Source organism: Cornus florida, unplaced genomic scaffold (assembly GCF_030987335.1).
Source record: "Cornus florida cultivar Cherokee Brave unplaced genomic scaffold, ASM3098733v1 CherokeeBrave_3.0.0_Hap2_Chr09, whole genome shotgun sequence".
Taxonomy (NCBI): domain Eukaryota; kingdom Viridiplantae; phylum Streptophyta; class Magnoliopsida; order Cornales; family Cornaceae; genus Cornus; species Cornus florida.
In genome coordinates, this window is record NW_026775579.1 from 74468345 (window position 1) to 74540433 (window position 72089).

General features: G+C 35.8%; 3 protein-coding genes across 6 annotated transcripts; all 3 read right to left on the bottom strand.

Moving 5' to 3' along the window:
- Positions 1-12862: 12862 nt before the first annotated feature.
- On the bottom strand, positions 12863-15430 carry LOC132274433 (wall-associated receptor kinase 3-like). The gene is made up of 3 exons (XM_059775710.1): positions 14908-15430; positions 14620-14781; positions 12863-14388 (listed from the first exon to the last, which is right to left on the bottom strand). The coding sequence occupies exons 1-3, from the start codon at positions 15401-15403 to the stop codon at positions 13082-13084; spliced, it is 1965 nt and encodes a 654-aa protein (XP_059631693.1). The 5' UTR covers positions 15404-15430; the 3' UTR covers positions 12863-13081.
- A 988-nt stretch (positions 15431-16418) lies between these two features.
- LOC132272877 (uncharacterized) lies at positions 16419-17207 on the bottom strand. Its single transcript, XM_059773956.1, has 2 exons — positions 16908-17207; positions 16419-16724 (listed from the first exon to the last, which is right to left on the bottom strand). The coding sequence occupies exons 1-2, from the start codon at positions 17205-17207 to the stop codon at positions 16419-16421; spliced, it is 606 nt and encodes a 201-aa protein (XP_059629939.1).
- Positions 17208-41322: 24115 nt separating this feature from the next.
- Positions 41323-48421, bottom strand: LOC132274434 (probable galacturonosyltransferase 7). Of its 4 annotated transcripts, XR_009470420.1 has the most exons (5): positions 47989-48416; positions 47087-47267; positions 44011-44172; positions 43566-43680; positions 41323-41592 (listed from the first exon to the last, which is right to left on the bottom strand). XR_009470420.1 is itself a non-coding variant. In XM_059775712.1 (4 exons), the coding sequence occupies exons 2-4, from the start codon at positions 47236-47238 to the stop codon at positions 41563-41565; spliced, it is 297 nt and encodes a 98-aa protein (XP_059631695.1). In that variant the 5' UTR covers positions 47239-47308; positions 47989-48421; the 3' UTR covers positions 41323-41562. The 4 variants fall into 4 exon arrangements, 2 of the variants coding, with proteins under 2 accessions (XP_059631695.1, XP_059631694.1); XR_009470421.1 differs by lacking the exons at positions 47087-47267; positions 47989-48416 and adding an exon at positions 45593-47051; XM_059775712.1 differs by lacking the exon at positions 44011-44172 and having other exon boundaries at positions 47087-47308; positions 47989-48421.
- Positions 48422-72089: the final 23668 nt, after the last annotated feature.

The window sequence follows — 72089 nt, forward strand, 5'->3', positions numbered from 1 at the left end:
AGACATATATGCATTCATTGGGATAGAATGGGAAAAATTGATTTGAAAGAAAGGAAATGAATTTTGGGAAAGAATTTTAAAAAGGGTTTTTTGTGAAAAATCCGACCGCCTAGGAGTTGCCTAGGGACCGCGGCGTTAGTGAGGCCTAGAGGGGACTAGGGAAACTGCCCTAGTGTGGTTGAGTTACCTAGGCCCCAAATGACGCCATGGAGTTGCCATAGGTCAGGGACAGTGGCCAATCTTCCTCTCATGCTGCCATGGAGTTGCCATGGGACGGGTTCACTAATGATTTGGAAATGATAATGGAAATGGTTTTGGGAAAATGGGGAGTGACATTGCATGGCATGACATTTCAGTGCATGGCATATTTATTTATGGTGTTGAATTAATGATGTGGTATCATAGTTATACTTTTACTTTCGGCATGGTATGATTCCAATTTCCTTATTCCTATTCATTGTATGGATTCACGAGGTCTCAAGAGGTATGCCTTAGGCACTACCTACTGAGCAATTTTGCTCACCCTTATTATTTAACATTTTTCAGGGCTCGGAAAAGAAGTGGTGGATGACAATCCCCTGCAAGCTTAAAGAAGATTAGGAGTTGTATTTTGTTATCTTTTGTATCTTAGCTCATTTTTTTTTGTATTGTCTTAAATTATGGAAAAGAGTATTTATTTTAGCAAATCATGGCCATGTAACATAACTAAGAAACTTGATTATTTTTGTTATAAACTGAGACCATGTAAATGCTTAAGTTGAAGGGAATAACGATGATGGGCTAATTTGGGAAGGTTGTTGATGTTGTGGTATTGGGGAATGCATTATATTTCTTTCGTATTGTGTGTTGAGGCAAGTTGGTGGATAGGTCTTGAAAGGCCGTTGTTTTTTTTCATTTGAACAGGTTGTTTTAGGACCATTTTTAGCGGCGGTCATGCCAAATTTTTTTTTAAAATTTTTATTATTTTCAGTATTCAGTTTAGGGTCATTACACCCGCGCCCATACAAAACCATTTTGCTCCATTTCATCTCAATTCGCAAGCCCACCTTTCCTCCACCATCAGATTGCATTGCATACATATGCATATATATATATATGCAATATAAAACCAAAATAATAAATATCTTTCAAGTGGGACCCGCCTACTATACCAATCTTTCTCCTCCATTTCGTCCACCAAACAGCCACCTACTCCTTCATCAACAGACAACAAAATATATCATGTACATACAAATGCAAAATGACCTCCACCACTTGTCATCAAATCAAGACCCACTTTCTTTCTTTCTCAAATCCCAGTTGCTGGCAACATCTCTAATGCACAATATATACATAAAAATCATATATATATACAACAAAAACTACTTCCAACTTATTAAACATATCAACATGATAAATCTCTAAATTAAAAATTAAATAATTAATTATGTCAACCAAAAATTATGGGATAAATGTAATTTAAAATCTTAAAAATTCAGGTCATCACAATCTCCACCACTTAAAAAGAATTTCGTCTTCGAAATTCAAATCCAACAGTCTTTGTATAACCGAAAATACCAATAACCACAAAACCAAATCCACAAATCCTTACCCCAGGCGATGTGAGATACAGTGATATGTAGGACATTGTGGTAGCTAACAGTGCTAGTCACCTGCCCACATACTCCGTAACTGTTGTGGTAGCTAGTCAATGCGTCACCCGCCCACTAAAAAAACAAACAATAACAAATCTAGGCTACCTGCCCAACCACACTAACCAACCATCACTGTAGTTGTCGGTGAACGCCATCTACCCATACACACCCGGCTACGAGTGGTACCTTACTAGTACTACACACTCGCCCACTCACACCCTTCTACATCATCACTACACTCACACTTCCGGATGGGTACAAGCTCTGATACCATTTTGTCACGACCCGAAAATTCCAATAAAATCCACTATTTATTCAAGTCCAACCACATCAAAATACACCCAGGATCACAAAAAAAAACTCTTTTTTATACAAAGTCAATTTCCTCAAAAATACAGAAAAAATTCTCCAAATAAATAAATAAAATCTTGCAACGCCAACTTTTCAGCCTAAGTCTAAATCTAGCAATCCCCGTTCATCTTCGGTACCTAAAACTGGAGGGTGGTGAGACAAAAGTCCCAGTAGAAAAAATAATAATAAGAATTTTATGGAGGTTTAACAAAACAGCTTCACAACACAAACATATACATGTGAGTATAAACAAAATAAATATGCATTTAATCAAAACATTTAATAAAACATTTAATCAAAACCTCCCCATGCCATTCAAGGTATAGAAAACCCTATACTGAAAAAGAATTATTTCCTCGTTGGATCATCAACTCCTCAAGCTCCAAGACTTACCCTACAACTCTCGACTCTCAACTTACTTTGTCTTTCTTTAAAACTCTCTGTATCACTTTAATTTTTCTTCTGTTTTTGCATAACACCAAGTCACCAATTTAAAGGCAACTGCACTGACACAAACCCACGTTTAGCTCAAAACCCACGTGCATAAAGTAGCCTAAGTTAAAAAAAAAATGGTCTACCAAAACTTATCATTTCAATACCAACTATCAACCACCTAAAAGGCAAAGCCACATGAAGAAATCAGAACAAAAGAAATTTTACAAGACAAAAATCTTTGTGAGCCCCACCAAAAATCATTACTTTATCCCTTTCTCACACTCAAATCGGCTGGCAGCCCCTTCTTGCTTCAATAGACAATATATATATTTATAAGGTAACAAAACGAAACAAAACCTTTCAAAGTTTGTGGGACCCGCGCCCATACAAAACCATTTTACTCCATTTTATCTCAATTAGCAAGCCCACCTTTCCTCCACCATCAGATTGCATTGCATACATACACACACACACACACACACACACACACATATATATATATATATGCAATATAAAACCAAAATAATAAATATCTTTCAAGTGGGACCCGCCCATTATACCAATCTTTCTCCTCCATTTCGTCCACCAAACAGCCACCTACTTCTTTATCAACAGACAACAAAATATATCATGTACATACAAATGCAAAATGACCTCCACCACTTGTCATCAAATCAAGACCCACTTTCTTTCTTTCGCAAATCTCAGTTACTGGCAGCATTTCCAATGCACAATATATACATAAAAATCATATATATATACAACAAAAACTACTTCCAACTTATTAAACATATCAGTAGGATAAATCTCTAAATTAAAAATTAAATAATCAATTATGTCAACCAAAAATTATGGGATAAATATAATTTAAAATCTTAAAAATTCGGGTTATCACAATCATGGTAATAAACTATTAATAATGACCATCTTTTAAAGATGTAATGGTATTTTTTTCAAGATCTTTTATATTTATATATGTGACAAATTTAGGAGAAAATATTAAAATTGTATATCAATTGAGAAAGCCAATACACAACTTATATACACAAATTACAGCCTGTACAGAGCTAATCACAGGAAGGTAAAATAGGAAACTAACCTTCCTAACTTTCCTAAAAAATGAATTAGAATGAATTTCTATATTAGTGGGATTCTCTAACTTATTATCCCATGATTCTAGGAAAGTCAATGATACACATAAAATACATTCCTAACGAATCCACCTATGGAGGGAATAAATGTTCTACTTTTCAACACTCCCCCTCAAGCTGGGGAATATGCATATTTCATTCCCAGCTTGGAAGTAGATTCTTGAAACACTGCACTTCCTAGTCCTTTTGTAAGCACATCAGCAAGTTGACCATTGGTTAAGACGTACGGAGTACAAATTAAACCACTTTCCAACTTCTCCTTTATGAAATGTCTATCTACTTTTACGTGCTTTGTTCTTTCACGTTGAACAGGATTGTGAGCAATGCTAATGGAAGACTTGTTGTCGCAAAATAACCTCATTGGTCTTTCCCATTTGATTTTTAAATCTTTCAGAATTATCTTGAGCCATAGTAACTCACATACTCCTTGAGCCATTGCTCTAAATTCTGCCTCCACACTCGATCTAGCTACCACATTATGTTTCTTACTTCTCCATGTTACAAGGTTGCCTCCAAGGAAAGTATAATAAACCGTGGTGGAACGTCTATCAATGAGTGAGCCTGCATAATCTGCATCAGTGTATGCCTCTAAGACTAATCCAGTTTTCCTTTTAAATAAAATTCCCTTGTCAGGACTAGTTTTTAGATAATGTAGTACTTTGTAGACTGCCTGTAAGTGAACTTCTCTTGGGTCGTGCATAAATTGGCTAACCACGCTCACGGTTAATGCAATGTCTGGCCTTGTGTGAGCAAGGTATATAAGCTTCCCTACTAATCTCTGGTACCTTTCCTTGTCAACGGCTGGATCTTCACTTACTTCCCCGAGTTTGTGATTTGGATTGATCGGTGTGGAGCTTGGTTTACATGTTAGCTTCCCAGTCTCCCTTAGAAGATCAGTTACATATTTCTGTTGTGAAATGAAAAGGCCTTCTCTGGAATGGGCTACTTCAATTCCTAGGAAGTACTTCAATCTTCCTAGTTCTTTTATCTCGAATTCTCTAATTAAGCATTTTCTTAAGGCTTCCTTCTCCTTCTCATCATTTCCTGTCATAATTATGTCATCGACATATACCAAAAGGGCCGTGACTCCCCCTGCATCCGAGTGTTTAATAAAGAGAGTATGATCCCTTGACTTTGTTTATATCCGGTGGCAAGCATTACTTTGGCAAATCTTCCAAACCAGGCCCTTGGTGATTGCTTCAGGCCATACAACGCTTTTTTCAGTTTGTAAACCCTATTGTTGCTCAGATTTCCCTTGAAGCCTGATGGGATATCCATGTATATTTCCTCCTCCAAATTATCGTGAAGAAAAGCATTTTTTACATCAAATTGTTCCAAGTACCAATTGAAGTTGGCTGCTAGTGATAACAAGACTCTTACCGTCCTCATTTTAGCCACCGGAGCAAATGTCTCCTTATAGTCAACACCATAGGTTTGCATGTATCCCTTTGCCACGAGCCTGGCTTTGTATCTCTCCAAAGATCCATCTAACCTGTACTTCACTGTAAACACCCGCTTGCATCCTACAGTCTTCTTTCCTGGTGGTAGGTCGACAATTTTCCACCTTTGATTCTTCTCTAGTGCCTCCATCTCTTCTCTCATAGCATCTTTCCATTTCTCATCAGATAATGTATCAGGAATATGAATAGTGTTTAGGCTAACTAGGAAGCTCCTATGTGAGAATTTTTTAAATGACACAAACTTCGTTAAAGGGTACAATGGGTGTTTAGTGCATTCTCTTGTGCCTTTCCTAATGGCAATGAGAATATCATGATGATGTGGAGTTTCTAGAGCTATATTTATCTCATTCTCAGGATTAGGCGTTGAATCTTGGACTTGCACAGGATTAGGACCTCAGTCTCTTTGTCTTGAATACACCTGCAAAAACCTCATAGAGTCACGAAGTTCATTATTCCTTGTCATTGGACTTTGAATAGGAGTAGTATTTGACACAAAAATGGGCTGTGATGATGGTTCAGGAGGTAGCTGTGATGATGGTTCAGGAGGTATAGGTTGAATTGGCATAAAAATTGGGTTGGAGTCCAACGGAACAGGTGGAAAGTCTCTGTCCTTATTTTTAATGAATGCCAGAGACTCCCCCTAAAGATAAGGCTGAGTGAAATATTATATTTTTTCTTCAAAAGTGACATCAATAGAGACAAAGAACTTCCTGGTAGGTGGATGGTAACACTTGTAACCCTTTTGAGTAAACGAATAACCCAAAAAAATACATTTGGTGGCTCTTGGATCTAGCTTCCCTCTATTATGGCTATAGACATGAAAAAAAGTAGTGCATCTAAAGATTCTTGGAATGAGGTTGTTTGTTGTTCTTAGATCTAGATAAAAAGAGGCAAGTGTCTCCATTGGTGTTTGAAACCCCAGCACCCTCAAAGGTAATCTGTTGATTATGTATGCAGCTGTAAGCACAGCTTCCCCCCAGAAAGTTTTTGGGACATTTTGATGGAAGAGAAAGGCTCGGATTGTTGCTAATAAATGACCATTCTTCCTCTTTGCCACTCCGTTTTGTTGTGGAATGTTAACGCAAGAGGATATATTGAAAATTCCTTCTTTTTGAAAGTATGGAGATAAGGTTTGATTGAAATAATCCCTTACGTTATCCGATCTAAATCTCTTTATTTTAACCCCAAACTAGTATTGAATCATGTTATGGAAATTTAAAAGCACACTGCTTACATCCAATTTAGATTTAAGAAAAAAGATCCAGGAGACTCTAGTGCAATCATCGATAAAGGAAACAAACCATCATGAACCAGACACATTTTTAACTGTGGAAGGCCCCCATATATCATTGTGAATTAAATAAAATGGAATTGAACTTCTTTTATCACTAACCGGAAAGGGTACCCGCTTATGTTTTGGAAATTCGCACACATCACAATGAAAATCTTCAACTTTCAACCTCTTAAACAAGGAAGGAAACATAGTTTTCAAAATTCCAAAAGATGGATGCCCTAGTCTAAAATAATGAAGCCAAATAGTGTCTTTATTGGATGATGAAAGAAATGACAGAGATAATTTATTCCTGACAATATAACATTTTCCTGTTTCTTTAAGATAGTAGAGCCCGTTCTTCTCCTTAGCAAGTCCAATCTTCCTCCCTGAATCCTAGTCCTGAAATGTACAATAAGAAGGATAAAACAAAACATTACAGTTCATGTCATGAGTGAGTTTTTGTATGGATATCAGGTTGGTGGACAATTTAGTGACATGAAGGACATTTTTTAGTGTGAGAGATGGACTGATATGGATATCCCCTAGACCTGCTACGGTAGTGAGAGAACCATCTGCAACAGCTATTTTTTGATTGCTTGGACAGGGGTTATAAGTGCTAAAATTTAGTGAAAAGTGAGTTATGTGATCTGTAGCTCCTGACTCAATAACCCATAGATTCCTAATAGGTTCATCTGAGACATGTAATCTGTGAGAAATAGAAAACTTACCTGAGAGTGCGAAAAAACATGCACCACTTGGTTTCTCCAATGATCCCAGAAGCCCCCTTATCTTCTCGATCTCCTCATCATTGAACCCGTCCTGTTCTTGAGATTTTTCGTGGCTTGGCTGATTTGTGACGAAGTTGGCTTGGCTTCTCTGCTGTCCTCCTCAGTATTCCCACTCCCTGCTTGGTGGTTTACCATTCAACTTCCAACATATCTCTCTGCTGTGTCTTGGTTTCTTGCAATAGGTACACCAAAGAGTATCCTTGCTGCCCTTTCCCTGAAACCATGACAAATCTGCCTTACCACTTTCTTGAATTGATGGCCGTTCTGTCTTCGTCACCATAGCTGATCCTTCTAAGGCTTGGGGTTCAAGCATAACCCCCCTGCAACTTTCCTCCGCTAGGATTAGAGAGATGGTCTCATTTAAAGATGGGACCTCCTCCTTGGCAAGTATTTGAACCCTGACTTGATCAAACTTAGTATTGAGTCCTGCGAGAAAATCATAGACTCGATCTTTTTTTATAAAGACCTTCAAGATTGCAGCATCTTCTGGACATTTAGTCTTAATGCACCGGTAATGATCAAGTTCCTGCCATAGATTCTGCAGTGAATTTGAATACTCCGTGACTGACTTTCCACCTTGTTTCATCGCACCAGTCTTGACCTTAATCTCGTACACTTGCGCTGATCACAAGCCTTCAAATAAGTCTATCGAACAGCATCCCAAACCTCTTTGGCAGTGGACAAGAACATGCAGGTGTCGTTGATTTTTGGATTCATTGAATTCCACAACCATGACATGATCATGGAATCTGCTTCATCCCACGCATCGAACTTTGGATCTCCTTTCTTTGGACCCGTTCCTAGGAAATGGCTGAGCTTCCCTTTTCCCTTCAAATATGTTTAAACAAATCGGGACCACTTCAAAAAATTCTTCCCATTCAGTTTGTATGCCACCTGAATGTTCTGTAGATCACCAGATGCTTGATGCAAGATGACTTCCTCAGAAGATGATTTAGTCTCAGACATATTGGATTGGATTTAAGAAAAGAATAAACTCAAAGAAAAATGGCAATGAAGGCCAGGGTGTTTCCAGAAAAAAGATAAGAAGAAAAAGCAATATCTCTTTGGCAATTAAGGCTGAAGAGACTATGTGATTCCCAGAAAAGAGCCTAGTGCTCTGATACCATGACAAATTTAGGAGAAAAAAATTAAGATTGTATATCATTTAAGAAAGCCAATACAAGGCTTATATACACAAATTACAGTTTGTATAAAGCTAATCACAGGACGATAAAATAGGATACTAACCTTCATAACTTTCCTAAAAAATGAATTAGAATGAATTTCTATATTAGAGGGATTCTCTAACTTATTATCCCATGATTCTAGGAAAGTCAATGATAGACATAAAATACACTCCTAACGAATCCACCAATGGAGGCAATAAATCTTCTGCTTTCCAACAATATGTACTTTGGAAATATCGAGTCTTTGTACTTCAGGGGACTACATCAAGCCGATCTTACCAACTAAAATAATTAAACAATAAACAATACATACGACTATGAGACAGAAAAAAGAAAAAATAATGGAAATGAAATATGAGTTGTAACCGAGTTGTACGAACAAAGATGATAAGCGCTGAATACTGTATATTCAGGCGCCCTAAATTACATTAACAAAGTCCATTAATTGATTATTTTATGTAGATTAACTCCATTTGCATGTTTTTGTGCATTTTCAGCTTAAAGTGCAAAAAGGAAGCAAAAATGATGCCTTGTGGAATTATGAACAAAAAGGGTGCCAATTCTGAATTTCTGGCAGCGGTAGAACCTGACTTTTGTCGCCATTTTTGACCTAGAAAACTCAAGAACTGGACTTCCATCATAACATGAAAGATTTAGAGCTCTGAATCAGCTTTCCAAATCTTCAAGCGGTTCATCATTCGGAGTTCGGAACAGAGAGTTATGATCTTCTTAACAGAGGTGCGCAGAACTGCCTGGCAGCACTGAAGTACTGCCTTTCTCCCCATTTTCGACCAACCAGACTTGAGAATTGGGTCTTCATCAAAACATGAAGTTTTTGAAGCACTGAATCAGCTCTCCAAATCTTCAAACAGATCATCATTCGGAGTTCGGGGCACAAAGTTATAGCAGTTTTACGAAAGTAGGTCAGTGCTGAGCAAGAAGAGCATGTTGCACATTGCACTAATTTAGAGTGCTCGAAAATCAGCCAGATTGCAGCTCGGAAATGAACCCCTCTTCAGCCCACTTGTGCATTGGTTTCCACATTTCCACCCTCCTTCTTTATGGAGTGGTTGGGAATGTCTTTGGAGGAGAGAGAGAGCTTAGTTGATAGATATAAGGCAACTAAGGGCCACATGCATCCTATCCTGGAATTTTTGCAAGATAGAGGGAGAGAAGAGAGCAAGAAAAGAAGGGGTTCTTGAAGCTTAAAGGAGGGAGCTCGAAAATTGGAGATGGAGTTCAAGCTTCTTCTTCATTCTAAGGCTCCAATGGGTAACTAACTCTTCTTCTAGGGAGGTGATGAAGTCCCTCCCTTGTAAGCATGTCCTAGGGTAGTCTATTTTGGGGGATTGCAATGTATATTTCTATGGTCTTTTTCATAACTAAGAGCCTTTCATTTGTTGTAATGAATGTTTATATATGTATGGTTGATTTCTTCAAGTTCATTATCTTGATTGTTAGGTGATGTCTTGTATGAATCTTATTGCTTGACTTTTCATGGTGAGAATGGGAACAAGGTTATGAAATGGTTTCATGGCATGTTGATAGGTGACTTTGATAGACCATTGCTTAGGAAATCCTTTGATGGTGTATTCTTAATCTCTAGCTCCATGTGCTTCATCATTTTGTCAAGAACTTGATAGTCTTTCATTTAAGTAAATGTGTATAAGCTACACTTTAGTTAGGTAGTCTAAGCATGTTTACCCTTTTGATAGATTATACTTGTTTGAGACTTAATGTCCTTCTTGATCAATTACATGGCAACCATGTGTTGTTATGTAATTCTTGACCATTATATGTTATTTTTCCCCTTAATTAGTTCTAATCTAGCATGTGTATAGGGATGGAGACGGATTCATCTCCCTAGTCTTCTCTACTTGCATTTCACCTCTTTATATTCCTTGCAATCTACTATTTTATGCATCTTAATTTCATAGCTTTAGTGACAAACCAAGCAAAAACCCTATTCCCCCTTATCATTCTAAAACGATTCTAGACGCTTAGGTTGCCTTAAACTAGCGCAGTCCCAGTGGTTCGACTTACCCGACCAATAGCCCTATTTTACAATGATTGGTGCTATTGCGAAGGTTGATGTATAGTTGATCAACCGATCAAAAGATGGTTAATAAAACAGCCATTTGTGCTCATTTAACGACTTGAACGTTTTGAAAGACTAGGAAGTTATTTTTTTTCTGGACAGGGCAACTTGTAAAAGCAAAATAGAAGTGAAGTGTCCTAGACTTATTTTTGGAGTGACAATATCATTTCTTTATTATTTTCCAAATTTAAGCTTTAAATGAAGTAGTAAACACCCAAAAAAAAAAAAAAAAAAAAAAAAAATGAAAGCTTCTTTAAGGACTATCTAATAAATTACTGTAGTGACAGAAGCAAAGGAGCGAACAATTGGGGAACCTTTTTTTTCTTTTACCTTGGCAACAAATTCACAGACCAAAAATATTTTTGGAGTTTACATAGACTTGGACCATCACTCTTCCACTTTGGAGGACCGTTTTTCTGTCATTAGATATTAGATGGGCATTTACATTAATTTTAGTTTTTCAAGTTTAACTATTAGTGTCAAAAACATTCTTTGTGTTTCAATAGCTCCTATTTATCCCCAAGTTTCTTACCATGATATTTATTATCACAATAATAGGCATTAATTCAGATGGTATGATCTCTCTTCAGGTGAGATCTTCAGGTGAGATCGACTGTCAGAGCCCGGCTAACTAACAATTATTGTGAGCGTGTGCCTCTTTGCTTGAACTTAAAAAAAAAAAATTACATTCATGATCAGAATTATACTTACCGACAGTGATATTATTCCATACTGGATCAGAAATGCAACCCACTCCATCTTTCTACCATCGCCACTTTGGGCAAGAACATGTAAAATTCCCATCTCTGTTATGACAAATATTTGACCATATAAATTGAGCCCAGAAGTCAATAGCACTCATCTATATCTGCATACAATTTTAATAAATAAAAAAGTGACCAATAAACATATTCATGTGGGTTGAACTTGAACATCGTGTTCATCGTTATCTATTAGAGATTTTTACTGGTAATATGAACGTATTATGCACTACGTATATATCTACCTTGGTAACCATTTGGAAGATAGCCTTGACAATTGCTGCGATACCAAGGAGCTTTTACTGGCATTTCAATGATTTATGGGGCTGGGTTTTCGCGGAACAAAGAAGTAAGATGGTGTACATCTGGGTTTTGGATCCTTTCCATTTCATCGTAAGGTGATGGCTGTTATTTTTATGTGTTTTTTTCTAGATTCCAGTCCACACGATGACATAAGCTTGCGCATTGAATTTCCCCTTTTCATTTCATCCTAAACTTATATGGTGGTGTTGTTATTTTTATTTTTTATTTTTTAAAAAGTGAGCTTCAATAAATAAATTGGATGAAGCTGATAGAAATATTTTAATATAAATAAATTTAATTATATATTAAAAAGTATTAAGTTATATTTAAAGGAAAATTACATATAAATGGAGTCAAAATTCCATATTTACTTAGAGGCTGAGTCAAAGTTCCATATTTCTTTAAAATGGATTACTGAGGTGGCACATGGTTTTTTACTGTTTAGAAATTGTGGTGTCTAAAATACCCTTCCGCGAAGGTACTACTTTTTCTTCGAAGGTACTACTTTTTTGAACTGAAGGTACTACTTTTTGGCGTCCAGGTACCATGTTTTTTAAACACCCGCGAAGGTACTACTTTTTCTCCGAAAGTACTATTTTTTTGAACTGAAGGTACTACTTTTTTGAACTGAAGGTACTACTTTTTTTGTTAAGGAAGGGCATTTTAGGCACCACAATTTTTTAAACAGTAAAAAACCATGTGCCACCTCAGCAATCCATTTTAGAGAAATATGGAACTTTGACTCATTCTCTAAGTAAATATGGAACTTTGACTCCATTTATATGTAATTTTCCCTATATTTAATAGAATCATTTTAATTTACTTAATTTGCTTTTTCTTTCTTTTTTCTCAATCAATCTCAAAACCTTGTCCTAGAAGTTTGGGAGGTCTCACAATTAGTATGCAAATATCAATAGTTATCATACTCTAAAAATAACGTTTTCTTATATTATACTCCCTTTGTCCCAATAAAGATATCCTGTTTAGGGAACCCTGACTCATAATGAATCAAGGTTCCCCAAACAGGACATGTAATTTGGGATTGAGGTAGTATTTATTTATATTTTTTTCTAAATTTTATATTTATTTATTTATTTTTCTAAAATTTAAACAATTGTATAAATAGAAGTATGTGTATGAAGCTAAGGGACCAGACTTGACAAAAATTATTGGTCAACCATAAGCCAAAGTTCAAAACCCCAAAAGTAGATCTACAAGAGCCAGGAACTAACCATTATAGAGCAGGCCCAACACAAAAACATACCAAGATCAGCATTGGAAATTAACCCATTACAATGAAAGCCCAAGTCCACCAAACAGAGGCTATTATAAGAAAACCACTCTTTGCCAACCAGTACCCAATACTATTTGGATCATAGGTGAATGAGGAGGAGGTTTAAGAACAAAAAGAGAGGGCCCAATAAAAACCAAATCTTCTGGCAGCAGCAGCAGTCTTTCAGATTTAATATGATAACATTCTTGCTACATTAAGAAAGTATGTAAAAGTTAAATCACACACTAATTAAAAATACCTCAAATAAAAAATGATTGTTTCAAACAATCATCAACTAAAACAGGACTATCTCTAAGGTCATCCAAGCAACACTAAGTGGGAAACACATCTTCTGCGCTTAAGTGCATCAAATTGTGTCCCACTTAAGTGCATCAGATGATCGTAGATATACTTGGCTTGCATTTTCAGTTGATTGTATCGACACCCTTATCATTGCTCTATTCGAATTGGTGCATGACACTAGAGAGCCATCATCATCGACCTTTGAAGGTATTCTGTCTTGGTTCTTCACACCATCGGATCTAGCTGTGATGCTATGAAATCTCAAGGAGTCACGTAGTGAGAATTCGGTCACGTCATAATTCATTTCGATGGTAGTCCAAAGGTGTTTCTCCACTCTTGCGACTCCCTCGAGCTCCATTGCCACTTCTCTCATTGTAGGTCGTTTGTCTCCTTTCAACCGGAGGCAATTTTGTGCAATGTTTGCAACTTGACGCATCTCATCTGCATTTCCTTCATTCACGATTCGGTCGTCTAGGATTAAGGACAAGCGATTCTCTCTTATTGAAGAAAGGAAATACGTGGCCAAGTGTCTCTCTTTCTCTGGCCTGTCAAAACAAAGTGCCTTTCTACCGGTAAGTAACTCCACAAGGAGCACTCCAAAGCTATATGCATCACTTTTCTCGGATAACTGGCTTGTGTGAAAATATTCAGGGTCTAAGTAACCAAACGTTCCTTGAACCATTGTAGTCAACTGTGTTTTATCCAATGGAACTAATCTTGCAGCTCCAAAATCAGAGACTTTTGCAGTGAAATTATCGTCTAAAAGTATGTTAGTAGATTTGATGTCTCTGTGAATGATTGGAATAGAAGTTGCAGAGTGCAAATAGGCAAGCGCTCCTGCAGCTTCTTTGGCTATCCTTAGACGAATTTCCCATGTTATTAATGAGGCATGTCTTACCTGATGTAGATGGTGGTATAGTGTTCCATTGGTAATGAATTCATAAATTAGCAAGGGAATTTCAGTCTCTAAACAACAACCCAATAATTTTACCACATTTCTATGGTTGATTTGGGAAAGTACAACTACCTCGTTAACAAATTGTTCAATTTGGCTTTCATCAACTATTGTGGACTTTTTGATGGCAACTACCTTATTTTGGGGTAGAACTCCTTTGTAAACGGTACCAAACCCTCCTCGACCAATGATTTCACTTTCGTCAAAGTAATTAGTTGCCTTTTGGAGCTCTTCTATGCTAAAAATTTTGGCTTTCTCAACTAAACCATCTAACTTCGAGAGTTTTTCTTTTATCATCAAACCACCATTTTGCTGAAAAAGTTTCTCTCTCTGTTTCATGTTCTTTATTCTCCACTTGATTCCCCAATGTAACAAAGGACATGTCACATGTAATGCAAATGCTATAATGGCAGCACCTACGATCAAATTAAGGCACTTCAATTAATTGCAGAGCAATAAAGTAACTAATATTGGGATTGAAATGTAGTGACCGGTCAAGTATACTCTACTTGGCAAGCAATTCAACTGAGATTTTTTTTTTTTTTTTTGGTCAAAAAATAAATAAATAAATAAATAACAGTATTTCACAAACTTTCACCACAGTTTTTAGGGAAACTATATTCAAGTTTCAAAATATTTACTCTTACCAATTAGGAACTTTAACCACAATCTATTTGGAATGCAACCCTCGCCATGTTTTTCACCATCCCCGTGATGTCCTTTTGGGCAAGAACAAATATAACTCCCATCTATTTTGTGACAAACGTTTGTACAGGGATTGAGCTTTGGATTCAAGCACTCGTTAATATCTGTGAACAATTCAAACAAAATTAAACTATTTTTTGTTCCTTCTTTTTTCTTTTTCCGAAAAAGAAGAAGAAAGAATTAAAGAGAACAACAATATGAAGATGTATATGAAAGTGTTGCATATATACCTTGGCAACCATTTGGAAGGTAAGGATTCCCATCATAACCTTTAGAACAGTTGCAGCGATACCCTGAGCCATAAGTGGAATTATAGCATATGCTATTCTTCCCACATGCATAACTGCTCAAATTCTTTCTGGCTTCGTCACATGTCTCAGAGCCAACCGCCCAATCAAACACAATTGGTCGATTGACCCAATTTGAGACTCGCAACTCTCCATTAAGTGATATGTTAAGGACAGTTAAGCCATCCTTTAAACGATAAAAGGGGTTGTAAATACTATTTGTGAACAAAAATGGTTTTGAGTCATTTTTACATGTTATCTGGAACGACGCATTTAGGGAACAACTTTTAGTGGTGCCGAACGGGTATGGAATGGAAAGATGGCCACAGCTGTGTGAGCAACCGGGCTTGGCAAGAGTTGTTGAAGGAATTGTTGTATTTGCTGCTAACTCCGTCACCAACAGCATCAATAGCGGCAGCAATATTAGTAGAAATCTCATTGCTTCCGATCTATTAAGTGGAGGTTAATCTTCGTATTGTATATTTTATATGTAGTTATCAAACCTTCAAAACAGTGGGCATTTGGGTAATTTCAGTGAAGGCTGACATATACCGCGTAAGAGCATCCGCAGCCCACTAGCGGAAGCCTTATTCCGCGAGCCAAACCTGCTTTTGGTCCTCCAACGGCCTCTTCAAAATGGTAGGACCGCGAGCTAGCCCGCAATCGGGGCATTTTTATTTTTATTTTTTTATGGGTTCAAAACGGCGCCGTTTGGTTGCCTTTCTTTTGCCACTTTGTAACAGTGGTGTAACAGTGCACCAAAGGCAGATTTTTTAAAAAAAAAAAAACCTAAAAATAGGTTCAAATGAGCTCTTTTTTTTGGGAAAAAAATAAAATAAAATTCATTAAATAAAAAATATACTGTTTAGGCACTATTTATCGAAAAAAAAAAATTTATTTGGGCCAAAAAAAAATTCAAAAAGCTTTTGTTTTTTTGGTTTTTTTCCCTTAAAATTTGTTCTTTTTTTAATTTTTTTTGGCTTTAAATTATAATCCTTATTTTCTTATTCCAATTCATTATTTTTAATCCTTATTTTGTAATCCTTAAAGTTGAAATTTATTTGGGCCAAAAATAAATTCAAAAAGCTTTTGTTTTTTTTCCTTAAAATTTGTTTTGTTTTGTTTTGTTTTTTTTTTTTTTTTTTTTTTTTTTTTTTTTTTTTTGCTTTAAATTGTAATCCTTATTTTCTTATTCCAATTCATTATTTTTAATCCTTATTTTGTAATCCTTATTTATTTTGGCCAAAAATAAATAAAAAAACTTTTTTTTTAACACTTTTTGTAAAAAGAAAAAATTAAAATTACAAATTCATCTACTTATTCCCATAGAATTTTCTAATACTTATTTTCTTATTCCAATTCATTATTTTTAATCTTATAAAACCATTACATAATAAAAGTTCTGGTACACGAAATGTCATAACATCTTAAAAGGAAATAAAATGCAACATAAATTAAACATCTTCATCAGCATAGCGGTTCCACAAATTTTCCATCAAATCATTCCTCAACCGCGTATTTGTCTCTTTGTTGTGAATCTGAAGTTGGCGAGAGGATATGTGTGCCGCTAAAACTGATGGGCATCGACTTAAAGTGGGAATCGGGATTGCATCCTCCGGTGGCGGAGTCCATCTTCCAACATTTGCATGACGCTCATCTTCAATGATCATATTGTGAAGGATGATGCACGTTTTCATTATGAGGCGCAAGTCATCTTTCTCCCAGTAACGCACTGGCCCTTGCGTTATTGCCCACTTGATCTACAATACCCCAAAAGCCCGTTCCACATCTTTTCTTGCTGCCTCTTGTCGCTAAGCAAATAATTTTTCTTTTATAGTGGTTGGGTGCGGGATGGTTTGTATCAAAGTTTCCCACTTAGGGTATATATCATCAGATAGGTAATACCCCATTTTACCGTGATGTCCATTCACTACATAATTAACCGGAGGTAATTGGCCATTGATGATGCCGTTGAATACCGAGGAATGATCCAACACATTTATATCATTGTGTGAACCCGGCATTCCGAATAATGCATGCCAGATCCACAAATCTTGTGAGGCAACTGCTTCCAATACGAGAGTATTCTTACCAGATCGTCCCCTATGTGTGCCTTGCCACTCCACTGGGCAATTCTTCCACTCCCAGTGCATACAGTCGATAAAACCAAGCATACCCGGAAAACCTCTCTGCTCCCCTTTTTCAAGCAACCGTGCTATGTCGGCTTCGTTGGGTGGGCGCATATACTTGAGGATGCGGCAAGTGGCATGGGCCGGATATGAATCGCGGAAACGAGATCGGGTCGAATGATTGAAGAAGGATCCATGCCAAAGCACCCTGGAGTGGGCTGAACGTGGGGGGTCCACCGAGGAAGGTCAAGCCCATTACAAGACCCAGCCCAGAAGGAAGAGAACTTTGGGCTATAAGCCCAATGTAATTGGTTAACTGCAAAAGAGGGTCATGGCCTATAAATAGACTATGACGGGTGGAAGCTAGGGAGGGAGAGAGAAAGTAAGAGAGAGAGAGAAAGTAAGAGTGAGAGAGATGAAACAGAATCTTGTATCTTCAATTGGCGCCGTCTGTGGGAACTGAGGACGAAGATCAATTCAAGCCCGATCAGTACCATATTAGTTCAATCGAGTTTGTGAATATGCAGTGTGACTTCTGGAAGTTGAATCCAGATCAGTGAGATTGTAGTTTGCTCCGAGAGAATTCTTGATTATTGTGGATTCTGAGGCATTTGCTTTGGAAGGACGTAATTGCGATTTGCTCAGTTGCAGTCAGATCCGACAAGTTTGAAGCTAGAAAAGTTCAGATCTAGCAAACAGCGATCACGATTCGGTAAAATTAAGCCCAGATCTAGCGGAGTTTGCATCGGTAACGCTTAGATCTGTTTCGAAGTTCGTAATTCATGCCTTTGCTTCGATCCGGAATCATGATAGGGGGTGACAACTCTAATACGGTTGAGAACATCCAGCAAGTGAAACTCGATGAGTTAATGAACATGATCGAAGCTCTCCGGAGAGAAAATGCAGATCTAAGGAATGAAATACAGCGTCAAGAAGCTCCAATAATTCCACGACCACTTCCAGTAGGCGAAGAAGGTGCACGTACTGATGCAGCACATCACGGTGAAGAGGTTGAAAACAATCTAGTTAATCCTCACCGGGAGGAAATCCGGCGAGACGGTCTGCCGCCAAATCTTCGTCGTATGGATGATCGTGAAGGATCGATTCACATGGATCCACGGCGTGAGCAGATCAGGCGAAACGAAGCGATGACTTTTGATCCACATCAAGAAACGCTCAGCCGAGGTGAAGCAACAGAATTGATTCGTCAGAAAGCTATGCCTCCATGGCGCAAGGACTTTGTTGAGGATAGATCATTCGATCCGACCTACCGGCCTTTCATGACGACGTTCGACTATCACAGCTCAGAGAGGAGATCAGTAGACCAGAGAGCAGCCGCGGGATTCCAGAGGGAAAATGAAGCACTCTATTCAGCAGCTAGAACGGTGGATTCACCGTTCACCGATGAGATTCTGAATGCTCCGAGTCCGAGAAAATTTTCCATGCCCATTTTCATTCTATTCGACGGAACGACTGATCCGATTGATCATGTGTATCACATCCAGCTGAAAATGGCTTTAAACACTGAGAATGATTCTTTGATGTGCAAGTGCTTTCCTACGAGTCTAGCCGAACTAGCTCTGAATTGGTTCAAGAACCTGCCGAGGGGTTCGGTGGATAGTTTCCGAAGCCTGTGCGATCGGTTCATAAGCCAATACTATGGAAACAAGCGTCCAGCGAAAGATATTTCGAGCTTATTCATAATGAAGCAACACGCTGAAGATCGTCTCCAGGCTTTCCTAACCAGGTTAACCTTACCAAGAGCATGGTTATTGAATGCCACCCTTCAACGGCAGTTAAAGCATTCATTCTGGCTATGAATCGTGGCACCCCGTTCCACACGAGTTTGGTGGTCAACACGCCGAGGACTATGGATGAACTCAACGAAAGAGCCGATAGATTTGTGCGCTTGGAAGAAGAAGAGGCGGCAAACGCTCGGAAGACATCCGTTATATCCACGGAAGAAAAGACCAAAGCAAAGATTAGGCAAAAATAGGTCCAACTGCAACGTTCCTCGTGGAAATCTGAGAAGAGGCCCAGAGAGGAAGAGCTGATTACTCCATTAAAAGTTACCCTAGCAAGACTGTACCAAGAAAATAAAGATAAGTTCCGACCTCCTTTGCCAATCAGGCAACCTCTCGAACAGACGGCTAAATGTTTGATGCGCAGAGTTCTAATTGACCCTGGAAGTAGTGCGAACATCATGCCAAGAGATACATTCGATCGGCTCGAGATCAAACAAAATTAGCTGAAATCCACCGGGAATCCACTAGTAGGGTTTGATGGAAAGCGAGTGGAGCCCGTCGGCACGGTGGAGGTAGCGGTACATGCTGCCGAGAGGGTTTTGATGAAAACCTTTGTAGTTGTTGAAATTCATCCCTCTTACAATCTTCTGATGGGCAGAGGGTGGATCCACAGGGTTCGAGGTGTTCCTTCCACTCTGCATCAGGTAATGAGATGCCTGGCACCAGATGGAACCAAAGTGATTGACATTCATGGAGACCAAGTTGCAGCTAAAGAATGTTACTCTGTAACGCTGAAACATGCCGGAAAGGGGAAAGCTCCCATTCATTCAGTAAGTCCGAGATAGCAATTACAGGAGCCTCCCTCCAGGCAGAACGGAGAGGAGGAACCAGAGGGTTTGACCAAAGAACCCTTGCTTGATGTGCAGATCGATCAGTTCCGACCGGAACGGACAACCAGAGTAGGGGAACGACTCGTTGAGGAGGAAAAGCAGGAATTAGTTGATTTTTTGTCTTAAAACGTAGATGTGTTCGCATGGAGTCACCTGGACATGCCCGGGATCGATCCTTCGGTATCTTGTCATTCCTTGAACGTTAATCCCAATGCAAAACCTGTAAAATAGAAGCAGCGACGGTTTGCCCCTGAGCCCAACCGAATTATTGCCAAGGAAGTTGATAGGCTACTTGATGCGGGGTTCGTAAGAGAAGTGCACTACCCCGACTGGCTATCGAATGTGGTCGTTGTGCAAAAGAAAAATGGGAAATGGCGCATGTGCATTGATTTTACCAATTTAAACAAAGCTTGTCCGAAGGATAGCTTCCCGCTGCCAAAGATTGATCAGATGGTGGATGCAACAACTGGATATGAACGCCTGACCTTTTTAGATGCTTATTCGGGTTATAATCAGATCCCCATGGACCCCGCTGATGAAGAAAAAACTTCTTTCGTTACTGAACGCGAGACGTATTGTTACAAAGTTATGCCGTTTGGACTAAAGAACGCCGGGGCAACTTACCAAAGACTTATTAGCAAGATTTTTAAGGAACAAATAGGGAAGACAGTGGAGGCTTACATTGATGATATGGTGGTCAAAAGTAAGAAGAAAGCCGATCATATGCAGCATCTTCGAGGCGTGTTTGATGTTTTGCGGCGGTATGGAATGAAGCTCAATCCGACCAAGTGCTCGTTCGGTGTAAGTTCAGGCCAATTCCTAGGGCACGTGGTTAATCTTAGAGGCATCGAGGCAAGCCCTGCCCAAGCAGATGCTCTGACTAAGAATGCCGAGCCGACGACAATCAAAGAGGTGCAAACACTTACGGGACGGATTGCTGCACTGAGCCGTTTCATTTCCAAATTGTCAGATCGATGCAAACCATTTTTTGACACAATCCAAAGCCACGGCAGACAGGTTTGGGGAGATGAACAACGCCTAGCGTTAACTGCTCTGAAAAAATATATGCAGAACCTTCCGGTACTGTCAGCTCCAGAGTCGGGTGAAAAGCTGTTTTTGTATCTCGGAGTATCCAGCATCGCAACAAGTGGCGTTCTAATCCGCTACGCAGAAGGGAAGCAATATCCAGTGTTCTATGTTAGTAAAACAATGACTGAGGCCGAAAGACGTTATTCAAAGGCAGAGCGGGTGATACTCTCGCTAGTGCACGCGAAAAGAAAACTCAGGCATTATTTTGATTCCCATCCTATTATCGTTCTAACCACTTTTCCTATCAGAATAATCCTGCACAAACCAGATCTCTCCGGAAGAATGACGAAGTGGGCCATAGAGTTAAGCTCATTTAATATCACATACGAACCTAGAACAGCAGTCAAAGGGCAGGCGATGGCAGATTTTTTACTAGAATGTGATTCAGAAGACGTGGAGGAGGATCTTTGTAAGTGCTTATGGAAACTCTTCGTTGATGAATCCTCAAATCAGATGGGTGCAGGCATTGGGATCAAGCTGCAGACGCCAGAAGGTACAGCCTTAAGCCATGCGCTCCGGCTTGAGTTCGCAGCCACGAACAATGAGGCAGAATATGAAGCGTTGCTGGTAGGAATAAAGCTTGCCAAAGAACTTAAGGTCAGGAATTTGAATGTTTTCAGTGACTCACAGTTAGCCATTTGGTAGGTGAGGGGTGAGTATGAAACCAAGGATGAAACGATGGATGCATATCGTTCTGCTGTTATGCGGGAAGCACAGAACTTTGAAAAAATTGAATTCATTCAAATTCCGAGGGAGTGTAATGGAGATGCCGACAAGCTAGCATGTAGCGCCTCGGGTTCTGGAGAAACATTGGCAAGGGTGGTTCCAGTGGGAATATTAAACCAGCCATCCATTTTTGAAGAGCCTTCAGGCTCAGATCCTTGGCAAGTGAATGTTATTCCATATGAGCCAAGTTGGATTGATCCGATCATAACTTACATCCGAGATGGTACTCTGCCTGAACAAAGAAATGAGGCTAGGAAAATCAAAGCGAATGCTGCAAAGTACGCTATTGTGCATAACCAGTTATACAGAAGATCCTTTTCTGGACCGTACTTAAAGTGCGTTACCCCCACAGAGGCTCGGCAAATATTACGAGCTATTCATAAAGGTGTATGTGGAAACCACTCAGGGGGGAGATCATTAGCACACAAAGCAATGGCTCAAGGGTACTTCTGGCCAAACATATCGCGAGATTCGGAAGAATTGTCCAGAAGGTGCGATAAGTGCCAAAGGTTTGGACCACTGATTCACCAACCGCCTGAAGACTTGCATGTAATGGCCACACCATGGCCTTTCGCGCAATGGGGGATGGATGTAGTTGGTCCTCTACCAACTGCCAGAGCTCGGAACAAGTATGTGTTGCTGGCTACAGACTACTTTACTAAGTGGGTGGAAGCAGAGCCGTACCTGAGCGTTACTCAAACTCATGTGAGACGATTCATTTGGAGTAATATTATTTGCCGGTTTGGTGTTCCGAGGTCAATCGTCATGGATAATGGTACCAACCTTGACAGTAAGCAGGTAAGAGAGCTATTGGAGGAGTATGGAATTAATCAGAAGCTGGCAGCGGTAAGTCACCCCCAGGCCAATGGACAAGCGGAAATTACAAATAGAACAATCTTTACTTGTATCAAGAAGAAACTAAAAGAAAGGAAAGAAAGGTGGTTAGATGAACTGCCGAACGTCCTATGGGCCTACAGAATGACCCCAAGAAGACCGATCGAAGAAAGTCCATTCACCATGGCGTATGGAACTGAGGCAATTATACCGGTCGAGCACTTAGTTCCAACTGTTCGAAGCTTGGCCTGGAGCCATGAGCATAATGACAATATGCTAAGGTTTAACCTCGATTTGCTGGAAGAAAAAAGAGACGCAGCAGCGGTAAGGCTCGCCTCTTACCAGCAGACACTTGCGAACAGCCATAACAGGAGAGTAAAGCACAGAGACTTTAGGCCAGGTGACCTGGTTCTGAAAAAGAAGGTGGGGATAGTCAAAAAGATAATGCCACCATGGGAAGGCCCATACAGAATTGCAAAGGCCATAGGAAAAGGCGCATATACCTTAGAAACCATGGCCGGAAGGCTGGTTAACAGGCTTTGGAATGCTACTTCTCTAAAGAGGTATTATCAATAAAAGGTTGAGATTCAGTACCGAATTCTGTTTATTTTAAATTGAAAACAGTTGAATATATGAGTTTCTGAGATTTATAAAGATTGCACTCCTCTTTAAAATCCTAAGCAAAGTAAGTGGCAGCTGGCACTATGAGCCGAACGCCAAACACTTGCTAAGAAAAATAAAATGCCAAGTGGCAAGAGGCATTCCAGCCGAGCGCCAGGCACCTAAGCAAAGTAAGTGGCAGCTGGCACTATGAGCCGAACGCCAAACACTTGCTAAGAAAAATAAAAGGCCAAGTGGCAAGAGGCATTCCAGCCGAGCACCGGGCACTTAAGCAAAGTAAGTGGCAGCTGGCACTATGAGCCAAACGCCAAACACTTGTTAAGAAAAGTAAAAGGCCAAGTGGCAAGAGGCATTCCAGCCGAGCGCTAGGCACTTAAGCAAAGTGAGTGGCAGCTGGCATTATGAGCCGAACGCCAAACACTTATTAAGAAAAATAAAAGGCCAAGTGGCAAGTGGCATTCCAGCAGAGTGCAAGGCACTTAAGCAAAGTAAGTGGCAGCTGGCACTATGAGCCGAACGCCAAACACTTGTAAAAAAAAAAAAAAAAAAAAAAAAAAGAGTTGACACAAAAAATTTGATCAGGAGTGGGCCATCTCATTAAATAAGCTTCAGAAGGTCACAAAAAATGAAGTGTAAAGATGGCACATATGCCAAAGTCAGTACATTTAAACAAAAAAAAAAAGAAAAAAAAAAAAAGAAGAGAGGTCCTAACTAAGAGGCGTTTGCCTCGTCGGCCTCTTGATCATGTTGGGTCACCTCCTCATTGTTGGTGGTGTCGCCATCCTCACGAGGTGGAGAGTCAAGGTGAATGACAGAATCGTTCTGTTGAATCCTACCCTCAGCAGCGTTGGAAGAATCATTCTGCTGAGGGTTATCTTCAGCAGTAACGGCAGATGGAGTCAAAGCGGACACAGGGAGAATGTCTAAAGTCAGAGCGGCAAGAGGAGTAGGAGTGATCCGAGAAGACGCAATCTCCTGACATTCATCAAATATCCCCTCTGCAGTAGTGGAGTCTGGATCGATATAAACACCAGGAGGGTCAATATCCAGATCCTTATTAACATCATCAGGGGTAGAGCCAATCTGACCCTCATCAGGGATGTGATCGGCGTAACCCTCTCAGAACCCCTGAGCATATCTGAGGGCCCCAACTCTAGAGAATCGAGTATGCAAAGCTAGCATACCATCATTTACCCTGCTGATGGTATCAAGTAAAGCGTTGCGCTCGTCCAGGGCCCTCTTCTCAAAGGCCATCCGAGCGGACTGCTCGTCATTCAGAAGGGGAAGCAGTTCTTCCTTCTCGGCCCTAAGGGATTCCCGTTCGGTCTGCCAGATGCTCTTTTCAAGTTGCAGGGCATTCCGCTCATCATGAAGAGAGTCAGTCTCTCTCCTTAGCGAATCCCTCTCTTTTTCAGTTTTACCAAGTTGAACCATCAACCCGGTCTTCTGAGCAGCTAAGTTGTCGTTCTCCTTGTTCGCTGCGCTAAGGCTGTCAGAAAGTGCGCAGACCTTGGCATTCACCTGCTCAACTTGCTTCTGCATAGCCATCATCCCGTACAAGGTCTGTAGAGATATACAGGACAACTGGTTAAGCCGAGCAGATGGTTAGAAGAAAATAAATGGCAAGAGTATGTAAAGATTTATTGACTAAGGGGTAGAAGTTACCTCCATGGCAGACAAGGGGAATCGGCTGAACACCTCCCTCTGAGATAGACCTTTGGCTACCTCGATGTCCTTGGGAGTCCACATACTCCTGTAGTAGGCCATCGCGGTCTGACCATCTTTGAACATTGTCTCGGTCGGCTTCACAGACGATCCGTCTGTTCGGATGAAGCGAGGGCTCCATGGCGCCGTTCCTGAAGCGGAGGCTTGCCCAGAAGGGGTGGGGGGCCTAGCTTGAGGAGGTCTTGCCAGGGAAATCACATTCAGCCCAGAGGGCCTAACCCTCTGAAACAAGGGAACGTCATCCATACTCAGAGCACTGTCAGGTTGATGCCTTTTTCCTCTGGCCTTTTCCCGTGCAGAAGCAGCAGTAGAGCCAGGAGGATTGTTGGTAGAGGGGGCAACGTTCGGGCTGGCAGTCGCCATGTTAGCGACCGAGTCAGCAGCCGTCGCGGATGGATCGGTGGAAGGAGTGGTGTCAGAAAGAGTAGCGGAGGAAGATGCTGAAGCCGGTGAGGAGATTGACGCAGGAATGATAGCAGGCCTGGGGGCAGATTTCTTCCTGTCGAAGGAAGGGATCTGGAGTTGGCTCATTGTCTTGCCGAGGACTGAGATGTCGAGGAGATTATCTGAGGTGAGAAGGTCCGAGCAAGAGGGAACGTTGGTCGGAACGTTGGTCAGAACGTACCGCTTCAAGTAGTTATCCCTATCCCTGCACACACTGTAGCTCAAGTCATCACAAGGAATGCCTAAGGAATAGCACAAGAAAGAACAAAAACGAGGAATGCAAATCTCGCAAGGACAGTCACTCTTATGGTTTTTATATTTCTTGTAAAAAGAGACAGAGCACTCTCCGAAAGCGCTCGGGATAGGGAGACCCTCCGCAGCTGGAGAGAACCAGGCTCCCCTAACCCCGATAATGTTTTTCCTCCAGCCCTTCTCAGATTTGATCTTATCCGTGCAGATAGACCTCTTCTCAATGGGGAAAAAGTGGTAAAACGGTTCGTCAATTCTGATCTTGCTGACCTTGTAACAGAGGAGGAGATCTACGAGGTCCAGATCCAGACCTCTGTCACGAATCAGGAGTAGCATAACGGATAAAATCCTAAGGAAATTGGGGTTTACTTGTAAATGGGAAAGATTTAGCTTGTTAAAAACATAGCAAAAGAAAGGATGTAGAGGAAATCTAAGGAGATTGAGATGGAGGAGTGAAAACAAGGCCTCGCCGGGAAGAAGGCCAGCACCGGTTCTAATATTCACTTCCCGGGGGCAGTTTCTAATTTCTACATCATCAGGAAGTTGAAGTTTCATGCGAAGAACGTCTAGATCTACTGTCATGGTGTGAGTGGATGAGGATTCCGGGGAGAAGAAAGAAGTCTTCCAAAAGAAAAATGCAAATGAAACTAACTTTAGAGAGTGAAAACGGCAGAGAAGTATTGCAAAGCCATTGGAAGGAAGATCTTTCGCAAGAGATCGCCGGAGAGGATTCAAGCAGCAAAAGGTGAGATGGAGACGGTAAAGAGGATCGATGGAGAGTTGATGGAGCTTATAAAGACGAGATAAGCCCGAGAGCCGAGGAGTCAGGAACACGATGGGTTGTCTTTTTGAATCTCGAAGCGCCGACCCTTAGATCTAACCGTCCATTCTCCCACACGATCTCCTCGAGCCGTCAGGTCATCATTAACAGCCTCTAATAATTACCCCCTAATCAATAAGGGGTAATTATGGGGGCAGTTAAGGATGTGGCAAGTGGCATGGGCCGGATATGGATCGCGGAAACAAGATCAGGTCGAATGATTGAAGAAGGATCCATGCCAAAGCACCCTGGAGTGGGCCGAACGTGGGGGGTCCACCGAGGAAGGTCAAGCCCATTACAAGACCCAGCCCAGAAGGAAGAGAACTTTGGGCTATAAGCCCAATGTAATTGGTTAATTGCAAAAGAGGGTCATGGCCTATAAATAGACTATGACGGGTGGAAGCTAGGGAGGGAGAGAGAAAGTAAGGGAGAGAGAGAAAGTAAGAGTGAGAGAGATGAAACAGAATCTTGTATCTTCAATACTCCTCTGCATACACAGCAACAATAGCATTACAAAATGCCTTCAAGCATTTAATGGCAGTGCTCTCGCCGATTTTAATATACGCATCATAGTGATCGGCTGCACAACCATATGCGAGTATATGAACAGCAGTTGTCATCTTCTGTATAGAAGATAACCCCAGACGACCAGTTGCATCCTCTTTTTTTTTGACAAAGTAGTCATCATAAGCTTTGACATCATTAAGGATACGAAGAAAAAGTTCTCGTCGCATCCTGAATCACCTGTGAAAGTACTCCGGTGGATATGTGCAATTCTTCTTGAAGTAGTCTTTCATTAGCTGATAATGGCTTCCCTCTCGGTCACGATGAATGTGCCGCTTCTTTTTACGGACTTGAAATACTTGCTCGACTATCTCTGGCCTCACTAAATTCATAATCTCATAGAATTCGTCTTGATCCTGTTGAATCAACGCCCCAAAAGGATCACCTTGCGAAGAGGATGACGAGGAAGATGAAGAATTAGAGTTTGCTAAAGGAAAAGCTTGTGATGATGAAGCCATTCGAATTTCGAAATTGAAAAAGATGGATGATGATATTTTGCTACAATGGAGAGAGATGATTATAGTGATGATTTTCAAATGAGCAAATGAGTTTCATTATATAAGATGAAAATATAGCCGTTTAAAATTCAAATTTTAAAAATATAGCCGTTACAAATATAGTCGTTAAAAATTCAAATTTTAAAAATATTGCCGATAAAAATTCAAATTTTAAAAATATAGCCGTTACAAATATAGCTGTTAAAAATTCAATTTTTAAAATATAGCCGTTTAGGAAAAGTTAAAAAAATAATAATAATTTTAATTTTTTATTATTATTTTTTTTTTAGAGCGAAAATTCGGAGAGTCTGATGGAGTGCATGTTTTTGGAGAGCGAAAACTACTGACGTGGCTTTTGGAATTGCTGATGTGGCTCTTGGAAAAGCTGATGTGGCGTTTTTAGAGAGCCAAAATTCAGAGAGGCTGGTGCGGATGCTCTAAGATTAATCTTCTTCCGCCAAGAAGGCTAGCCGCCTTACGACAACCAGCCAACCACCTCACAATAACACTAATTGTAAATTTGTAATGACTATTGAGAAATTTGAAGAGATACTTCATGCCACCCGCAAGCTACTTTCATTCAGTCTGGGATGTTGTCCCATATCATTTGACTTGAGGGCTCGTTTGTTTATATGGCTTGTTTATTTCGACGTAAAATATTTTATTAAATATATATATTTTTATTTTTATTTTTTAATACTTGATAAAAATTTAGATCGAAATTGAAATCGAGTCAATATTTTTTTTAAGTAAAATATTTTTTTATTTTTATTTTTTAATACTTGACAAAGGTTTAAATCGAGATTGAGATCGACTCTATTGAGTGGAGTATATAAAATAAATTGTCTAAAATTAATGGGTAAGTTCTTTTGTTGAGTTTTAATTTTTTTTTTTTCCTAAATATTTTAGGACAACCAAATTTCAAAAAATAAAAAATAAAAATAAAAAAAAAATTTTAAAAAAAATTTTAATCCAAACAAATGGAGCCTTAAAGTCCGGCTAGGTTCAATTGGAGCAGATTAATTCTTTATCTCGTTTATGTATGATTATTTGGTATCACAGAAGGGCTCAGATTGTGAATACTCGATAAATAGGAAAATCGCGATTCAAATATGATTTACAAATAGAAATATCAATTTAATAAATCTCTCTCTCTCTCTCTCTCTCTCTCTCTCTCTCTGTGTAAGTTGGAAAAAATTACTATTTCGGTCTCCTTAGATGTCAATTTCGAAAACTTTTGACTCATAAAAATTGTGAGTCAAAATTTTTGAAGTAAACATTTAATATGATATAGAGGTAGTATATAAAGTATATAAAAAGAATAAAATTAAAAATGACCTTAAATAACTAAAATAAAAAAATGGCAGTGAATCAAAAATTTTAACATAAAGAACTAATATGATAGGATTAAAACTATAATAATGTTGCGGTACTCTAGTTAATATTCGAATTTGCGAAATAAGTACACGTAGAGATATTAAGGGTGCTCCCACTAAAAATAATTTAGACGCTCTTACAAAGCTCAACTCTTCTTCCCGTCAAGGGTCGTGAAGCAGATCACTTAAAGCTTCGAAGAACCCCCTCCTTCTCTGCCCTAGCTACTGAATGGGCCTTTTATCCAGTGGCTAATCGGCCACCACCAATGCCTCCAGACTAATTAGAGAGATGAAGGATGGAAGTTCCCTGTACATCGCTGTAGGTTGTTACCGGAATTGCTATGTACATCCACTGCTAACGGATTCGAATTTGTTATCAATGGCTGTTCTAGGGTCTTTTCTTGTTCGTGCAGCTTGTTGTTCTATATATGTCTCTAGATGTTGGGCTAGTTGGGCTCTAACTCGTGGGCTACTTGCCTTATGGATCACACTGTAAATTCTTTATATATTACTACATTTGCTTTACCAATCAAAAAAAAAAAAAAAAAGGGAATTGGCTTAAGTAGGTAAGAACTTAATTCAGACACCTCTTGAAATATCAGGTGTAAGTTTTGAATATTTCTTAGGACAAATAATTTCTTGAGGGACCATAGTATCACGGTTACATCTCAAGCACTTGTCAGTTGTGTGTTTTTCTATTCAATAATTCCTATAATAAAACAAACTAATGACTTAGTCAGACTGCTAAACCTATTGGCCAGTGGATAAGAATTTAATTCAGACGCCTCTTAAAATATCAGGTGTAAGGTTTGAATACTCTTTAGGACAAATAATTTCTTGAGGGACCATAGCATCACAGTTACATCTCAAGCACTTTTCTATTCAATAATTCCTATAATAAAACAAACTAATGACTTAGACTGCTAAACCCATTGGCCAGTGGAATTGGGGCCTTCAAGGCTTCACTCCAACCACACAATTTCCATCCTAAATTAAAATTTTCTTTTTTTATACTTACCTAATTGAGATTGCATTTCTAATTTTTTTTTTTAATAAAAAAATTGTACTATTAACCTACCAATAAGAATTTAATTCAGACATCTCTTAAAATATCAAGTGTAAGATTTGAACATTTCTTAAGGAAAATAATTTCTTGAGGGACCATAGTATCACAGTTACATCTCAAGCACTTTTCTATTCAATAATTCCTATAATAAAACAAACTAATGACTTAGTCAGACTGCTAAACCCATTGGCCAGTTGAATTGGGGTCTTCAAGACTTCACTCCAACCACACAAGTTCCATCCTAAATTAAAATTTTCTTTTTTTCACTTACCTAGTTGAGATTGCATTTCTAATTTTTTTTTTTTAATAAAAAAAATTATACTATTAACCTACCAATAATGTGACATAATATCAACAACTAAAATTTTAATTTTTTCATATGTTTATGCGAACTTTAATGAATTGATTTAAGTGGATAAGAACTTAATTTAGACACCTCTTGAAATATCAGGTGTAAGGTTTGAATACTTCTTGAGGCAAATAATTTCTTGAGGGACCATGGTATCACAGTTACATCTCAAGCACTTTTCTATTCAATAATTTCTATAATCAAACAAACTAATGACTTGGACTGCTAAACCCATTGGCCAATGGAATTGGGGTCTTCAAGACTTCACTCCAGCCACACAAGTTCCATCCTAAATTAAGTTAGATATCTCTTACAATTAATAAACCAATGGAGGCCAGAACCTTGGATAATTCGATGGCTTGACTAGTCCACCAGACTTGTGAACTGTGGGGCTTCAACAAAACACTACCCAGTCAAGGAAAGTTGTGATGAGTTTCCTACTTAGATATTATTTTGGAAAACTCTATAATGCTCGGGTAGCTATGACTTCTCACAAAAGTCGTTTCCAACTTAAATATTATTTTGAAATTTTTTATAATACTCAGGTAGTGATAACTACTCACAAAGTCGTTTCCTACTTGGATATTATTTTGGAAAACTCCATAATACTCGGCTAGTGATAACTACTCACGAAGTCACAGGCTACTAGAAGGCGGATGTGAGACCCACCACAGCCTCTAAGGAATATTGGAGAAGCCGGGTGATGTAGCAGAACTCAATCTATTATTTTTAATTATCACATTAGATATATTAAATTGGATTTAAATTGGGAATTTTTTTTTTCCCAAAAAGCCTAATCCATTCCGTGCTTTTTCAAATTATAAATGCCACTGTCAGGTTGTTTCAACAATAAATCTCTTGAGGGAGGTACACTAATTTTAATTGTTATTCTGAAGTTGTCACTAGTATATTGCTTAGCAAATAGCTTTAGCAAAACATGCAACTGATTTTTCTCAAATTTGATGTAGCTGAGTTAAACATGCAACTGATTTTTCTCAAATTTGATGTAGCTGAGTTTGTATGAAGCTCTCAAATTAATGCAAAGTTTTTAGATTCAATTCCAATCTCGATTAGCCGTATCACCGCAGAACGTCTTGTTCACAAAAAAATGAAGTCCTCAAAAATCGAAAGTAATAGTTTGTCATATTTTTAATTTTCATCAAAGAAAGAAGTTTGTAAAGATCAAAGAAAGGGGTCATATTAGTACTTGAGCTGTTGATACCATGAACAGTACTGGTAGCCTAATAACACATTGTGAAGCCATTTAAGTGCTCTGTTCCCAGTTTGAAGACTTAATTTTGAGAATTTTGTGTCTCCAGTTTGATACTTGCATTCCAAATAAGCAGTGGTGGACCCTATCATTGATCTACTTCTTTCTATTAACAATTGCCATAGAACTATACAAGTCTTTCCCACGAGGCATAAATACACTGTAAAGGAAAATAACTGTGACTACAAGGCATAAATAAACTAAAAATTAACTCAAACACAAAACATCACGCTGTAAACTTTAATTTATTCGTGTTAAGCCATTAATCACAAATTTACATGAATCCCATAATCTCAGAACTTCATGATTTTCACATATCTATAATGTATAAATAAATATAGTTAGATATAAATACCTTGAATCATGATAGCAAACCTTGTTGAGATCAAGTCCAATGTCAAGATCCTTTAATCACGAACTAATCTGCAACTCTGATCAACAGGCAAAGGTTGAAACTGGTTTCTCTCTCTTGGCCTTTTGCACACATAAAATTTTTACGTGTTGTATCATTAATCGTACATAATTAATGGAGTATATGCACTTTTATAAAGGCAGAGAGAGGACCAGTTTTCCTTTTAGTAATACAATTCTACTTTCCATCAAAGTAAAGAATGAGAAGGAAAACACCTCTCCAATAAGTAATTACCAAAAAGGTAATTATAAGTTGACCAAGAATAAATAATATTAATTGATATTTATTTACTTAGCCACCTAGTAATATGTCACATGTTCAAATCATGTGGGCCACAATTAAATAAATAATTTTACATTCTCCCACTTGGCACATATGATAATTTCTTTAGTGATTTAGTAAAATAGTCATTAGTGTGCACCATAAATCAAATTAAAAGATTAATTTGGTCATCATAAATACCATAATAAACAAACTACCAATGTGAGTCATGGCGGTTGTATGTCCCTAAATGACACAGTCCCTTCCATGTACCACAACACTAGTAACCTATTCAACATAGTCTATAAATGAGAAGTATCAATAAAGATCTAACAATAATGTCTTTTCCAGGACTATTCCTATTACCATTTATTAAAGCAAAACGTACATGTACATTAATTAATAGGAAATATCATAAACACATTTAATTAGTGCAAAATGTCAAATATATATAAGCATTGTTAAGCAATCCACAATTAAAAAATAATCATCATTGACTACATTTAAGACCCATTCTTTCAACATGTTACATAAATGTCTTGGATGGTAGTCCTTCAATAATGGATTTCAATCATAAGTTATGTGCTTATAATTTTAATAAACATTCGTTGTTTCTAAACATCTTCTTTAATGATAAAGTATTTCAACTTTTGAATACCTATCATTTTTCATACAAGAAGATCAACAATTGCAACATAAATTTTCAGCAATCTGGAAATGGTACCCATAACTCCAAGTTCTGAAATAAATTCTGCAAATATAAATTATAACCTCAAAGCATGCTATAAATTAAAAATTCATAATAGACAAAGTAATAATAAATTATTTTGCATTTTTTAATAATATTGTTCCTCCAGCCAAATCTTCTAGAACTCTTTTAATATATGCTTTATGAGACAATTCTAAAAAAAATTCACGTGATCTATTATGAAATATTTCTATTCCTATCACGTAGAATGCCTCATCTATATATTTTATTTCAAAGTTATTAGAGATAACTTTTAGTTTCTTATAATAAACTAAAGTCACTATTACCAAACAAAACATTATCAATATATATAGAATCAGAAATATAAACTTTCTCCCGCTAACCTTATAATATATACACTGATCAACAGTGTTTTACTTAAAACAAAAAGAAATAATAGTATCATTGAACTTAATATACCATTGTTAGGAAGCTTGTTTAAATTCATATATTGGCATCTTAAGTTTACAGACCATAAATTTTTTACCCTCTAATGTGAAGCCTTCAAGTTGTTCCATATGAACTTCCTCTTATAAACTCCTATTCATAAAATTGTATTCACATCCATTTGATATAACTCTAAATCATAATAAGCTACTAATGCCATGATATTTTAAAAGATTCCTTCTTAAATACTAGAGAGAAAGTTTCTTTATAATCTCTTCATTCATGACACTAATCCATTTGGTAAAATCATTACTGTTAATGGCTTGTGAATATGTAACCGGATCCGTATATATCTCACTATATATCAAAATCAGATTCTTGCAGATATATCACATAGTCATCCAGAATAGTAGATCTCATTTCTCTTTGAGATCGTCTTAATGTTATTCCTTATGATTCTTCTACAATCTATTCATTGGTAACAATCTCATTATGGAGTTGTTGATCATTCAACTGTTCTTCATTGTGAATATGTAACCTGATCCGTATATATCTCACTATATATTAAAATCAGATTCTTACAGATATATCACATAGTCATCTGGAATAGTAGATCTCCTTTCTCTTTGAGATCATCTTAATGTTATTCTTTATGATTCTTCTATAATCTATTCATTGGTAACAATCTCATTATGGAGTTGTTGATCATTCAATTGTTCTTCATTGTTATACAGTTTAACAACTGAAAGAACAATTATTTCCTTATAAGTTATGCGTAAATGAATTTATGCCCTAACTTCTTGAATGATCTCATTCTTATTTTTATCACTCCCACTGACTTCATCATTCTCAATGAATCCGACATTACCGGTTTCAATAATTATCGTACTATGTTTAAGATAGTAAAACTTATACCCTTTAGATTACTTAACATCCACAACTTTATGGGTAACAAGGAATTACTTAATATACTCCTAACCATATCTATAAGAGTACAATTACGCCTTTCAGCTACACGCTTCTGCTGTAGCATGCCTGACATAGTGTATTGAGCACAAATGTCATGCATTTCAAGGAGTTTAGCAAATGGTTAGAGTATTAACCCGTTTCATTATACTTTCCATAATATTCACTACCTCTATATGACCTTATGATTTTCACTTTTCTATCTAGTTGTTTTTCAATCTCATTTATGTATACTTCAAGAGTACCCACTACTTAAGATTTTTCATACAACAAATAGATATATACATAATGTGAAAAATCAACTATGAAGGCGATAAAATACTTTTCTCCTCCAAAAGATGGAATATCAAAAAGTCTACAAATGTTTGTATGAATAATTTCAAGAAGCTATTTACTTATTGTTGCTCATTTCTTTGTGTGTTTGGTTTGTTTATCTTTAATACAGTTTACACGCACACTAAAATCTGTAAAGTTTAAATTCAGAAGAATCACATTCTTTACTAATTTTCCTAACCTTTCACTAGATATTGACCTAGTCTTTTATGCCACAAGAAAGATAAATTTTCTATTAATTGAGTTATGCTTAATTCTAACATTATGATGCAAAATCAAAAAGTTTTTAATAAATATACTATCAAGTTTAAGTTTATAGAAATTATCAACAATAATACCATAACTCACAAATTAGAATTTCTTGAATAAACATCATTATCAAATTTAAATGAAAAACCATTAACATAAAGTTTTGAAATAAAATCAGATTATGGAAAATTGAATAAACATAAAAAGTTTAAAATAATTTAAATAAAATCCACTGTCTAACATTAAACATAATATCACAATGGTTTTAACAAACTTTTTTCCAATTATCATAAATAAAAAATTCTTATTTGAATTTGTAATTTAGGCCATAAGAAATTCTTGCATCTATTAGAAACATAAACATTAGTACTTAAGTCAACCTATCATGTATTAGAAAGAATTTCAATAAGTAATTCAAAATATACAAAAACCAAAAACTTACCATTCTTTTTCGAATCATTCTTTTTATTTCATATAATCTTTATAAAAGTATTCAATACATTAATGACACTTTTTAATTATTATTATCCTTTCTGTTAGTAGATTGATCCAAATCTTTTAATTTTGGGTGTTGCTCACTTAATGCATTTTTCAGGCTTATTCCCAAAATTTCTTTATAACTTCTTGATCGAGTCATCAGATGAACATAATGATTATTTTGCTACTTAAGTCTTGTCTCCTCCTAAATTAATATAATGGTCAATTAAATCACTTTCCACTTGTCTTAATAATGTTAATTCTTTAAATGACCCATACTGAATAGACAAGAAATTGAGAATAAATTGAATAAGAAAATTCTCATTCACAATCATCTATAAGGTTCTCAATTTTGCAGCAACATTAGTCATTTAAAAAAAAAACATACCCATACACGGTAAGAGTACCAACAAAATTGCATAGTAGTGATATAAATTAATAATTTTCGTTTTAGATATTTATCTACAATACGAAAACATTCTTCTAGTCAAAATATTACTTAGTACTATCACTATGGGAAACAATTATTCACATAACTATAATGCTTAATCTGTTCGATCTCTCCCAAACTTTATGGAGAATCTTTTCTCCCTCACTGTCTTTATCAGTAATAACAGTAGGTTTCTCAATTTAAAATGCTAAATCAAGATTTAACACATCTAAATTTTGAACTCAACTTACTCATTCCATTATGAGAAGTTAGTCCTATTGAGAATCAGAACAGATATATCATGCGCATTAAGAGATATAATAAAATAAATATAATAAGATAAAATACTCACAGCAATAATGCTTTGAGTTAACAACACGTTTATATAACTGAAAAATATAAATACATTGTATAACTATAGTACCCCTTTGGGTGGCAACTATAAAATACTAATAATGATGCTTATTTGTATTTATATGTTTACCTTCATTGGTGATGTATTATTTAATTAAACAAATAAGTTACCTTTGGATATCCTATATCTACCTAATTAAAAAATACATACAACTCCTTAATTTTTATTTAATCACTTGAAACTCAATTCCCTTTGGAGAATTATTTCTCATGATCAAATAAACTCAATATTCATGAATATCACAAAAAATTATAAGCATCATAATTCATGAAATATTGCGATTATGTAAACTACTAAAATTAATATCCATCAACCATTATGGTTAGGCCACTTTAGTAGCTATCAACCTTTACATAATATGAATATTAAATTAGATAGTAACTAATTTATAATTAATTATGTATACTACAAAAATTAATATTTATCAATCATTATGATTGGGCCACTTTGGTAACTACCAATCTTCACATAATATGAATATTAAATTAGATAGAGATTAATTCATCATTAAGTTATATTTACTACTAAAATTAATATTCATCGACCATTATGGTTAGGCCACTTTGGTAACTACTAACCCTCACATAATATGAATATTAAATTAACTAGTAACTAATTAATCATTAATTTACCCATTTAACATTATACACACATACTCATAATTGTCGATTGAAGTTTAAGCAACTTCGATCTCAAAAACTTAATAGTCCGAAATTTCATAGAAAATATCTTTTTATTTTATATACATAATAAAACATATTATTTTATTTTCGGACTTAAAGATCATAATTGAATCAATCTAAAATCGACTCTCCATCATGTATGTATGTTTGGGTATAAAACAAGAAGTTATTTGCATGTCTAATAATATTAGATTAAATTTCTAAACTCACAAATTATTCTAGAAATTTAAATTCCTAAAATAAATAAAATCACGCACATTATGTATTTAATAATCTATTTAAAATACTCATATACAGTGACATGCTTCTCATTCATCAATTATCACTATATATATAAAACAAATATATAATGATATATATATATATATATATATATATATATATATATATATATTTATATCCACCACACAAGTAGGTCCAGAAAATTTTTGGGTGTAAAATATACATGCTAGAGAAATGATGTTTCAAGAAACATCTATTTAATCATGCAAACCAATAAAGTTATATATACATATGCTTACATGTATATAGTAACTTTCAAGTCAAATATACAGGGGCGGAAATCAAGGTAGGAAACCAAAATAAATTCTTTGGTAAACAAACTGATCAAAAACATACTCTGGAGACTAATTGGACATTATACAATCATAGCCATGATTTTGATCAACAAATTTAATTATTTAATTTAAATTTAAATTTATATATATTATTTATGCAAACTTTAGTGGAATATAATGAGTTCCTAAATCATAAGCTCTGATATCACATGTAAACTTTAATTTATTCGTGTTAAGCCATTAATCACAAATTTACATGAATCCCATAATCTTAGAACTTCATGATTTCCACATATCTATAATGCATAAATAAATATAGTTAGATATAAATACCTTGAATCATGATAGTAAACCTTGTTGAGATCAAGTCCAATGTCGAGATCCTTTAATCACGAACTAATCTACAACTCTGATCAACAGGTAAAGGTAGAAACTGGTTTCCCTCTCTTGGCCTTTTGCACACATAAAATTTTTACGTGTTGTATCATTAATCGTATATAATTGATGGAGCATATGCACTTTTATAAAGGCAGAGAGATGACCAGCTTTCCTTTTAGTAATACAATTCTACTTTCCATCAAAGTAAAGAATGAGAAGGAAAACACTTCTCCAATAAGTAATTACCAAAAAGGTAATTATAAGTTGATCAAGAATAAATAATATTAATTGATATTTATTTACTTAACCACCAAGTAATATGTCACATGTTCAAATCATGTGGGCCACAATTAAATAAATAATCTTACACATGCATCATAAAATAATGATTTTTGAACACATATTTGGATCCAACTAGGATCCTTTGCTGCAAACGGGCCATGCTGTAGTATAAATAATTTCATTTAAGATATGTTTATTAAAAAGGTAATTTAAGAGTGAAACAGAACAACTTAATGATAAATTATTAAAAAGTTAAAAATTAAAATATATTGTTTGCTATTTCTGTTCTCCTTCCAATCTTCCTCGTCGATCACTGTCTTCCTCCTTGGATTCTTTCGCTCTCAGCCCTTTTAAATCAAAATATACAACCCTTATTTTTTAGCTCCTAAAATTAAATTGAACAAAATACTGGATAATATGGTTCGTTATTATTTAGCCTTCTTGTCCTAAGTTGTCTTATGCAATGGTTGACAAATATATATTGATTTATAATTTTAAAATAATTTTCCATTAATGTGATTTAAATAATTAGATATACCTTTTATATCTTGTTCAACATAAATCTTAACACCTTAAATACATTGAATCTTGTTCTTAACACTTTAAATCAATTGTATACTTGCATCTTTTAATCTTAACTTCTAAATCAATTGGATAAACATTTTAATTGTTCTCCACAAATTTTAATCTTTATTTCAACACTTTTTAATCTTGTTCGCAACACCTTTAATCTTTACCTCAACACCATTTAATCTTGCTCTGAACACATCTTAATCTTATTCTTAACACCTTTAATCTTTACATCAATGTCCTTTAATCTTTACCTCAACACATTTTAATCTTATTCACAATACATTTAATCTTTACCTCAACGCCATTTAATCTTATTCTCAACACCTTAATTTAATCTTGTTATCAACAACTTCAATATTTATCTCAACCTCATTTAATCTTGCTATCAACATATTTTATTCTTTATCTCAACATTTTTTAATCTTATTATCAACACCTTTTATTTTTACCTCAACGCTATTTAATCTTATTTTTAACACATTTAATCTTTACCTCAATGCCCTTTAATTTTTACATCAACGCCACTTAATCTTATTCTCAACATATTAATTTAATCTTGTTATCAACAATTTTAATATTTACCTCAACCTCATTTAATCTTCCTCTCAACATATTTTAATCTTTATCTCAACACTTTTTAATCTTGTTCTCAACACCTTTAATCTTGTTATCTACAACTTTAATATTTACCTCAACCTCATTTAATCTTGCTTTCAACATATTTTAGTCTTTATCTCAACACATTTTAATCTTATTCTCAACAGCTTTAATCTTATTATCAACAATTTTAATATTGATCTCAACCTTATTTAATCTTACTCTCAACATTTTTTAATTTTTATCTCAACACTTTTAATCTTGTTCTCAACACCTTTAATCTTTTTACCAACAACTTTAATATTTATCTCAACCTCATTTAATATTGTTTTCAACATATTTTAATCTTTATCTCAACACTTTTTAATCTTGTTCTCAACATATTTAATCTTTACCTCAACGCTATTTAATCTTGCTCTCAACAAATTTTAATCTTATTCTCAACATCTTTAAACTTTACCTCAACGCCCTTTAATCTTTACCTTAATGTCATTTAATCTTATTCTCAACGCCTTAATTTAATCTTGCAATCAACAACTTTAATATTTACCATAACCACATTTAATCTTTATATCAACAACTTTGTTATTTTGTTCTCAACACCTTTAATCTTGTTATCAACAACTTTAATATTTACCTCAACCTCATTTAATCTTACTTTCAACATATTTTAATTTTTATCTCGACATATTTTAATCTTGTTCTCAATACCTTTAATCTTGTTCTCAATACCTTTTAATCTTGTTATCAACAATTTTAATCTTTACCTCAACACTATTTAATCTTGTTGTTAACACATTTTAATCTTGTTCTTAGTACCTTTAATCTTTACCTCAACGCCTCTAAAAAATTAAATGGTGTTGAGGTAAAGATTAAAACGTGTTGAGAGTAAAATTAAATGTCATTGAGAACAAGATTAAATGAGGTTGAAAGCATTGATGTAAAGATTAAAATATGTTGAGAACAAGATTAAAATGTGCTGAGAGTGTTGAGGTAAAGATTAAAATGTGTTGAGAGTAAAATTAAATGACATTGAGAACAAGATTAATCTTTACCTCAACGATCCCAACACATTTTAATTTGTACCTTAATGCTCTCAATGACATTTAATTTAACGATTAAAGTTGTTAAAAACAATATTAAAAAGTGTTGAGATAAAGATTAAAATATGTTGGGAGCAAAATTAAATGAGGTTGAGGTAAATATTAAAATTGTTGATACTATAAGATTAAATGTGTTGAGAACAAAATAAAAAAATGTTGAGAGTAAGATTAAAAAATGTTGAGTAAGATTAAATGAGGTTGAGGTAAATAATAAAGTTATTGATAACAAGATTAAAGGTGTTGAGAATAAGATTAAAATGTATTGAGATAAAGATTAAAATCTGTTGAGAGTAAAATTAAATGAGGTTGAGATAAATATTAAAGTTGTTGATAACAAGATTAAATATATTACTACAAGAAAAATGACTTTTTACCACGGTGGAAAAGGCTTTCTACCACGGTTTTGAACCGTGATAGAAATAGCCGTAGTAAAAAGTCGAAACTTTGCAAAATTGTGGTAGAAAAGAAAGACTTTCTACCACGGCGCAAAACCGTGGTAGAAAATATATATATATTTTCTACCACGGTGCTTAATTGTGGTAGAAAGTCCACCACGGTTTTGCACCGTGGTAGAAAGTCTTTCTTTTCTACCACGGTTTTACACCGTGATAGAAAGTTTATTTTCTACCACGGTGGGGAACCGCGGTAGAAAGAAAGACTTTCTATCACGGTGCAAAACCGTAGTAGAAAGTGTTACATAATTTTTTTAAAAAAATAATAGTTTAGTCCACACCTTATATATTTACTTAGCCAAAATAAAACAAAATAATTTACAACTGACCAATAACATCATTATATATTTACTTAATCCACAAACCCTAAATCACTTACAACTGACCAATAACATCATATATATATATATATATATATATATATATATATATAAGACCAAAATAATTTTTTAAAAAATAATTTACATAATTTTTTACATAATAATTTACAACCGCAATCCTAAATCCTAAATCACTCAAAACCAAAATAATTTACAACTGACCAATAACATCATATATATATATATAACTAAATCCAAGTCATTGTTTTATACAAAAATTAACCATATACAAATTTCAAAGAAGTACATAATCCACACCTTATATATTTACTTAGCCAAAATAAAACAAAAATTCACACCTTATATATATATGACCAATAACCGTAGTAGAAAGTGTTACATAATTTTTTTTTTTTAAATAATAGTCAAACAAAATGATTTAGGGTTTGGATTTAAACTGACCCTACATAATCCACACCTTATATATTTACTTAGCCAAAATAAAACAAAAATTCTTCATATCTTCTTGCAACTTCTTTATGAGCCATACAAAAAATATAGCGGCAACAAAAAAAGTAACGTCAACCGCAACCCGCAATCCTAGCTTTAACCTACAAAGATGTAATAGTTGAAGTAAGAGAATTAATATAAAGCAAGTTATTTAGGAAAAAAAAATATATAGTAAGTTGTAAAGTTGCCAAAATTAAACCAAGCAAAACAAGTATTATAATAAAGGTACTTTGAATGATCTACTCTTCGTATTAACTCAAGCAAAGTAAGTATTAACATGGTCTTAACTCAAGCAAAACAAGTTCAGTGTGTCAAGGACATAGTCCCAGGATTAAAGCTTAAGCATGGCTTATTTAATAGGTGATTGAAAGTACTCGAAGACAGAGTGAATTACCATCATATGATATGTTCAGATTAAAAAAAAATGGTCACTTAAGGCACGTGACCCCCTATACACCGCAAAATTGGTCACTTAAAGGCACGTGACCCCCCTGAGGTTGCTAAATTTTTTATTAGGTTTGTCTAGGGTTTGCCCTTATATGTGCTTCGATGTCTTTAGGATTTATCACACTAGTATTAAGGTTTCTCCCTAAAAATCTCTATTTGTTGTTCTTCTCTTCTCACTTCTCCTGTTATTCTGATCGGCCTTCTCTTCCAGTTCATTTAGATTATTGTTATTGCCTCTGTGTATGATTATGTTTTATCTTATAATTATTGGGTTGCTTGGTTCATGATGTCCAGGTTGCAGATGAAATTGTAGCAGATTTTACCAGAATTAACAATAGTTCAGCAGTTTCCTTCAATAAGGTTTGATCAACCCTAGAGTTTAACCTTTTTACACTGCTATTATTATGTTAACTTCTTATGTATGCTGAGATAAGAGTTCATTATTTGTCATATCACAAGTTCTTATCAATTGCTTCACAATTTTATTAGTCTATCCTCTACATTTGTAAGCTGAGTTTTCCTAACTTCCATAGAGGATGGGACCTGTTCTTGTCTCATTTTTCTTGTCCCCATCCTACTCAATCCTTTTCGTCACCCATTCATACCTTTGGCTGATTTGGCATGATTTTTAAGGTCACTCTATAGAGAATGACCAGTTTTCTTTGTTTATCCTTGCAGGCGTTGCATGTTAAGCTGATTAATGGGATTGGAAATAAATCAGCCTATTTGAAAGAATTAGAAGAACAAGTAATGTTGTCTTACCATTTTCTTTTTTTGCCCCTTAAATAAACAACAATGTAAATTATTTTTTGGGAGTTTTGAGAAATTTTAGTTATGCTATGGATATGAAAATCAGATTTGTATAAGTTTACAGTTGAAATTGCAGTTCGACAAATGCCCACTCTTGAGACTTCTTGGACTTTTATGCATCACTTTTCTGTTTTCCTTACGTTTATTTAGTTTAAGTGAAGTAGGGAGTTCTACTTATTTACAATCAACTTAGTAGCTTAAAAATATTAAATAAGTAGGAATGCCTTTCTTGCTCTAGGTCTTGATATGCCCAATACAAAAAGGCCATTGTGTAGTGCTGGTGCAGTTACTTGGAAATCTGGGGTAGAAGAATGGAGACAGATTTAACCTTTGAAGTTATTTTTCTTAAAGCTGCTGCTATCAAACTTGAATCCATGTCTACACTTGTTAGCCTGAGTTTTTACCAGCACCAAGCAATGGCCACAACATATATAATTTTATATTTGGTTGCAACTATCCAGTAAATAAAATTGATTCGTGGACACAGTTTTAGATTCATGCAACTATAAAAGTTAGAAATAGCCTGAATGGGTATATGTTTTTTTAGAAAATTTTAATTATTTAACAAGGGATATCTTTGGTTTATAGTTTCTAAGCATGAACAAATTCAACTACTAAGTTCAAAGTTGTGGTTCACAGTTTGAGAAGTGATCATCGGGATTCAACATTGAACAGAAATTCAAAGGTAGAAGACTTTATTTTAAAGAAATCTTCAAAAAGTTGGAATTAAATTGCCGTTTACACACTGAAAGAAGGAAAAAAATGAAATAACAATACCAGTGACAGAATAAACTGCATAACACAACTATTCTCTTACCCAGTGCACTGCCATGTAGATTGCCATTGCCTTTGCTCTAATTCGGTTAGGGAATATTTCTGATAGGAGGAGACTAGGGACTAGTCCAGCACCTAGGGCAAATGTGAAGACAAACCTGCATAAACAACTTCAATAAGAAAAATATACCACCATAACCTCAAGATAAGAAACTATATGTAGAAGTTTGTCTACCTTAGCTCTCTTCCACAGTTACAGTCACAAAGGTGGTTTAAGCAATGAGATACAGTAGCCTACCTTGGTTTATTTCCACAATACAAGAAATAGATAATCCTCCTAAGAGGTGAACAATTACTTGCTCTATTTGACATAGAAATTTATCATTTTTCCATTTTGAAATACCCTATTCATCCGATTTTATTTTTAGAAACTCCTAATTTTCCAGGTATTTCAGAAAGACAAAGAATGATGATAGGAAGAGAATCACCTAATGGAACATGTTTTTTATCTGCTCTATATCATCAGTTACCCCTGGCTCTTCTGTAGGAGGAAGGCACTGAATTTGTTTCATGTTACCATGATACTCATTGATGTACCTGTCACTTACTTCTTTTGGTCCCACCCCAATTTTATTTGCTTTTCCTATGATCTACAAAAGCCAGATATAAATCAACAGTTAAGTATTTTTTACAATCAAATTATCAAAAAATAGACTTAAAATAGTCAAAAAGTCGTGAACATAAATAATTCTAAAAACTACAACATACATTCCTCTTTATGAGCTAAGACAGTATTCAGAACTACAATTTCAATAACAGCCCATGAGAATTTGATTGAAAGTTTGAACACTAAATCATGGTGAAAATTTACAAAATGAAGGGAAAAGCAGAAGATGTGAATATTGAATAGTTCCTATAGGAATCATATGGAGGAATACAGTTATGAGAAACCAGCACCAATTGAGGACAAGAAGGGAAAGATTAAACTCTCAGTAGAGTTGAAGGGAATCAATTGTTCAAAAGAATGGACTATAATGCAAAAGAACTTAAATTCAAATACAAATTATTCAACACCATTGGTGTGGTGTGAAAAAGGAAACATAGCTTCAGAAAAAGAAAAATAGTAATAAATCCAGGTAGTATTTCATTTCCCACAAACAAACACTTCCTCCATTACACTGCACACCACCAAAAACAGAACCACAGAAACACCTTCCAGTTGGTACCCCCATTTACTCTAGTTTTCAGAACTAGTCCTATAAACTGCCCTAAAAATATATATATAATTTTAACAGGAATACCAACTATGCAATACAAATATACATTTAGATTGCATTTTCACTACAAAGCCATCAAACAATTACACTACAATCATCTAAAAATAATGAAAACTGAATATCATATTAGATGTAATTGTTCCCTTTCATGTATTAAAATATTTATAAGGATACTAGAAGAAGAAGTATAGAAATGGTTCATGACTAGTTGCTAATGAATGAACCATCAACTAAACATCAAGCAAAATAATTAATTAAATCTCACACAACTATGTTCCCTTTCATGTATTCATACAGATTTTAGTTAATACAAGAACCACTCCTAAGCACAAACAATTGAAGATATGCTACTTTGGTTTTCACAACAAACCAATAAACTGATTCATTCCATACTTGTAGCTGCCTTTTGGAGTATTTGGAAGGAGAGGAATTGTAATTCAGCTACATAGCACATTCTTATTATAAATCAGATTTATCCATTTTATTTTATTTCTGGTTCTTAGAAATTTTTTTTTTTTTTTTTTTTTTTTTGATAAGTATTTCTGGTTCTTAGAAATGAAGAAAAGAAAAAAGAAACAGAGAAAAGAAAAACGCTAAAGAGTGATAGTAGGACAACATCATGTGATAGGGTCTCATATTTCTATTTTTTTTCCTCTTTTTATTTTCAATAGAAAATAAATAAATAAGTGGTAAGAGTGTTGCTTTCTTTTTCCCATTTTTTTGGTAGGTATTGTGAAATTTAATGAACCAAAAAATAAATTATATAAGGAGAACTCTTACATAACATAAGCACCTTATATATTAGCCCTCGGCTAGACATCCATCCAGCAAAACTCCAATATGTTGTTATACTTGCCTGATTAGATGATTTTCTTTTTCCTCCATAAAATAAAGTTAGCTTAGAAGAGAGATAACATTTTAATAATTAGCCTTTAAAACGTAGGAAAGTGCTTAATTTACAGGTTGGAGGTACCTAAAAATCATTTTCACAATAATAAAATTGGAATGCTCTTGCATATCATGAAGATGATCAATTTGTTTACCTGATAGCGTAAAAACATCATATCATAATAAAACAATACATTAACAAGTCTCATCCAACATCAGAAATGCCTTTAATTTCTAAGAATTCATTTTGGAAGCACCAGATCGGCACATCGAAAATAGAATTGTAAATTTCCTCCAATTCCAACTAAAATATGTTCGACACTTGGATAGACTACAACTGTTCTTTTTTTTAGGGAAGAGGGGGGGGCCTGCTGGGAAGAAAAACAAAAGAAAAAGGATCTAAACAATTATAAGTTCCAAAATGTAGGTCCTTTCTTATGAATTTATTGTTACTTCCCAATTATCTCTTTGACCAAGTCTAGAATATGGAAATAATCATAAAAAGTAAAATAAAAATTTACCCTCAGGTCCATCCACACTCACCCTATTTCTGCCTATAAGGTTATTGCATGGGCTCCAACCAACGATAAGATCAAAACCAATAAAGGAATCTATGAACTGATACAGCCGTCCACCATTTAGCTGTAGAACATCAGCAATGGCAATCAAATTTCCTCTCTATTTATTTATTTTTTTTTTCACACCAGTTCAACAGATACAAGATTCTTCGAAAGTGCAAGATTCTTCAAGCAAAAAAATTCCCCAAATAGGATTTAGTTTGCAAAACAAGAATTACAGACCTTGATTAATTGATTTAGAAAAATAAAATAAAATTTAATGTTCTTGTTGACATTTAACTGCATTTTTTTTCTTCTTGTTTTTATCACTATTATTTTCTTTAGTAAAGTCATGTTTGGCAAGCACATGGTATATACTATACATTTATATACCAGAATAATAAATTCAGACAAAGGCAGGCCTCAAGCAGTAAGACTGCATATGTTACAATATACAAAATGAATGAAAGAAAGAATTGCGAGTCAAAAAACTTGCCAATGGACAATGTTATGAATGCACTAGGGAAACCTAGGCCACATAAAAGAAACATGCATAGGCAGTGCAGCTAAATATACAATACAACATGACCTATGTAGTGAAAGAATTTGTTGATGGTCCCCATTATGAAAAGGCTATAATAAAAACATTCGTATTGGATTAAAGTACAGAAATTACATTCAACTAAACAAACATATGCATAAAGAAATGTGATATTTGAACTTAGCAAGCAGATCCATAGGCAATTAGCAAACACTTTGCTGCACCAAAGGAAGCATTTAAAATTCTTATTGCTCAGGACTATGGATGGATATTAGAAAATCATAAAGTCATCATCACTTACTGTGGTAGGAAATCTTTATCTGTTGTAGCTTCACTGAGAATACGTTCAAACTCCTGAATATTTTGCTTCATTTCACGTGATAGCTTGTCATGTGCTGCAAGCTTTGCAATACTAGGAAAGTAAGCCCGAGCCACATATAGCAGGTCCTTCATCTTCTTCACTAAAGTCTTTCATTTTTTCCCTATGTTCATGACGCCATAATCAGTAGCTCCCAAATTTAATCTCGCAATGAGAAAAACAGGGTCATAACATTATTTTAGATGAGAATTAACCAAAATCCACATCCTAGTTTCTGATACAAGTATTTTTAGCTTACAAATAATCATATAAAAAAAATGAAAGCAAAAGGGCTAAAAGTGTATGATGATGACGATTAACAAAGAAAAAAAGCCCACTAAAAATGGATGAGCAGACATCAATAAGGTGACAACTAAAAAGTCTAGTGCGCCCACATCAGACATAAAATACACTTCCGGCAGATGATAAAAGTTAACAGTTCCACTGCTTAGGCACATTTATTTCTTAACCAGAAATTTTACGGTTCACTTGATTGTTCTAAGACAATGGATATATAATAACTATACACAATCTAGATTTACTGAAATGCTGCTAGATTTTATTCCAAAATCGAAACAAAAATAAAAAATAAAAATAGAAAGTATAATTTCCTCATGTGACGCAAGCAAATGATAAAGAAATAGAGAAAACAAAAAAATCATGAACATCCTATAGAAAGAATCAATATAGGCATTGCAAAAAATAAAATAAAAAAAGGTTTACTTAGTACACATTAAGACATGGAATTTATAAGAAACCCCAATTGAATTAAACTGAAGTCACGCCATACCTATTTGAGTATCAATTTGATGAAGATAACAATTTACAGGGATGAAAATACAAACCTCAAAATTTATCAATGCGCACACGATAAATTAGGTCTTTGGTTTAACGCCAAAGTGTCCTTCGAATAGGAGGGAGGGGTTAGGACTTCGAATGAGAGAGGGAGCTATAGTTAGGGCTTGGAGAAAGGGGGCGAATCCTTGTTCAATCTCAACGCCCATCTGTGGTGGACTTTACAGGGGCACTGCGCACCCTGAAACTCAGGGAACTTTTCAATCAGTTGTGCCGCTAACTCCTTTCTAACGTTGCGCTGACCATCGATTCAACCCTCCGCTGCTCCTCAATGGTGGAGATTTCAGAAATCAGTGGCTTTGGTAGAAGGGTTGGGCTTAGAGAGAAAGAGGCATGGGTCAGGCTTTGAAATTTGAGAGAAAGAGGATTTGCAGATCGAGTATAGATCGCGAGAGAAAGGGGCCGGCTTTGGAGATATATGTAGATATATATTTTTTTTTTGAGTATATATGTTACGTGTGGTTTATCTGTGAGTTATTTTAAAATCGTGGTAAAAAATACATGATTATTATCACGATTTTTCATTAACGGTGATAGAAAATCTTTCTATCACGATAAAACGTGCGTGGTTATAACCATAGTTTTTCATTAATCGTGGTAGAAAGTTTTAAAATAACTGTGGTAAAAAATATACTTTCTACTACGCTTATTTTAAAAACTGTGGTAGAAGACCCTTTTTACCCCGGTTATTTTAAAATCGTGGTAGAAAGTGCGTGGTAAAAAACTGTTTTTTTTATAGTAAATGTTGAGAACAAGATTAAAAAGTGTTGAGATAAAAATTAAAATATGTTAAGAAAAAGATTAAATGAGATTGAGGTAAATATTAAAATTGTTGATAACAAGATTAAATTAATGTGTTGAGAATAAGATTAAATGGCGTTGAGGTAAAGATTAAAGGTCATTCAAGTAAAGATTAAAGGTATTAAGAACAAGATTAAATAGCGTTGATGTAAAGATTAAAGGTGTTGAGAATAACACTAAAAAGTGTTGAGATAAAGATTAAAATATGTTGAGAGTAAGATTAAATGAGGTTGAGATAAATATTAAAGTTATTGATAACAAGATTAAATTAAAGTGTTGAGAATAAGATTGAATGGCGTTGAGGTAAAGATTAAAGGGTGTTGAGGTAAAGATTAAAAGTATTGAGAACAAGATTAAAATGTGTTGAGGTAAAAATTAAAGGGCATTGAGGTAAGAATTAAAGGTGTTGAGAACAAGATTAAAACGTAGTGAGAGTAAGATTAAATGGTGTTGAAGTAAAGATTAAAGGTGTTAAGAACAAGTATAAAAAGTGTTGAGATAAAGATTAAATATGTTGAGAACAAGATTAAAATGTTTATCCAATTGATTTAGAAGTTAAGATTAAAAGATGTAAGTATACAATTGATTTAAAGTATTGAGAACAAGATTCAATGTATTTAAGGTGTTAAGATTTATGTTGAACAAGATTTAAAAGATATATCTAATTATTTAAATCACATTAATGGGAAATTATTTAAAAAATATAAATCAAAATATATTTGTCAACCATTGCATAAGACAATTTAGAACAAGAAGGCTAAACAACAACAAACCATTTTATCTAATATTTTGTTCAATTAAATTTTACGAGCTCAAAAATAAGCGTTGTATATTTTGATTTAAAAGGGTTGAGAGGAAAGAATCCAAGGAGGAAGACAGTGATCGACGAGGAAGATTGGAAAGAGAACGGAAATAGCAAACAATATATTTTGATTTTTAATTTTTTAATATTCTACCATTAACGTCGTTGGTTGTTCCGTTTCACTCTTAAATTACCTTTTTAATAAACATACCTTAAATGAAATTATTTATACTACAGCATGGGTACAATATGGTCCGTTTCTCAACATATTTTAATCTTTATTTCCACACTTTTTAATCATGTTATCAACATCTTTAGTCTTGTTATCAACAACTTTCATATATACCTCAACCTCATTTAATCTTGCTCTCAACATATTTTAATTTTAATCTTAACACTTTTTGATCTTGTTCTCAACACCTTTAATCTTGCTATCAACAACTTTAATATTTATCTCAACCTCATTTAATCTTATTTTTAACATATTTTAATCTTTTTCTCAACACTTTCTAATCTTGTTCTCAGCACATTTAATCTTTACCTCAACACTATTTAATCTTGCTCTGAACACATTTTAATCTTATTCTTAACACATTTTATCTTGATCTCAACGTCCTTTAATCTTTACCTCAACGTCATTTAATCTTATTTTCACTACCTTAATTTAATCTTGCTATCAACAAATTTAATATTTATCTCAAACTCATTTAATCTTTATCTCAACACTTTTTTATTTTGTTCTCAACACCTTTAATTTTGTTATCAATAATTTTAATATTTACCTCAACCTTATTTAATCTTGCTCTCAACATATTTTAATCTTTATCTCAACATATTTTAATCTTATTCTCAGCACCTTTTAATCTTGTTATCAACAATTTTAATCTTTACATCAACGTCATTTAATCTTGCTGTTAACACATTTTTATCTTATTCTTAGGACCTTTAATTTTTAACTCAACGCCTCTAAAAAATTAAATATCATTAAGGTAAAGATTAAAATGTGTTGAGAGTAAAATTAAATGTCATTGAGAATAAGATTAAATGAGGTTGAGAGTGTTGAGGTAAAGATTAAAATATGTTGAGAACAAGATTAAAATGTATTAGGAGCATTGAGGTAAAGATTAAAATATGTTGCGAGCAAAATTAAATGTCATTGAGAATAAGATTAATCTTTACCTCAACGATCTCAACACTTTTTAATCTATACCTCAACACTCTCATTGACATTTAATTTAACGATTAAAGTTGTTGAAAACAATATTAAAAAGTGTTAAGATAAAGATTAAAATATGTTGGGAGCAAGATTAAATGGGGTTGAGGTACATATTAAAATTGTTGATAATAAGATTAAATGTATTGAGAACAAAATAAAAAAGTGTTGAGAACAAATTTAAAAAGTGTTGAGAGTAAGATTAAATGAGGTTGAGGTAAATAATAAAGTTGTTGATAACAAGATTGAAGGTGTAAAGAACAAGATTAAAATGTATTAAGATAAAGATTAAAATATGTTGAGAGCAAAATTAAATGAGGTTGAGGTAAATATTAAAGTTGTTGATAACAAGATTAAAAGTGTTGAGAACAAGATAAAAAAGTGTTGAGGTAAATATTAAAATATGTTGAGAGAATGATTAAATTAGGTTGAGGTAAATATTAAAATTGTTGATCACATGATTAAATTGATGTATTGAGAATAAGATTAAATGGCGTTGAGGTAAAAATAAAAGAGCATTGAGGTAAAGATTAAAGGTGTTAAGAACAATATTAAGTAGCGTTGAGGTAAAGATTAAAGGTGTTGAGAATAATTTTAAAAAGTGTTGAGATAAAGATTAAAATATGTTGAGAGCAAAATTAAATGAGGTTGAGATAAATATTAAAATTGTTCATAACAAAATTAAATTAACGTGTTGAGAATAAGATTAAATCGCGTTGAGGTAAATATTAAAGGGCGTTGAGGTAAAGATTAAAGGTGTTGAGAACAAAATTAAAATATGTTGAGAGCAAGATTAAATGGTGTTGAGGTAAAGATTAAAGGTGTTATGAACAAGTATAAAAAGTGTTGAGATAAAGATTAAATATGTTGGAACAAGATTAAAATGTTTATCCAATTGTTTTAGAAGTTAGGATTAAAAGATGTAAGTATACAATTGATTTAAAGTGTTGAGAACAGGATTCATTGTATTTAAGGTGTTAATATTTATGTTGAACAAGATTTAAAAGGTATTTCTAATTATTTAAATCACATTAATGGAAAATTATTTAAAAAATATAAATCAAAATATATTTGTCAACCATTGCATAAGACAATTTAGGACAAGAAGGCTAAACAACAACGAACCATATTATCCAGTATTTTGTTCAATTTAATTTTAGGAGCTCAAAAATAAGCATTGTATATTTTGATTTAAAAGGGATGAGAGCGAAAGAATTTGAGGAAGATAGTGATTGACGAGGAAGATTGGAAGGAGAATGGAAATAGCAAACAATATATTTTGATTTTTAATTTTTTAATAATTTATAATTAATGTCGTTGGTTGTTCCGTTTCACTCTTAAATTATCTTTTTAATAAACTGACCTTAAATTTAATTATTTATACAACATGGCCCGTTTACAGCAGAGGATCCTTGTTCATTTGGATCACGTGTTCCTTAAATATTTTATGAAAAATTATCGTTGTACCGATTACTTGTAGTGAATAAACATACGCTTGTATAAATAAGGAATTGTTACAAATAAGAAAGTGAGGTCCTCCACTTGTAAAAAATATAATTAATTAATAAAAAACCATTCAGTTAGGCAATTTATTGTATGTCTTCGGTGTGAATATCACTACTCATAATTTATTATTTTCAACTAAAAATCTTTAAATGAGAGGATCAATTTTTTTTTAATTTTTTTTCCATATTCCAACAAGCGACATTCCCTAACGTTTCATTCAAATTTATAATTAATCTTCCACTCAAATTGGTTAGTCTGCGTTGTTTTTCATGACAAAAAAATATGTCAGCCTTGTTTTTCACTTGAAAAGAATTATTATTTAAAAAAAGTAATGCTATTTAAGCCAAAAGAATAAACAAAATAAATAACATAACAAGAAAATAATCAAGTAATAAATCTACCTAATTTTCCATACAATTTTATTACCAGAGGCCTTGTAGCCCTATGCTATTAATTTCTCACTTTTTAAAGTAGAAAGAGGAGAGTTTGAGTATCCATTGGAACAAAAGTGAGTATGTGAATATGGTTTTAGCCAATAATAATAATAATAAATTATAATTTTATTGAATTATTTTGTGCAAAATAAATTGTATGTAGGTCAATCACCTTGAGTTTGCTTGATCATAATACCATTCGAAAATTGAATGGCCCAATCCTCTGTATCTTGAACAGAGTAAAAGAAAAGTTTATTAATAATATTATATCAAAAATATCTTAGTCATTTTTTTAGACAACTACTACTATTATTTAGGAGCGAGAAAGAACAATGGTATGACCATTCTCGTTCTTTCCAGGTAAGGCGTTAAGTATCATGATGTTCTTGTTACATTAAAAATCAATATTATGTAATATTAAAATTACATGGATTAAAACAAATCCCTGATGAAAAATAGTTGTTTCACGGAAACAATCAACTGAAACATACATTAAAATAGGGCATACATGTTTTCCATTTAAGTGCATCAAATTGTGTCCCACTTAAGTACACCAGATGGCCCTGGTATATTGGAACCCGTCATTGTCCTACTCATACTGCTGCAAGACGCTATATTTATTCTCTTTCATTGAAGAAAGGAAGTATGTGGCTAAGTTTCTCTCTTCCTCTGGCTTGTCAAAAAAAAGTGCGTTTATACTTGTAAGTAGCTCCACAAGAGTCACTCCAAAGCTATATGTATCATTTTTCTCTGACAAGTTGCCTGTATGGAAATATTCAGGGTCTAAGTAGCCAAATATTCCTTGAACCATTGTGGTTAGCTGTGTTTTATCCAACGGAACTAATCTTGAAGATCCAAAGTGAGACTTTTGCAGTAAAGTTATCATCTAAGAGTATATTAGTAGACTTGACATCTCTGTGAATGATCGGTATGGAAGCTGCTTAGTGCAAATATGCAAGTGCTCCTGCAGTTTCTTTGGCTATCCTTAGACATATTTCCCATAGGATCGACAAGACATGACCTACTCCATGGAGATTATGGTATAGAGTACCATTGGTGATAAATTCATAAATCAACAAGGGGACTTATGTCTCTAAACAACAACCCAGTAGTTTTACCACATTTTTATGGTTGATTTGGGAAAGCACTATCACCTCGTTAACAAATTGGTCAACTTGGCTTTGATTGACAACATAGGACTTTTTAATAGCAACTATTTTGTTTTGCGATAAAATTCCTTTGCAAACTGTACCAAAGCCTCCTCGACCAACAATTTCACTTTCACTGAAGTTATTGGTTGCCTTCTTCACCTCTTCTATAGTAAAGATTTTGGCAGTCTCAGCTGAACTATCAAGTTTTGAAAGTTGTTGTTGTAGCATCAAACCACTATTTTGTTGAATTTTTTTTTTTCTCTAAGTTGATTGAGCTTTCTCTCCTTGATTCTCCAATATAACAAAAAGCATCTGATGAGCACTGAAAAGTGCGCATTTAAACCCGTTAAGCTTAAGCATTCTAGTACCTCTATCTATCTTACTTTGCCGTTTTAGACTTATTACGTGTTATTTATATTTTCAGGCACTAATCCCAAAATTTAGCTAACTCAGCCAAATAAGAGCTTAATTGAAGCAATCCTGAGATAAACCAAATGAGGGAGCAAAGTGGAGAAAGAAAGGAGCAAAAAGGAATCAAGTTCTGCAGCTGAAAAGTTCGATCTATCCAACTTAGAGTTCGATCGATCGAACATCTATGATCGATCACAGTACTTCTCGATGGATCCAACCTTGGCCTTTGCTGAAATTCCAAGTTCGATCGATCGAACATCACCTTCGATCGATCGAACCCTATTTTGTCCTATTCAAATGATTGATTTTATCCACAGCTGTACGCCTACCAACCACTTTTGTCTTTTTCCCCATAAATATCTTGAAAATATCCCAGCCTCGTCATTATCCGGAGGAGTCAGACCACTTCGATCGATCCAAGATGCAGTTCGATCGATCGAACCCATTTTCGATCGATCCAAGTTAAGGTTCGATCGATCGAACTTCCTCCAGCGAGAAAAAGTTAAAGTCCAGCTCATTTATTCTGTCCTTCATCCAATCATTGGAGAATATGCCTTGCACGACCACAGCTCATCATGGGGTGTATTTGACCTACCTATATAAGGAATATGATACACTTTTTGAGGGAGTCTCTTGTCACACATTGAAAATCATCTTGGAGGCTATTCTTGGAGAGGAAGAAGGGAGGAAGCTAGAGCAACCATTGGAGGAGATCTTCACCAACAATGAGCAGCCATGGAGTTAGCCCTTGAGGGTTGGATCATCACTACCATGAGTGGCTAGACATCCTTTTGGGGCTAGAGTTAGCCCCAAGCATGCTTTCTATACTCTAATCTTGTGTATTATTGAGGGATTAGTGTTGTATGATACATCTTGATATTCATGTATATATAAATCTTGATTATTTCATGGTTTGTATGGTTTAATGCTTCCAATTGACTATTCTATTCTATCCATATGTCTATGTATGCTAGAGTAGGATATTTATGTGCTTATCCCTAGATTTAGTGTTTTTGATGTATGTCTATGTGTATTGATGCTATAGATCTAGAGATTATCAAGATGATATGCTTAATGAATGCTATTTTGGTTCATTTGATGGTTTATGCCTATTCTTGATGGTTTGTGCCTCTCCCCCTAGTCTAGATAGCTTTATTTTCATGCTAGTAGTGTAGATTTAGTGTAGTGGTAGTGTAATGTTAGATGGGAGGACAATCTACTCTCGATGTTTGATGTTCCATGCTTGTGAGTCCAAATGGCATATTCCTCTAATATTGTGTTGTATGTGGATTGTGAGCTTAACGAAGGATTAATGACTTGTTTTGATCTATTGTGCTATCCCTATGTTGTCTAGACAATATATGCTCTATTGTTTAGATATATTGTGCTCTTCACATGATGTTTAGACAATACTTGCTTGATTTGTCATCCTTGCCAATTGAATCAACCTAATGCACAAACACCCTTATCATATTGCAACACATCCATTACCCTCAATTGATCACTTGTTAGTAGTATAGAAAAGTATTGCTTGGTGGTGATCTTTACACCCCAAGACCTCTCTCTCTTTTGTTTACTTCATATTATTTTATTTAGTTGAATTCAATTTAGCTTAATCAACCAACCAATCAATTGTGTGATCACTCGACCTACTAACCCTAATTACCATAGTTTCACAATTCGATACACCATCAAATCCCTTGGGACGATCCCTACTCGCCCTATTTATATTTTATATAGAGAAAGGTATTAGTGGCTTTCTATAAATGTAAAACTTGGCCACCTCCTAAATTCACAACTCTTCAAGCTTGACTTGGTATCGCGACCCTTGTAAAGGACCAGTCAGTTTTTGGCGCCATTGCCGGGGATTTTAAATTGGCAACATCGAATTGTGGAATTCAATTAGGATTAGTACTCTTTTGATCTTGTCTTTACTTTCTTTTTATTTTCTATTTTTGATTGCTTATTGAATTTGTTCTCCATTGACTAGATGCATTGAGCAAGGAGCTAGCAAAGTAATTCCAAGCTAAAGAGCAAAGCAAAGCAAAGGAAAAATGCTTAAAATGAAAAATTGTTAAGTAAAATTGCTAAGCTAAGCTTTTAATTTTGGAGTTGAAGTGCTAAAGGACTATTGTGAGACCTTCTTACTCAATCTCCTTAGTTAAATCGGGGGCCCACGTGGAGGCATTGCATAGCATCATTAGATAAATTGGGGGCCCACGTGGAGGCATTTATTTGACATACATTGCATTTGAAAATTGTGGTTGTGAAGTTTAATTGCATTGTTGAGAAAGTTGCTTATTCATGTTGCATTGTGCATGCATGGTCGTCGTTCATTGAGACCTACTCTTGTCCCTCTTGATTTGCATTTAGAATCCACTATTAGGAATCCAAGGGGAAGAGGAAGTTCACATAGAACCAATCTACCAATGGAGCTCTCAATGATGATCATGTTGAAGACCTTGGTCACATAGACCAACAAGGCATCCTTTATCCTAATGTGCAAAATGATAATATGCAAGTTCCATTAGGCATGCCTAGGCCATACATTCATCAACCTCCTCAACAACAAGGCCAAATTCCAATGGGAATTCCAAGGCCAATGTATGTACCACAACCCCCCATCATTAATCAAGCTCAATATAACCAAGGTGTCCATGTTGCACCTCAAGTTGTTAATCCACCACTCGCATTGAGAGATCACTATGTGCCTAATGAGTATAATGCACCCACATGCATTCAATTGCCACCATTTAGAGCACACCATTATGAGATTAAAGCACAAACTATCCAAATGCTACCTAACTTTCATGGACTTCCTAGTGAAGAACCTTACGAGCATTTGGATGGGTTTCTTGAAGTTTGTTCTACCGTTCGATACACGGACATGCCGGAAGAAGTTTTAAGGCTGAAACTTTTTCCATTCACCCTTAAAGATAAGGCGAAGTATTGATTTAACAACCTTAGGCCTTTTTCTATAACTTCTTGGGCAGAAATGCAACAAGAATTTTTGAAAAAGTACTATCCGGTTTCTAAGACCAATGCTATGAGAACCGCCATTAGAGAATTCACACATGGGGAGGGAGAAACTTTCCACGAGGCATGGGAACGCTTCAATGAATTGCTTAGGAAGTGTCCTCACCATGACATGCCTAAATGGCAATTGGTCCAATTCTTCTTTGAAAGCTTATCGGACAATTATAAATGCATGGTTGATGCTTCAATGGGAGGTTCTTATATAGACCGGCAAGAGGAAGACATGTGGCATCTTTATGAGACCATGAGTGAAAACTCTTTGCATAGAACATTGTCATCAAAGAATGGTAGAAATTCTTAAGGTAGGAAGAGTGTTGACTTGCATCAAGTTGACCACTCAAATGATATAACTGCCGAGATGAAGTCTTTATCTCAAAAGTTTGATCAATTGATCAATCAAAACTTGGCGAATCAAGTGTCTTCCTTTCCTAACCATTCTCCTAGAGCTCAAAATGAATCATGTATGACTTGTTCTAGTGTTCTTCATTCTACTTCTAATTGTCCTCATGGACAAATTCAAAATGAACCCATTGAGTAAGTTAATGCAACATTTGTGAACCAAGTGAACAATCCTTATGGTAACCATTACAATCCCGGTTGGAGGAATCATCCTAATTTTTCTTGGAAAAACCAAGGGGAGCGCTCAAACTCTTCCCAAGGCAGTTTTCAAGGGAAATACATTCCACCTCCACTTCAAAACCAAGGATCCCAAGGTTCAAGACCATATAACTCACAAGGAAATCAATTTGCTAGTTCTCATTTTTCTAACCAATCATATTCTCAAGGAAATTCTAGAGGTTCTGCTTTTGAGGAAAAGGTTTTAAATGCTTTGGGCACTCTAGAAGCAAATACTCAATTGTTGCATTCTCATTCTCAATCAATTGCCAAGCTAGAAACCCAAGTAGGGCAAATAGCTGAAACACTTAATGCTAGAGAGAAGGGAAAGATGCACATGAATGCCCCAATCAAACAACAATGTGTTGTAGAAACCAAATCCTCATTGGAAGGGCATAATGTTGAGCATGTCAATGCGGTAACAACCTTGAGAAATGGTAGGGTAGTAGACAATCAAGTTAGAATGCCTAATAAAGAGAGTGAACCGGTACAACCTAAAGTTGTCACCCGTCCCGTTCCACACACTATTCCTCCTTCATTGCATGTGCATGATCTTGAGAATGAGAAGCCCTCAAATTGTGAGTTGAAAGATGATTTCCAAAGAGATTCATTGAAAACAGTGTTGAAAAATGTGTTTGAGAAAAGTTCTTTGAAAAATGTTATTTATGATTCTTCTTTGAAAAGTGATTTGAAATCTAATGAATTGAACAAGTCCAATGCTGAGAATTCTTTGAAAGAAAATGCTAAAAGAGTTTTTGAAAAAGCTCCATTTCCGGACGCCTTGAAAGGGTCCATTTCAAAAGAAAGGCAAAAGACCAAGAACAATGAGATAATGGATATGTTTAGGCAAGTCAAAGTCAATCTTCCACTTTTGGATGCAATTAAGCAAATTCCGGCTTATGCCAAATTCTTGAAGGACTTATGCACCTAAAAGCGGAAGAACAAGAGCCAAACATCAAAGAAAGTGGTCTTAACCGAACAAGTGAGTTCCATTCTACAACACAACACTTTGCCAAAGTTTAAGGACCCCGGTGCACCTACAACATCTTGTATCATTGGTGAACATGTCATCAACTGGGCACTTCTTGACTTAGGGGCTAGTGTTAACCTTCTTCCCTATTCGGTTTATGTCAAATTGGGCCTAAGTGAATTGAAACCGACGTCGGTGGTTTTATAACTTGCCGACCGATCCATTAAGAAGCCTATGGGGATAATTGAGGATGTGTTGATTAAGATTGATAAGTTCTTCTTCCCGGTTGACTTTGTCGTCATTGACACGGAACCGGTGCCCGATCCAAAGAACCAAATTCCAGTTATCCTTGGCCGTCCTTTCTTGGCAACCTCAAATGCCAACATAAATTGTAGGACGGGGATAATGAAGATTTCTTTTAGGCACATGAGAGTGAAGTTAAACATCTTTAACCCCACACCCAATCCATTTGACAAATATGAGGAAGAGGTTAATGTGGTAGAGGAATATCATGATCTTGCTTGTGAAAGGAATGAGCTTTTGTGTATGAACAATGTTTCAAAGCCTTCATCTTTATCTTCAGCATTGCATGCAAGAAAAGTGATTTCGAACTCTTGTTGTGAAAGGGCGTGGAAGCCCAAGGAAAGTTTTAATAAGGAACTCAAGACATCTTTTGAGTTTACCCCAACAAGTTCTTCCAAGAACCATTTGTTGGGAGTGACTCGAAACATCTCTCATCCCAAAAAGGAGGGGATGCATTGCAAGATCTTTGATCCGGGTTAAAAGAACCCTAGGTCTTGCTAGAGACGTTAAAGACTAGCACCGAAATTCGTAGGATGTCAAAACCCTATTCCTCCCTCATTTCTATCTTGCATTTTGATTCTTGCGAAGTCTAGATACTGTTTTTGTGGTTCATATACATTGGAAGGAACTGAATAAGGGATTGCATGAGCATTCAAGTCATTTTGAGCGTTTAGGCATAATTTCGATCGATCAAAGTTTTGGTTCGATCGATCAAACATTGGTTCGATCGATCTAACTATGGACTCGATCGATCCAGCTCTCATTTTGCACCCAACACTTAGAAAAATTTTGGACCTGCATCCAAATTCCAAAATGCATGCTCTCGGGATCTCCAAATTTTCAAAAGTTCGATCGATCGTAAACCATTTCGATCGATCGAACTACCTTTCGATCGATCCAACATGTGGTTCGATCGATCATGAGTCCCAACACTTAGAAAAATTTTCAGGCCTCATCCATTTTTCAAAAATGTATGCTCTCGGGACTTTTCAAAAATTTTCATGTTTGATCGATCGAATTCCAAGTTCAATCGATCCAAGGTTCCAGCACGTGTCAACTCTTGAGCCCTTGTACATTCTTTATCCTCTTCGATCGATCGAAATCTTTCTTCGATCGATCGAAATTTGCATCTCATTAATTTAGTTTCCTTTGATTTTTCAAAATTCAAAATTCAAAAAAAAAAAAAAAAAAAAAAAAAAATTTAGAGTGGAGACTTAGGTTCGATCGATCGAACTTAATGTTCGATCGATCGAACTCTGCATATCGTGTTTTTAAAATAAAACCGAGTTGGATCGATACACTTGGATCGATCCAACCTCGAAACAAACCCTAACCCTAAATCTCCCTTTCTCTCAATCTCAAGCTCAATCCGGCCAACCTCCATCCCAATCATCTTCCCCATCTCCGGCGAGCCAATTCCGCCAAGGATAAGCTCCATTTTCATCGCGGCTTTGCCCCTTCTCTCTCTCATCTCATCTCTCTCGGTTTAGAGGTAACCGAATGCAATTTTCTTGATTCCAAGCTTAAATTGATGCATGTTATTGATTCTTTATGTTAAATCATGTTCAATATGTATGAATCATTCATTGTTGAAGCTTCAATTTCATGATTACATGCTATATATACACACATGCATTCGGCTGAACCAAAATTGGGGGTTTTTGATTTGATTTGAAGTTGAGAAGTGTTTGGGTGTTGTTGATTGTATGAATGGTGTGTAGATGGGCCCACAAACACGTTTGTGTGGGCCCCGTACTCTAGATCTCACAGATCTGCGACTTTTCAAATTCGGCATTCGCACAGTTCGATCAATTGAACTTGTGCTTCGATCGATCGAAGTAGTGAACTTCATTTCACTACCTTCGATCGATCCAATCTTGTGCACTTTCATGCTTCGATCGATCCAAGTGTTGGATTGATCCAATTCACTTCGATCGATCCAACTTTTGAACATTTTTCACTTCGATCGATCGAAAATTTTCGGTGATCGATCGATCGAACTTTCAAAGATCACACATACACACTCCATTCATCTTGTGTCGTCTTCATGCTATCTTTATATGCACAATGCCTGTGATATTCCACATTGGATGCATTTCATACCTACATTGCTTAGCATGACTCACATTTCATCATTATCATAGATTCATGTCATCTATATTTTGTCTATCTTATTTGACATACATGTTTCTATTATGCATTTAAATTCTTATATATCTGGCACTGACTTATATATTGAAATTTTCTTGTCTTTTTACAGATCATGCCTCCGCGGTTCAAGACAGTAGCCAGGGGATCTTCGGGGCCACAGCGACCCCGCAGACATATACGGCCCAGGATAGAGATGGTTGCAGAGCCATCTCATGCTCAGGAGGAGCCCGCACAGGCTACTCCCCCTCAGTCCCCATCCCACGAGGCTGAGGAGGGAGCTGACCACGTGCCATTTACATCCCAGGCTCCTCCAGCCTTCACACCATCACCTTCTCTTGCGCGTCATCAGGCAGATGCAGCCGCCATGCCATCACCGCAGCCACCTCTACCGGCTCAGCGCCGTGACCAGTTGCTGCCGAGATATGCAGCCATGACCGTGGCTCAAGAGTCGTACTTCGATACTGCGTACTTCTTCGAGTCTATCCTGACCCGGTCTGGCTATCAGGATATCATGCAGTGGGGCCTCTCAGCCATCCTTGCCCCAGTCACCGGCCTTGTATACCCGCGACTGGTGTGGCTATTCTTTCAGCATCTCCGGCCCTCGCCACGATCTACCGCGGAGATGATCACTACAGTGGACGGCCACGAGATTGTCATCACAGTTGACACTCTGGCCCGTGCTTGCCAGTGCCCACACTGGTGTCCACCTGAGCTTGCAGAGACATACCCGAGGCTGCATAGGCCTTTATTTTCTGACATGGTTGTCTCCTTGATAGGCTATCATGCCGGTGGTCAGACATTCGCCACCAGGACCTTCTTGCCTGACGACCTCTGGTTCATCGACATAGTTCTCTTCCAGAACATTTACATAGCGAGCCACAAGATCCAGAGGCATCATGACTACTTGACAGCTCTTTACGCTTTTTACACGGGCTGCTGGGTATCTATCCCAGTCCTCATCTAGAGCATGATGAGGTTGCTGTATGATTCTTTCATTTCCAGGGAGGACCCTAAGTGGTCCGAGGTCCTGCCCTTCGGACACTTCATCACGCAGATCCTTCTTGACCAGCGCTACAGAGTGCCCCCAGATGAGGAGCCCCTTGCACAGTCCAGCTTCTATGGGAGGAGCGACTGGAAGAAGAGTTACAATACTCTTATTCAGAGTCTTCAGGAGCCAGCTGTAGAGGCAGCAGCTGAACTAGAGGAGGAGGAGGCAGCCCAAGCACAGCCGGCACCTCCAGCAGCAGCAGATATCGCAGCGGACGACGCACCAGTCGGTCCGGCTGCCAATCGCATGGACATTGACCTGGAGCGACCTGTGGAGGAGTATGCCGATGCTGCAGATGATGCTGATGCCGATGATACCAGTGATCGAGCCGCTGCTCAGGAGCGAGTTCGGGAGTCTTCTTCAGAGGCATCTCTGCCTGAGTCTCCAGTTCCCACTCCCGGATTCGGAGCACGCTTGCAGACACTGGAGGAGGACGTAACAGCCATGCGAGCCAACATCACTGCCCACCGAGCTGAGTTCACCTCTTTTAAGGCGGATGTCATGGCTTGCTTTGTCGATCTCTCCAGCCGACTCCCTGCACATGCACCCGCACCTGCACCTCCAGCCACTGCAGATCTTCACGATCAGGCCTCCTGAGACTCCACTTCCAGTTGTTCTATGCTTTCATTTCTTTTATTCTGGATCTGTATTATACTGTCACTATTACTATATTATACTTTGAGGCCGGTCTGTCGGCTTTATTATTTTATTGATGTACCTGCACTTTATATTCTCTATATATTGCTTTTTGATTATGGATGTCTTTTAGTATCTCATATTTGTATGTTTGACTCCATCAGGTACACCACAGTGACTTCAGTGAGAGAGTGCTGCCCAATTTTTCAGGATCACTCTTACACCTCTCTCTCTATTCTCTATTTATCCCATTTTACACTTGCATGTCCACTGTGCACTGATTATCCTATCTTGTTATCTAATGAGTTTATCCGAGTGCAAACTTTTCAGGACCACAGTTTATCCCAAGTTTGGGGGGCCATGCCACCCACTTTGGATACTTCTATCCCGATCATTCATGTCTAAAGCACTGGTATACTCTTTCCTTTGTTCTCTTCACATATTGAGGACAATGTGCAGTTTAAGTTTGGGGATATTAGTGTATGTTTCAGTGTTGCTTTAAAATTCAAATTTTGAGCATGTTGTGTGTATTTGAGGGATATTTCTATACTTGGTCCATTTCTAGCTATGATTTTGATCTTTTGAGGACTATATTGTTTAAAATTTAAAAATTGCTTGACTTGAGAGTCCAATACTCCTTGTATGCCTTTTGAATGCCATTTAGGAGTAAATTTTTTTTTTTTTAAAAAAAATTAATTAATATCATGCTTGCACTTGTGGTCCACATCATCTTGATTCTGTGATTGTTTTGAGATTCATTCTAGGATTCTACACTAGCACTGGCGCACGCTAGCATTCAATTGTGGGGTACATGCTTTGTTGATTAATGAATTGGTTATATCCCAATTGGGCTAGTAGTGCATTGAAAGCTTTCATTCTTGATAAAGGTGGATAACAACCCCTTTTCATTGAGTAGCCGGGATTCTTGCCTCATTAAGCAGTGAACTTCTCGCGCCGAAAGGTAGAGGGCCCAAACTCTAGGTTAATAATTGAAAAAAAAAAAGAAGAAGAAAGTTGTAAAAGCAATAAAAGTGAGGACTTCTCCCAAAAGGCGAGAAGTGGGAAATGATTTGATGGTTGTTGTCTTGATTTGTAGCCTAGTTGATTTGAGTTTGTAAGTCCGTTGGGGTGTCTTAACACCTAATGCCCTAAAGCCATCTGGTTTGGGAGTCATTGACCTAAAGCTCGCTACATGAATCTTCTAGAAAGCTTAAGAGATCAAAACATGGCACAATATTTCCATCTTTGATCCTCAATAAAAGAAAAAAAAGAAAAAAGAAGAAGAAAATGAGTGAAAAGAAGAAGCGCACCTAGAACAATCGTGTTCCCTACGAAAATGGTGTTATCATTTTACTTGCTTTCCAGTTTATACTTGTATAGTTGTTTATTTCATTCCTTTACTTCTTAGTTCATTGCTAGGGACTAGCAATATTTAAGTTTGGGGGTGTGATGAGCACTGAAAAGTGCGCATTTAAACCCGTTAAGCTTAAGCATTCTAGTACCTCTATCTATCTTACTTTGCCGTTTTAGACTTATTACGTGTTATTTATATTTTCAGGCACTAATCCCAAAATTTAGCTAACTCAGCCAAATAAGAGCTTAATTGAAGCAATCCTGAGATAAACCAAATGAGGGAGCAAAGTGGAGAAAGAAAGGAGCAAAAAGGAATCAAGTTCTGCAGCTGAAAAGTTCGATCTATCCAACTTAGAGTTCGATCGATCGAACATCTATGATCGATCACAGTACTTCTCGATGGATCCAACCTTGGCCTTTGCTGAAATTCCAAGTTCGATCGATCGAACATCACCTTCGATCGATCGAACCCTATTTTGTCCTATTCAAATGATTGATTTTATCCACAGCTGTACGCCTACCAACCACTTTTGTCTTTTTCCCCATAAATATCTTGAAAATATCCCAGCCTCGTCATTATCCGGAGGAGTCAGACCACTTCGATCGATCCAAGATGCAGTTCGATCGATCGAACCCATTTTCGATCGATCCAAGTTAAGGTTCGATCGATCGAACTTCCTCCAGCGAGAAAAAGTTAAAGTCCAGCTCATTTATTCTGTCCTTCATCCAATCATTGGAGAATATGCCTTGCACGACCACAGCTCATCATGGGGTGTATTTGACCTACCTATATAAGGAATATGATACACTTTTTGAGGGAGTCTCTTGTCACACATTGAAAATCATCTTGGAGGCTATTCTTGGAGAGGAAGAAGGGAGGAAGCTAGAGCAACCATTGGAGGAGATCTTCACCAACAAGGAGCAGCCATGGAGTTAGCCCTTGAGGGTTGGATCATCACTACCATGAGTGGCTAGACATCCTTTTGGGGCTAGAGTTAGCCCCAAGCATGCTTTCTATACTCTAATCTTGTGTATTATTGAGGGATTAGTGTTGTATGATACATCTTGATATTCATGTATATATAAATCTTGATTATTTCATGGTTTATATGGTTTAATGCTTCCAATTGACTATTCTATTCTATCCATATGTCTATGTATGCTAGAGTATCTATCCATATGTCTATGTATTCTATTCATGTGCTTATCCCTAGATTTAGTGTTTTTGATGCATGTCTATGTGTATTGATGTTATAGATCTAGAGATTATCAAGATGATATGCTTAATGAATGCTATTTTGGTTCATTTGATGGTTTATGCCTATTCTTGATGGTTTGTGCCTCTCCCCCTAGTCTAGATAGCTTTATTTTCATGCTAGTAGTGTAGATTTAGTGTAGTGGTAGTGTAATGTTAGATTGGAGGACAATCTACTCTTGATATTTAATGTTCCATGCTTGTGAGTCCAAATGGCATATTCCTCTAATATTGTGTTATATGTGGATTGTGAGCTTAATGAAGGATTAATGACTTGTTTTGATCTATTGTGCTATCCCCATGTTGTCTAGACAATATATGCTCTATTGTTTAGATATATTATGCTCTTCACATAATGTTTAGACAATACTTGCTTGATTTGTCATCCTTGCCAATTGAATCAACCTAATGCACACACACCCTTATCATAATACAACACATCCATTACCCTCAATTGATCACTTGTTAGTAGTATAGAAAAGTATTGCTTGGTGGTGATCTCTACACCCCAAGACCTCTCTCTCTCTTGTTTACTTCATATTATTTTATTTAGTTGAATTCAATTTAACTTAATCAACCAACCAATCAATTGTGTATCACTCGACCTACTAACCCTAATTACCATAGTTTCACAATTCGATACACCATCAAATCCCTTTGGATGATCCCTACTCGCCCTATCTATATTTTATATAGAGAAAGGTAGTAGTGGCTTTTTATAAATGTAAAACTTGGCCACCTCCTAAATTCACAACTCTTCAAGCTTGACTTGGTATCGCGACCCTTGTAAAGGACTGGTCAGCATCCCACAAATAATGCAACTGTGATGCCAAGGCCTATAATCAAGTCAATTCAAGTAAAATTCATCACACATGCTCTGTATTTCAATCAATTGAATCCTAGAGGACTCAAATGACTTTATATTGCAATTCAATAAGTTGTTAAGTATTGTTTGAAACACTATTTTTACTTAAATTTATTGAATATAAGAGAGAGACAATGAGAGATATACAATATAGATTATGTATATTGATATATGCTCATCATGTAAAAATGGAGAAATATATATTGGCTAGTGAACAAATGAATAAAGACTATATAATGGCTATAATCTGGGCTACAATCACGGTATAAAAGCTATAATATTTATGATATAATCACGGCACAACAGCTATGATATTATTATGTTAACACCCCCCCTTAAACTCATGGTGGTAGAGCATAAACAAACTTGAGTTTGGAAACTAATTCCTGAAATTTGCCTGGCAGATGAGCTTTGGTGAAGATGTCAGCGGTTTGATCAGCGGAAGTTACAGAATGAAGACGTATAATGTCTCGAGCAATATGTTGACGCACAATATAACAATCAATTTCAATATGTTTGGTGCGTTCATGGAAAACATCATTATGAGCAATGTAAATAGCACTCTAATTATCATAATAGAGAACAGTGCCAGTGGAATGAGAAACACCCATATCTATTAAGAGCCATCAAAGCCAGATAAGTTCTTGTGTGGAATCAGTAAGGGCACGATATTCACGATCTGGAGACTACGGATTGTTTTTTACTGCGCCAAGAAAAGTTCCCAAGAAAGAAACAGTAGCCAGTAGTAAAATTTCGATCAGTTTAGTCACCTGCCTAATCAGCATCAGAGTAGGCACATAGCTCAAGTGAAGAATGAGAAGAAAAATGAAGACCATGAAACATTGTCTCTTTAATGTATCAGAGAATGCGTAGTACAACAGTATAATGAGTAGATCAAGGTGCAGATATGAACAGACTGACAAGATACACAACATAGGTGATGTCAAGTCAAGTAACAATGAGATATACCAGACTGCCAATGAACTTTCGATATAATGTGGCATCAGTGAGGAGTGTACCATCTAGAGGAGTGAGCTTGACATTGGTTTCAAGTGGAGTAGGAGCTGTCTTGCAATCAGTGATACCAGCATGAGAAAGAATGTTAGAAGAATACTTGGCTTGGGAAAGATAATAGCCATCCGAATCAGAGAGAATCTCTAAGCCAAGGAAATAACTGAGGTGCCCAAGATCTTTCATATCAAATTGATGATTGAGAAAATTTTTTAATATAAAGATTCCTGCAAGATCATTTCCAGTAATTATTATGTCATCAATATAAAGTAGGAGAAAAGTAATACCAGATTTAGTCTTGCGGATAGAAAGACTTGAATTATATGAGCTTGAAGTAAATCTAAAATCTCCAATTGTAGAACTGAATTTAGCAAACCAAACCCTTGGAGCTTATTTAAGACCACACAATGCTCGACGAAGTTACTGGAAATTAAGTATATTGCGAGAGCCGTTGTATGCAATTGCTCCCTATCACCGTCATGGCATTTGACTCTTAAGCATGAGAAAATATAACCCTCTAATTATTAATTACATAACTACCCAAAGTGTCGGTCTAAGGATCCCGAAGAATCCACCGAACAAATCAAAGTAATTATTAATTAATAAAAGAGTCTATAATTTTCTCATGCTTAAGAGTCAAATGCCATGACGGTGATAGGGAGCAATTGCATACGACGGCTCTTGCAATATATCTCAACCTAACGTGGATCCAGTTCAAATCTTAATTAATTATGAGTCCATCCATAATTACCGACTATGAACCATTTATGATTACTATTTATATATCATGCATTGATTGCCATCACATACATATATATAAATATCTCTTGTAATCAAATGGACACTATCAATTCTATAATGAATCGAAATATAATACATTGAATTCACCAATAGTATAAAATATTTCAGAAACGTCAGGAACATATGTCACTTTAATCCAAACAGGAATTTGCTATGCCAGGGCATATAAATCCCAACAGCTCCCATTTGCCCTCATAGCCAATTCAAATTGCACCTAACTCCAATGTTATCCAGATGATGATCAAAATTATTGATCAATTACACCTTTGATAATGGATCAACAAAGTTGTGTTCCAATGCAATGTTCTAGCTATAAGTACATTTTCTTGCCGGACAATATCATGTAGAACATGATACTTCCTCTCAGTATATCTTGTTCCTCTATAGAACCTTGGGTCATTGGTTTGGACTACTTTTGTACTATTGTCACAACATAGCTCAATAGGCAGGCTAGTATACTCCATAACCTCCAAATCAGTGAGATCAAACCAATAGGCTTCATTTGCCGCCTTTAAGGCTGCAATATATTCCACCTGCAAGTTTGAGTCAGCAGTTGAAATCTACTTAACAATCTACCAACTGATTTCCCTTCCATTAAGTGAACATACACTAAGTCATGAACCTCATAGTATCTACTTCTAATTGAAAATCAGAACTAGCATACCTGACTAGGACCATAACGTCACATCCATAAATGAGTATGATATCCTTGGTCCTCCTTAGATACTTAATGATATTTTTCACAACAGACCAGTTATCAAGTCCAGGATTGGATTGATATCTTTTGACTATCCCTACTATATAGCGGATGTCCTATTTGGTATAGACCATGGCATATATGAGACTTCCATATGCCAAAGCATATAGTTCCAGTCTCATTTACTCAATCTCCTCTGCTAGTCTTGGAAAACTACTTACTAGAGAGAGCAATCCATATCAATAAAGCAAGAACTCATTCTTTGAGTTATGCATACCAAACCTGGTCAAAACTTTATTAATGTAGGATTATTAAAATAAGCCTATTTTCCTTTTAACCTGATCTTGCAAAAGCTTGATCCTAGGAGTATAGCTTATATCTTGAAGATCCTTCATTTAAAAGTAATTGAACAACTACCTTTTTATTGATGACAAAACTTCCACATCATCCTAAATGAGTAGGATGTCATCAATATATATAGAATCAGAAAAATAATGACATTCCCTTGTACACTCATAATTTATTCACTAAGAAATCTTCTGGTGTCTTTTTGTAGATTAACTTGCCTTCTATAGGTATCACCTTACTAGAAAGTTCTATAAGATCCCAGAATTTATTAGAATACATAGATTTCAACTCTGATTTCATAGTAACTCGCCAAAACGATCTGTATCCATATCGGTTCACGCTTCCGTGTAGCTTACTGGGTCCAACTCATGTTTAATAGGGATGTCCATAATGGTCTCACCTAAAAACATGATTCTATCGGATTGGATGATAATCCTCCCACTACATCAATGTACCGATGCAGGAATCTGTGTACTAGATGATGCTAACGCATCAATAGGGAATTCATATATTATTCTCAATCTCTATTATAATAAGTGTGTTCATATGTGGTACATCTGGTACTCATACCATATTCTCTAACACTATGCTACTAGGTATATGATTCATAATATGATTCTCCTATAGATAAACAGTGAGTGTAAACAATCAACTTTTATCATTGAGATCATAAAATAATCCGTCCTAGTGACCTTTAGAGTAGCTATCAAATCTATCATGCGTATGATCTGTTTCCAACTTACTTGTCCATATCAAGCACACATGTGCAAGACTACCCCATATATGCATGTGATTCAAACAAAGATTTAGTCAAAAACACAGCTCAACGGTACCCTTGAGACAGACTAAGATGGAATGCAGTTCATAATACGCATCGATGTCATTAACACTAAACTCTTAAATGAAAGAGATAATGTGGCATAACTGATCATAGATCTAACCATGTTAAGTGGAATTCTGTTATTCCTATTTGACACCTAAATGCATTTAGCGTCAATTGCGGAAAACTGGTACACAACACCCTCATTGACCATATAGTCTTTGCACTATCCCAAGAAATACTCATATCCTCGATCAGATCGAAGTGCCTTGATAAGTTTACCTAATCTGTGCTCCACATCAGTCTTGACCCTCTCGGAATATACCAAAAGTATAAGACTTGTGTCGCAACAGGTAAATTTATCCAAAACGTGAGTAATCTTGCCTGGATGTTCACAAGACCACACATGTCCGTGTGTACCGACTCCAATTGTTCTTTATGTCTATTTCATTTGGCTGATTAAGCCTTTAGAGTTATCTATCCTTCAAAACAGGATTCACAAGTTTGGTTTAGGCTCCTCTGCCTCACTAGGTAATAAACCTTCTTTGACCAATCTTTGAATCTTATTTTGATTGATAACAACCTAAAAATAGACATTAAAAATACGATGAGTCAGGAATAACAAATTTTCTCTTAACATTCAATCTAGAAGATGTAACATTAGTTTCTACATCCTGCAAATCTTAAGAGCTTACGATTATAGTATATTAACCATCTTTCAATGCACCAGAAGCAATCGCATATCTATTCAATTTTATAAAACCAGTTTTACAAAATAACAATACAGTTTTATAAACCACAAGTGAAACATGAACTAGATTGCGTCTAACTTCTGTGCATAATGATAATTCTCTAATACTAATATCCTCATACTCTCTAATTTCAGATGTAATACTCCCACTGACTTAGCTACAACCTTGACATCAGGTCAAGTATAAATATATATCCATATTATCGAGGCTTCTGGATTTCTGAAATCCTTGCAACGAATTGCAAACATGTTTAGTGGCTCCAGAATCAGGAATTAATAGATACAACCACATAACATGGCTCAATGATTAAATATATATTTTCATATGCCATGTCATTGCTTAGACAGTTGGTCCTTGAGTGTCATAGTTAGCGGCAAAAGAAACAATTTCCTTCGCCCTCAACATACACTGCCTTATTCCCTTTAACCTTTTTGAATACCCATGTTTTGTGCTAGCCTAGTCCTATTATCATCCTTCTTCTTTGCTTTGCCCGTCCACTTGGGCCTAGAAGAAGATGGTATAGACTAGGTTAGATTGATAGGAACGCCCATATTCTTGATTATCCCTTCATCTGTTACCAATTCTATAAGAATATCAGCGAGTGTGAACTCAAACTGATTCCTTATTTAGTTCACTCTAACAGAGTCGAACAAGTTTGGTAACAAGGCAATAATCATGTCAACTTGAAACTTACCACCCAAGTCAGCCCTATTGATCTCCAGTTAATTTTTTAATAATAAACAATCATTTTCCAAAATTCGATTTCATACTGGAGTTCCTTAGGCTATCTTGATGCTATTCAAGTCTGACATAGTACTTTACTCTCTATCTAATCTCACCAAAACATCTTATTGAATTTTAACATGATGCTTGAAGAAAATAAAATAATGTAAATGTTAACTTTGGAGCGTATTTGAGGTAAACTTTAGAATATTACACCAAGTCATCTCATTTGCCTTATTTCACTTATTCAAAGCATTAATGTTCTCTTGGGTATCTTAAAGTAAAAGGATTAGGTTTAGGAGTAGTAAATACATTTGTACCCTTACATTGTGAATAAAATATCTAAGTTCCTTTCTCAATCAATATTAATGAGATCCAGTTACATTGAC

Bases quoted from the DNA above. Each gene is read 5' to 3' on its own strand.
- LOC132274434 (XM_059775712.1), bottom strand. From the start codon at position 47,238: ATGAAGGACCTGCTATATGTGGCTCGGGCTTACTTTCCTAGTATTGCA. The intron at 43,681-47,086 runs GTAAGTGATGAT...TTGTTTATGCAG, and splicing joins GATAAAGATTTCCTACCACA to GTTTGTCTTCACATTTGCCC. The intron at 41,593-43,565 runs GTAAGAGAATAG...ACATCTTTGTAG, and splicing joins TCTACATGGCAGTGCACTGG to GTTAAAGCTAGGATTGCGGG.
- LOC132272877 (XM_059773956.1), bottom strand. From the start codon at position 17,207: ATGCGCCCACCCAACGAAGCCGACATAGCACGGTTGCTTGAAAAAGGG. The intron at 16,725-16,907 runs GTTAATTATGTA...GGGGTATTGTAG, and splicing joins TCAATGGCCAATTACCTCCG to ATCAAGTGGGCAATAACGCA.
- LOC132274433 (XM_059775710.1), bottom strand. From the start codon at position 15,403: ATGAGATTTCTACTAATATTGCTGCCGCTATTGATGCTGTTGGTGACG. The intron at 14,782-14,907 runs GTATATATGCAA...AATTGTTCACAG, and splicing joins CCTTCCAAATGGTTGCCAAG to ATATTAACGAGTGCTTGAAT. The intron at 14,389-14,619 runs GTAAGAGTAAAT...ATTTGATCGTAG, and splicing joins GTGGTTAAAGTTCCTAATTG to GTGCTGCCATTATAGCATTT.